The sequence below is a fragment of the Embiotoca jacksoni genome, unplaced genomic scaffold (assembly GCF_022577435.1).
Source record: "Embiotoca jacksoni isolate LCO1_2020_lvr unplaced genomic scaffold, fEmbJac1.0.p SCAF_93, whole genome shotgun sequence".
Lineage (NCBI taxonomy): Eukaryota > Metazoa > Chordata > Actinopteri > Embiotocidae > Embiotoca > Embiotoca jacksoni.
This window is the reverse complement of record NW_027185451.1, coordinates 440523-501470: the sequence shown is the minus strand read 5'-3', so window position 1 is coordinate 501470 and position 60948 is coordinate 440523. Positions and strand designations below refer to the sequence as shown.

At 44.3% G+C, this 60948-nt stretch overlaps 2 protein-coding genes across 2 annotated transcripts; both read right to left on the bottom strand.

The window, feature by feature from the left end:
• Nucleotides 1–442: 442 nt before the first annotated feature.
• agmo (alkylglycerol monooxygenase) lies at nt 443–46515 on the bottom strand. The gene is made up of 13 exons (XM_069141931.1): nt 44770–46515; nt 39761–39891; nt 39108–39259; nt 26760–26863; nt 26018–26113; nt 24434–24500; nt 24127–24192; nt 22892–22971; nt 22335–22469; nt 19824–19940; nt 16102–16184; nt 15042–15147; nt 443–987 (listed from the first exon to the last, which is right to left on the bottom strand). Exons 1-13 carry the CDS (start codon nt 44887–44889, stop codon nt 907–909), a joined length of 1338 nt encoding a protein of 445 aa, XP_068998032.1. The 5' UTR covers nt 44890–46515; the 3' UTR covers nt 443–906.
• A 178-nt stretch (nt 46516–46693) lies between these two features.
• meox2a (mesenchyme homeobox 2a) lies at nt 46694–55423 on the bottom strand. Its single transcript, XM_069141932.1, has 3 exons — nt 54375–55423; nt 50104–50276; nt 46694–47654 (listed from the first exon to the last, which is right to left on the bottom strand). Exons 1-3 carry the CDS (start codon nt 54967–54969, stop codon nt 47436–47438), a joined length of 987 nt encoding a protein of 328 aa, XP_068998033.1. The 5' UTR covers nt 54970–55423; the 3' UTR covers nt 46694–47435.
• Between the last annotated feature and the right edge of the window lie 5525 nt (nt 55424–60948).

Genomic DNA, 60948 nt, shown 5'->3' with positions numbered 1-60948 from the left:
TGTTAGGCTCAATAAAAGCGTGCTTATAATGGTATTTCATATAAAATGTCAAATTTGACTGAAGTTAAACCACCTTTTTACCTCATTGTGTCTTTGGGAGATTTGATGCTTTATGAGGCTCCAATATATTTTAGCTTTAAACCACTTCAAGCTGTCATTGAATATTTAGCCACCAAAGTCGTGGTCTTGATGCCAACAAGGTTTTTTTTTTTTCTCTTTGATGTGATATTTCTTTTACCCCTCCGAGTATTTTAATGAATGTCTTAATTTCAAATATTTGAGCACAGGTGCCTTTTTAAAAGAAGACGTTGATTTAAAAGGAGAGTAATGACGGGTGATAACAGCCCCATCTGCTGTGGACCGTTTGTCACTCCCACACAAGATCTGGAGGAATTCAAATGACAAATCTGCCGCTTCAAAAAACCCAATTAAAGCCGACAAGCAGCAGAAACCTCCCGGGATTTTATTTTGCATTTCTATTTTGACAGTCCAATGTGCATTAGTTAGGGGATCACAAAACAGGTAAAGTCAAATTACAGCATTTTATTGGAATGATACATAGAAAACAAGAGAGTACAGTGTTGTGCAATATTTCAAAGTGGAATTAACAGGCATCGGTATGAACTTGCTTTATTAGAGGTATGTCGTTGCATTGTGGTTCATGAGGAACAATAAACATTTTTGAATGATTAGTACAGCAGCAAAGAGAAAAATCAACCACAATAAATTCATCATTGTTTTTGATACAAAAAAAAAAAGAGCACCTTTCCTCGGTTAATTGCTAATCTACACAAAACATGTATTTTAGAAATAAACAGGCTTCAAGCAGTTACAGATAACTTATTTCAACAACGATGACTCCAATTTTTCACAGCCGCCATCGCTCTTCGTCGCCTTCGAGTCGTCTCAGTCGGCCTTCTTCCTGATGCTGAACAGCTGAGAGCAGCTCTGCAGAGCCCAGTACAGCAGAGAGAGGGAGACAAAGGCCTGGACAAGATGGAGACACAGGGAGAGGATTCAAAAACATTAAACTCGGCTTAAAAAAAAGACTCATTAGCGACCTGGGAGAAGGAGACGAGTTACACTGTTCATTGAGAAGTGAAAGCAACAGATGCTGAAAATCTGCTCAAACTTCCAGAAGTCCCAGAAAGATTTTGATCTGTAAAAGTCTTAATAACTTTAAACTTGACTACATGTTGATTTATTGGATTACCAGTGTCTTGTAAAGATGTTTTTCTTAAATACCATATATATTTATATATATATAAATTACATGCTGATCTGCCAGTTGCTTTCTAAATAAATCTCTTAATATCAGAACAAACCAAAAACTTCATAAAAATGTCAGAGTCCAAGAGGACATATGTTTATTTATTATCTAAGGATTTCATTTCACATTTAACTAAAATATAAGAATAAGAAAACCTATACATATAAACATTTGAGAAGTTTGAATCGTTCAAATTTTGGCATTTATTTCTTTGAAAATGACCATGAATGAATTTACGGTGTAGAAAACTGTCCGCGTGACAGATGTTTGTATCTTAATCCAGCCACTTGTGGATTTTATTTTCTGTCCACACTTCATTTATGCAATAAATCATAGATTCGTTTTCTTAATCAATTAAAGAGCCAACATTAAAAACTCCTACAAAGACAGTACGGGCATTTCCTCATTATTATCTGTCTCGACAGATGTTAATGGACACTTGAAATTAATGAACTGTTTTCTCCACTTTTTTTTTTTTTGTATAAAGATGTGTTCACTTTAACATTATTTTGTCGATCAGATGTTAACGTTTCTATTAAACTGTACAAACACTGAGAGCCGCATCGGTTGGATATTTGCTCCGTGTTGTTGTTTTTTTTAATGTTGAGCACAGCAGAGATTAACGCACCTCTTCAGATTTACGATAATGAAATTAGCCGAACTGTAAAACTGCTGAATAAAAGCAGGTTGGTTTGTCACATTTAAAAAAAAAAAAAAAAGGACATGAAAATAAACAGTGACACTTTCGGAAAGTGGATCTGTTAAATTGAAAGAAAACAGTGAGACTCCCTCAGATGCTCGAAATGATGTTAAGAAGTGGGCTCAGAGGTTAAGGAGCGGGTCGTCTCCCTCGACGCTCTCACGACGGGGTCAAAAGGGTCACAACCGTGGGGGGACCCCGCTATTCGGAGAAATTGAGGGTGGGTGGTGGTGGTGCGGGGGGACGGGTGGAGGGACAGGGGGGGGGGGGGGGGGCTCTCTGCCAGAAAAAGCCTCCACCTCTCTCTGAGTTCTGGCCCATAAACTGCATCCTACATCGCAACTAGAGCCAAAAACCAGACCGTTGTCCATCACAGGGAAAAAAAACAAAAAAAACAGCTAAATTTCCTGCTGGACGCGGCAGCTGTTTTCCTCTGAGAGAACGTTTTTCTGCCTCTCACTACCTGCTCTGAGAAACAGACTCCCCGCTGAGACAGAACGGCAGGGAAACAAAAGATGAAACAAAGGAGGAAAAAAAATAAAAAATAAAAACGTACGGAGAGCGTTAACAGATCCAAAACATGTCAGCGATCCAGTCGGTTCAACTTCCGCCGTTTCCAGTCGTCCAAGAACGACAACTCGGCAGTTTTACACCGAAAATCCACCAGATTTTAAAACCGTATTCGGATCAGTTGCAGAACAAACCTGAAGATGGAAATCAGCGTACTTTACACTTCATATCGGAGGAACGTAATGCACTTTTTCTTCTCCTTCATCTTCTCAGATGAAGATTTGCACATATAAATGATGCAAATATATAAAATACGACCCATTTGACGGATTAAAACTCCCGACAGCAAACAGAGACGTTAAAACCAGCTCTGGTTTCAACGGCTACAACATTCAAATGCTCCTCATGCATTGAAATATCAATAATAATAATAATAATAATAATAATAACGATGAAACATTATAATATAAAAGTACATTTTATGAAGACTACTTTTAATTTGAATTCCTTAATGGCACCTTAATTATAATAGCGGCATGAAATTTGAAATAATTCCTTTTAACTTGAGGATGTTTCCCGTATTAATGATTATATCAGAGAGAATGAGAAGATGAAACGATGAATTTGTGTGCATATGTGACTTATTTAAATGAAATCTAAAGCCAAGCGGGAAGAAAAATTGACATTTAACATTTTTAATGACGGGAAATGAAATGATTTGTAGAGAGAAGCATCAGATCTTTTTTTTTTTTTCTTTTTTTTTGTCAAGATTAAATCAGGACTGAAATATTGTCTATTTAATTTGTGTGTTGGGAATTGAAACATAGAAATTAATTTCAACTCATTCAAAATGTGTTTTTTTCTGTCATTAATGTCAACATCCAACAGTCTCGTTCCTTTAGATGAGTCAATGTCAAATAACTGAAAAAAATATATATATAACATGAGCACATCATGAGCAAAATGAAAAAAACCAAAACAACAGACAGGTCGGCCCTTCCTGTTCCACTTCCTGTCTGCTCGGTGACGTTATCCAATCAGAGGGCCACAAAAGCTGCTTGAACACTTTATGAGATGACAGGAATTCAAGGTGAAGGAAATTCATCTACTTCTACCAAAACCAACGCCATAAAAGATAAGACGGAAACGAAAGGTAAGACGGTTTTACCGAGGAAAACGTTAAATTAATGAACCGGAGGTTTGTCGGGGAGTTTTTCACGTATCCAACAGGTTTCTCCGGAGCTCGTGGTTCACGTAGCAGCTCAGGAATCGCTTTTAAAAATCACGTCGGATAAAGTCATTTCACAACCTGCTCTTCTTAATGCAGCTTAAACATGACGGCGAAAAGTCTAAAACTCCCAAGAAGGAAAACCAGATGGAGGATTTGAAATATTCGCGTCTATCTCTTGAGACGGATTGGGATCGAGAGCGCAGCGCCCGACCCGGCAGAACCTCGCAAATCACATTTCACTCAAACTCAAGACCGAAACATGACAAGAGGGTTTTTTTTTTCTATTAAAGCCGCATGTTGAGGGCACCTAGTGTTTTTTCCTCCGCTCCCATCTCCACTCGTCCCACCCACCCACCCCCTCCACCCACCCCCACCCGCTCTGCTACATTTTAATGGACTCGGAGGGAAATCCATGTGGGACGGATTACATCGTTGGAAGGAAGCAGGTTTGATCGTCTACAAATAAGCACCACGGCCGGACGGCACCGCCGCCCAAAGTAGAGATCTCAGCAGATCCTCTCGCACTCACTCTGTTTTGGGCAGAGGGGCACTTTGTTAAGGGAAGTAATACAAAAACCCACCGACATGTGGTTTCTGTAGGTTATTATGATTATTTTTTTTTCTCCCCTGCTTCTTTGTTGACCTTTATTTATTCAGTGAGGACCAACCTGCTGTGGCTAAAAAGAAGTCTGAACTTCAAGGTCTAAAACAGCATCCGGCGATGAATTCCACTTTCGTGAAGGTTTCAAAGTTCAGCTGTTGTTTGAGAAAGCTGTTGATCCTCCCGAGGCTCGATAGTTTGTGCTGCTGCTAATGTGTATTGTGTTAAACTGACGTCTTCCTGTATCTTTGTTTACCTCATTTATATAAATGACAGCAGGCTGAATAACTGAATCGCTTTCTCTTCATACGGGAGAAACTCTGCTGTCCAACGGCGCCACTTTTCGGCAAAAAACAGATGAATTTTGGCCCCGTTAGTAAAAACATACTGTGAAGTCACAGTAAGATAAATTATATTTATGAATCGTATTAAGTTGTGTAAATCCAATCAACAAATGACATTTTTTTTTTTCGTGTACTGAGCACTGAAAGTTGTTATGTTGTCGCTCTCACCACAGGTGGCGATAATGCACGTAAAAGATGTCGACCAGCAGCCATTAAACAGAACGGAGAGGTTTGCAAGGAAAGCGTGGATAATAGTTGCAGTCGAATAGTTCAAAGCAAATAGTGTTTCTGCTAGAAATGCCCATTATACATTTTATTAAGTAAAACAAACAAAAAAACAAAAAAATGTCCCGAATCCCCCAGTTTTACAGCCACTAAAAACACCAGTTTAGTTTGAGAAACAGCAGCTAATTTTTTTGTTTTTTTTGTTTTAAAAGAGACTTTTGTGAGCAGTCGGTAAACAACGTCCAACATCTTTTGTTTTGCCGTTCCCACGTAAACTCATCAGAGTAAATTGAAAACAACCCATTGTACGGAGCCATTTTCTGTTCTGTTGATACCCCCCCGGGAGATGCGTTCAAAGACCCCCTGGAGGAGGGGGAGGGGAGAGGGGTGTAGGGCGGGTGGAGGGGAGGAGGGGGGGGTTGCACCGCACCGCACCGCGGTGGCAGCGATCCCCCGGCCCTCAGCGGGTTAACGTGGCAGAGCCTCGCTGTTCTCCAGCTGCAGCTCCAGATTGAAATGAAAACAAGGCAGAATGGCTGCTGTCAGACGTGTGATATACGACCTGTAATGGGATGTTTCCAGAGCTGCCTCTCTCCATATGGCTGCCTACAGTCCACCAGACCTGGCCTGAACTGTATCGGAAAATCACTCCAAGCTTTTAAGTTTTTTTTTGTTTTTTTTTGTAAAACTGGCTGAGTGGGCGGAGTCTGCTGCTGCTGCTGCAAAAAAAAAATATTTTGTTTATAGTCCATGATTCTAGTATTACTGGTCCTGACACACAAACACAACAGTGAAGTATACGATAATTCAAACTGAAGCTTCACTGTTTGTATTTTCTTTTTCTTCATGTGACAATTCGGCTGATTTTGCGGTTTACAAAATAATTCTGCTCTGCTCGTTTTGTGCCAATAATCTACCGTGAGGACAAAAGGAAACGAGCAACTCCGGCCGAGTGATGCACGCACGAGTGTTTCCAATTCACGTCTCTTCCTCCTTATGTTTCAGAGGGAAATATTGTGATCTTTTACTTATTTTGAAGGGTTTTCAATTGCAGTTCCTTTGCAGACTGAAGGCTTTGAACACAAAAGGTCTATGAGATGAAAGATGAAACCTCCGCTCGGGTCGGCGTCGACGCGCTGTTCGGACGATTTTATTTCGTTTGGTAACGTTCCTCTTCCCGGGCGAGAGCGTTCACGAAAGAGAAAAGTGACAAAACAATCTCGTCGGCGACCACGTGAACCGACCCGGGGATGAACTGGAGCTCACCGGAGGGCGACGTTATTTCTACGTTTTGACGTCCTGCCGTTTTTTTTTGTTTTTTTTAACATTTGATACTGGCTGGCAAAGTCCAGCTACTTCCCCTCATTTGTTTAGGGAGGCTACATTTCTTCCCTTAAACAGACGCCACCGTGTCCGCCGGAGGTTTACCGCAGTGTCGGCACTCCTACCGCGTCTCATCTCTCGAAATGAGTTCAGAAATCTCCGTCTGTTCGCCCTCGGCGCACCTCGACGACCGTTCGTCCCGCCCGCTTCGACGTCGGCGGGCGCGTCGCCGAGGACCACGAGGTCGCGAAGCCGAAGTCTGGAATTGGGTCCGTTTTAATTCAACTGTTCCACATAAAACTGCCTAAAACTCGACGAAAAACAAAGAGCTGAGGCCTAACAGGAATACGTCAAAACAAATTAGAAGGAATGTTCGCCCACACAGTGAGAATAAATCCTCCCGCTGATACACATGTGGGCGCGCGCACACACACACACACACGCGCACGCACACACACACACACACACACACACACACACACACACACGCACGCACACACACACACACACACACACACACACACACGCACACACACACACGCACGCACGCACACACACACACAGCAGAGGGGCTTCCTGTCCGTTTTCATTACGAGCAGATCTACAGTCTCTCTCGCTCAGCTTGTTCGAGCAGACTCAGGAAGGACACGCCGGGCAGGTTAACGTCCCACCAGAGAGTCGGCGCGGTCGTCAATCCGCAGCGCTGCCGTGAGAAACACGGCCGCTGCGCTCCCACGCACGTCCAGACAAAACACACGTGAAAAACGCGCGACGTCACGTCCCCGCGCGGCGCGACGAGGAGCAAAAAAACACGGGACGATACGGCGACCCGGGACGACACGGCGACCCGGGACGATCCGGCTCGTTTTGGACGCGTTCCTTTTTCCACATCTGGTGTTCGCCGTCCGTCGGGGACGTCGCAACTCGAGGCCGGCGACGACTCGCCCCGACCGCCGCGCCTCATTTGAAAGGGCGCGATTAAAACTCATATCTTCGTATCTCTTCCATTAACTGCGCGCCCCCCCCCCCCCCCTCACCCCTCACCCCTCACCCCCCCCTCCTCACCCCCCTCACCCCCACCAGCAAGCTCGGCCACACTTCAGCTCCATTCAAGAGAAGTCGTCACCTCATCATCGAACCGCAGCTTCCCGGGCGGACGAGTCGGCGAAAAAACGCGCCAGCCGGGCGGAAATGTGGGACGGCAAACGTCCAGCGAAGGAGACGGGAGCAAAAAGACGAAGTGTGCGCAGCGGAAATGAAGCCGCTGTTTGTATTTCAAGGAGCAAAGAGAAGACGTCTGGATCCGCTGTGATTTAGTTCAGTGGATTCCTCTGAAAAAGCGGCGCAGATAAATGGGTCTCCGAGGGCCCGCGGGAGGTGTATCTTTACCTCGACTGCTTCAGTCCACCCACTGATATTTACAAAAATCACAACCGTCTCTTTTGTACATTCCTGCCGTGGAGTTTGGAGCCAGCTCTTCTCGAAGCTGTTTTCCTGCCACATCTGTGTGGATCTCTGGGTAGTTAGTAATTAACAACAATCAGGAAAAAAAAATAAAAAAAAATGTCCATCTCCGCCGGCCTGAGCCGAGACGCTGGCACAAAAACTGGTAAACAAAGATGTGCTGCCCGGTTTGGGTTTATTTGACTAAGACAATGAGGAGAAAATCAGAAATCAGATCTTCTCTTTAAAAAGATAAAATAATTGGACATTCAGGAATCGGGCAGGAAAATGAGATAAACAGCTCAACTCGGCGTTTTTAAAAAAAAAAAAAAAAAAGAAAACAATGTCTGTTCAGAGAGGAAGAAATCTGTCACCGCGGGAGAGCGTGAAGTGTTCGGGTGCCTTTCGCAAGTGAAGAAACAGCCTTCGGGAGGGAGAATGAGGTTTTGTGAGGATGATAACTCAGGAGCCATATTTTTTTTTTTTTAACCTCCTCAAATAAAACAATTTCTGCACCGAGGAGCAGCTGAAGGCCAGAAAATGAGACGACGGATCACTGAGTGTTCAGAGGCCGTCGCCAACCCAACGCGAAGGCTTCGAGAGTCCGAACGAGATCTCGAACGAGATCTGCGTCGCAGGTGCACGCTTGGGTTTGCACGAGTTCAGCACGAGAAACGTGGATTTGGACCTTAAAATGCAGTTTGAGGATTTGGGCTCAAACGGTTTAGAAAAAGGCTCGAAATAAACATCCAACTCCACGGATGGAAGTCGACAGCTGCCGGTCTCTGACCGATGCGCTGGACAGGAGGTGGACGTTCACGGGCGTCTAATCAACCCTGAGGTCAGGTATCGCATTACAGTCTTTTCCCCCAAGAAACCGGCGACCTCGCGACCTTCTCGTCGCACCTCATCGACCGATCCTTTGTCCGTGCGGAAGATATTGATCGGTGGAGCTTTTGATGAACCGGGACGGCTCATTGCGGCTTCAGTCTTTGCGTGACGTTGGCTCCTCAAAGTCTTTTACAACCTTAGATCAGAAGCCTTTTCTAACTTGAACCCCCTCTTCCCCCCGCCACCACCACCACCGCCGCCCCACCAAATGCTCACGACTCCTGGCAGCAGGAGACATTTTCCAGCTCACTTCAGACAAACTACTGCAGCTATTGTGTAAAAAAAAAAAAAAGAAAAGAAAAGAAAAGAAAAGAAAAGGGCTGTGAAGAATTTAATTTTACTACAATATCAGATGTGTAACTGTTAGCCAGAGAGTTAATGAGCGTGGCGGAGAGAGAGAGAGATTAACAAGCTGAACGTGGAGTGATGAAAGCTCAAACTGCAATAAAGATAGCTAAATTAAACGTGCTGAGCCTTCATTCAGGAATATTTTGCGTCAAAACCTTGACGTTTTGAACCTCGTGACTTTCCATCGTTTCGTAATGTTTCCACGTCTTCGGGAGCTGGCGTTTAATTTCGGTGAAATCAGCCCGGCGGCAGAAATTAAGACGCTCGGAGTAAACCGGCGACCGTCGGGTTCAATCGGGTCCGACGGCTGGAACGCAAAAAAAACAAAAAAAACCCCCAAAAAAACAACGACTGGTGTGTTTTTCACCCGGGAATTAAAGCACAAATAGGAAGACAAATCGAAGAGAAAGTCAGTGTTGGCTTGCGCATCCGAACAAAAAACAAAAAACAACCAACGAGGGCCAAACTAAATACTGCAAGAAAAACTCCCCGAGGGCCACTTGCTGTTAGATTTCCATCGCTTTACCTGGCAAGTGGTCTGACAACATAAACCAAGCGGTTAAGTCTTTGACGGGCACGATCCCCTGCACATTGAGTGATAATATTTCACACTGTGTATGCTCGACCACCCCGCTGTTTACTCCGATGGTCCTACCCAAGCCTTTTTTCTTTTTCTTTTTTTTCTCTCTCTCTTTCAAATCCCTCCATTTTCCCTCCCTGGGAGGAGATTTCCTTTCCTTTCCATTCCTGCGAGCTCTCAGATGATGTCATGCTCGCCGAGTTTCCACAGCTCACCCAAACAAGCCCGTTAACCTCAGCGCTGCCTCTCGCCACCACACATTCCTGCTTCGGGGGAGGAAAAAAAAAAAAAAAAAAAAAAAAAATGGTGGTGGGGGGAGGGAGGGGGGGGGGGTGTTGCTAACCTCTCGCACCTGAGCTGTGGCGAGAGGAAACGGCGACCTCTCGCCGTTAGTCGTCTTATCTGCCGGGATTGGTTGGGGAAAGACGGGCGGGGGGTTTGTGATTTTTTTTTTTTTTTGGTATTATTTTAAAGACAGGTCAGGTGACGTGTCGGAGATGAAGCCGGTTTTGTGCTTTTTGTGTTTGACATGAACTTAATAATATTGTTCTTCCCTCTTCTTTGGGCCATTTATCTTTCCAGTTAAAGTCTGACAGAAAAAGAGGCTCTTGTAAGGCTGGAAAACAGTTATCAACACCGAGAGGAAAAAGATGGAAAATCTAACAGGGTTTCAAAACAATTTAGATGGATTTTTTTTTTATTATTTTTTTTTTTATATATATATTTTGGAATCAAAGGGATTACACAGATTCAGATTCGCTTCTCGAGTGTCAAACTTGCATGAGCTAATACACCACTTAAGTCTTTTATTACAAGGGAACATTTCAGTCATATTGTAAAAGAAAAGCAAAGTAAAAAAAACAAAAAAAAAACCTCGGAGGCTTTTTATTATTCTATTTGGGGGACTTTTTTTTTTTTTGTGCTTTATTTTATAATGATTAAAAAAGAAAAAGGAACACTGACGGAAGGAATTGGAGCAAAAACAAAAGGAAGCCGTCATTTTTTTTTTCCCCGTTTAATTTGTATCCCTGAAAGTTGAAGCGGCCAACGGGAATCCCTGAGACAACCAAAGGCAGGTGTATTTTTATGAGCTCTCCTTGTAAATTACTGTGACTTCACCGGCGGTTAGAGGCCGTTTGAAAGAATAGCTGCCTAATTACTCTGAGATATACCGTGTCTGCGTTCGGCTCGGCAGCCTTCAGGCAAAACCGTGGGGCCCACACGGCACATGTGTTACATCATTACAGCCCACGTCTCCACAAAGTGGCCCCCTGACAGCACACAGAAATACATGTGGACAGGTGGCGGATGAAATAAGTCCAGATATTGAGATGCACTCAAACACAATAAAAAGAGAAAAAAAAAATTTGACCTTTCTGAAGTGGTATTGTTGACACGTTCAGAAAGCTGCTGATTTCAGTCACCATGGAGACGAGAGTTGATGCTCTTTTGTCAGTATAAAGTGTTCAAGGTTAAAGCGGAGCTTTTATGTAACATCATCTGCTTCAGTCGGGGTCCTCACACACACACTTGCCTCTCGTCTAGAGTCGAAACGAATGCTAATTAATGCATCAGTTAATTAGCTGATGCTGTTGATGAATTTCTTTTTGTAGTATTCGATCAATTCTTTCAATTTTCTTTCAAAGAAATTCCAATAATTTCCTGAATACAGCTTTTAAAATCCAATCGTTTCGTTGATTTTCTCTGATTTATGTCGTTGCAAACACGATATTTGATTGTTTGAAGTCACTTTCAGATTTGGGAAATTCCGATGTTGTTGTTTTTTTTTTTTCCAACAACTACACGATAAATGACAAAATGATTATCAGCAATAAAATCGCGCTAACCAACGACCTCAATCCCTAAAATATCTGGTTCATGTTTGGTCGAAGGAGCATGTAGCCTGTGATTGTGTGTGTTGTGTGGTCCACCGGCTGATGAGATTTTGCTGTAGTTCTGAACAAAACCTGAAGGCTAATTTAAAAAAAAACAAATCTAATGCAAAATTCAATTCAGGTTCTTGTTTAAAGGAACTGTTACATCTGCATGCAAACTATGACTATTGTCAAATTGGTTTTTCCATGAAATGTTTTTTCCAAACAATGTCATGAGCAAAATACATCTGCAGCTGTCCTGCGTTACGTCAGATTCATGCAGTGTCACTACAGTAATGAGGGGGTGGGGGGATGGGGCTGGCGGGGTGGGGGGGGATTATCAGCACTGGAAAACTAAATCCAGAAAAGTAGCTGATACCAAAAGCGAGTCGGGTCGAGTCGAGCCGGGTACCATCGGTGGAGATGTGGTTTAAGTTGCGAGGCTGGAAAACTAGGCATGTATCAGTGTTTCAAGTCTACCTTTGCAGACTCTTTACAATAACTGATCTAAAAAAAATATAATACTGTAGCGGACTAATACAAAAAAAAAGTACTGCAGCAGCCCAACAAGTTGTGTAACGTATCATCGCAGTGAACCAAAAAAAGACATCATCTTCCATCAAACTTAAGTTATTCCAAAAATGGACAGAAAATATGCTTAAAGCCTCATAAAAGCAACTTTCTGGCTTTTTACGGGTGTGTAAATCCAATAAATTGCCCCAAGTTCAACAGAACCGTTGAAATCAGAATATCGACCGTTGCTTTGATGTTAAAAACTGCAGAACGGGAAATACCAAAAGATGTTTGCTGTAATCTAGAAACTGTCCTGCTCGGCACAAATCTCCTACGAGACTCTTTATTTCAAATATTTGACTAAAAGCGACACACAAACACATAAAACTACAACCTCACACACTCGTTCTCACACACACACACACACCAACCCGGTCTGGTCTGCAGCAGCGAGGCCTTCATGTGGGGTTTTTTTGGGCGGGCGAGTGGGCGGCTGGGAGAGAGAGGCAGCCCTGGTTTACAGGTCAAGCCTGCAGCTTTATAAGGGAAATCTCCAGAGCCACTATAAATACCACTGTGAGCTTTAAGGGTGCAGTATATCACACCACTGGTTTTGAAGGACCACAAACCGACCTAGTTTTTGTAGTTTTTGTTTTTTTTGTAGTGCCCCCCCCCCAAACGTACAGTGCCTGAATACAATTAAATGTGAATTTCCCTCCTCGACATTTCGAGTGACTGTTAATTGATTGGCCCGACTTCAAAACACTCCCCCTCCCGCCCCCACATGCAACAAAGACCCGGGGCCCGTTCCCCCCATCACGCTTCAGACCCGTATATCATTAAAGTACCTTAAAAAGTTTAAGGGTTCCACCGTTTGTGTTCACCCCCCCCCCCTCTTTTTGCTGTAGTTCTGAACAAAGGGGCACAAATATGTCAGGAACCATTACAAGTAAATCGTGAGGATTTCCAACGAGCCCCCACCTGCGAGCGTGACGTTTATTCAGCTCAACTTGATGTACCGCGACTTGAAATGGGGCCTAATGATTTGCTGGAGGAAATGGCTGCGTAAAACTTACAGCGCTGTCAAAGAGGACACAGCCGTGCAGCACATGCAGCATAAATCAACACGTTTAAAACTTTTTTTTTTCTTTTAAATCTTATACGCTTTGTTTTAGAAAAAGAAAAAAATATATATATTAAAAAAAATAATAATAAAAAAAAAATAATATACATATATATATATATATAATCCATTCAGTTTTATTTCATTTTATGGTGAGAAAAAGAAAACTGTGGGAAAGACCTCGAGTTGTCATTCGAACACCTGAGCGGCGCAGATGTGGAGTCGGAGGACGTAAAAAGCAGCCGATGGCAAATCTCACGTGCAAATCTCATCAGCCGGTGCTAGTTAGCAGCAGACGACACTAATTGGTTCCAGAAGCTTCGCTCTTATTCACGCTCGCTGCGATGGCGAAGCAGCGAGCGAGGGCAGAAAGAAAAGAAGAAGAAAAAAAAAAAGCAGTTGGAGCGAGGGAGGGCGAGTAATGAGAGGTCAGCCGCCATCTACAGTCGGGCTGCCAGAGTCGGAGAGGCACGCCAATTTTATGGTCAATTGGACGACGCATCTGGACTCATAGATCACAGGGCTGCAGGGCTAGACTTAGCACCCAGCTCACACACACACAAAACGGACCACACAACACACACAATCACAGGCTACACACACACACACACACACACGCACACACGCACATGCACACACACACACACACACACACACACACACCGGAGGAACATGATTTTAATACACACCGTTTTAATGCTTCGTAACTTCTGTATCTTAAATCACTCAGCCGTCTTATTAAGGTTTATCGTCACCGGCGTGAAAGTCATTCTTTATATTGTCTCGCGTTTCTGGTGGTTTCCAGTTACCGAGATGTGTAATCCCATTTTTTTTTTTTTTTTTTTTTTTAAACATTCGGAGCTGCGGTTAGCTTTAAATAGAGGAGCGAGAAAAAAAACAACCAAACGGAGAATGTTATCGGCGGACTCGATCAATAACGCGAGCACCGATTCGCCGTAGAGCCGTAAACCAATCGGGGTTAATTGGGTGTTTGCCGGTCGACTTTGCGTCCTTTGTTGGACACGACGTGTTTCTCTGGTTCACATTCAACTACACTTGAAAATCAACGCAAATAAAGAAAAAGTTTCCACAACATGTCATTATTACACAGTGAAAAATAATGAGATAGTTTTGGTTAAAAAAAAAAAAAATGTAACGGACGCTCTTTTACTCACGCTTTTTTTTTTTTTTTTTTTTACTCTGAAAGCTACTTTGACAAAGTAAAAGTGTCCGAGAGCTACTCATGTTTAGAAACATTTATTGACATAGCTGAGCTCCGCCCAAACCAGCTGAATAAGCTTCCTCTACGTAAAAAAATGACAAATTGATAATCAGCACACACATATTTTGGAAACCCGTGCTCTCAGGTCAGTTCAGTGTCCGCTTAGCGAGGGCTATAATAATGATGTCTGCAATGATTGTTGGGAGGTTTGGGCCACTGGGGGGTACAAAGTATGCAACAATCCTAAAATGAAGGTCATGTGATATGATTGAAAGCCAGAGAAAAGCTACTAAATGGACCTTGAGGTTAGACTGTTTGGTCAACTGCTGTTTCCAGGAGCTCTGAAACTCGACCGTTCGGCCAAAAGAAACAAAAAAGTACTCCAAAAAAAATAAAAAGGAAAATTGAACATCTGCAATTTTATGACTTCAGACTCAACTCTGTCATCTATCTTCAGCCATTAGCGAACCCAACCGACGAGTAATGTCGCCACCAATTGGATGAATCACAACATATCGCCTTGCTTTCAGTTCTGTAACATGTCACGTCGTATTGAATCATAACACCTGTATCCTGATATATATTGCATTGCCAATTTTGCCAATTGGACAGCGCTAGTCCGCATTGGCTGGTTCAGAAGTCTACAAGTAAAAAGGAAAAAAAAAACTTTTAAGAAACGTCCGTAGCTCCCTCGTCGTGACATCAGCTGCTACTTGCGTAACACCAACATTTTGGACCGCTTGAGTAGCATTGCTAGCAAAAAAAAAAAAAAGGCTGTGTGGAATAAATTTTTTTTTAAATACAACCTAAAATTGCACTGTAACACGCAACAGGTCGCCTTACCTCCGTGGGAACAACCAGTGAAGGCGGGGGTGGCTTCAAGTAGCCGCAGCACTGCATCGTCACCATGACGACAAAGCGAAGCATCTCCAAGACAGCCGACGTCGGCCTGAACGAAAAGGACACACGAGGTGGAATAACTGTGGTCTTAATGCGAGATGGCTGATTTGAAATAGATCCGACGTCGATGAGGAGAATCGCGGTCTGTTAGGAGGTCGACTGACACTTTAAATATTACTCGCATTCAAAACATAAAAACTCATTAAGACCAGCATCGAGTTTTATTTGGGAACTCGCACTATGACGGTACATAAAGCCAAGCCATTACAAGGGCTCTTTTCAGAGGGTTTAGTTAGTGAGAGGCAGGGCAAACATTTCATGACCCATCCTGCCCCCCTGGAATATTAATCCGGGCCTTCAGACCAAAATTAGTGGCTCCCTAAGATTTTAAAGCAAAGATTCTCCTCTCAGACTGGATTCAAAGAAGAGTGAAAGGAATGAAAAATTGTCTCATTTATGAACATAATTAGCAGAGAAGAAAAGCAGTTTTGAAAATATGGAGATGACAGACATGTTTTACTTGATAGGGGACTTAAACAATCACAATACATTCTGCGATCTCGTACAGGATCTCAACCCAAAGCTTGAGAACCACGACCACAGTCAGATTATTTCCCTCTCAACTTTTTTATTGTCTCGTCGAACCATGTTCAGTTTGTGAGCTGCCGTTTAGAAGCCTCTAGTTTGGCATTTCGGCCGTCTCTTTGAGGGCCAATATCTGATTGATAATAAATATATTTTTAGAAGGACCACCAGAAAACTGATCAGAAGGAGTGAATCTAATTAAAGATACCATAATGGTTGATGGAAAACATTTACTGACTTTGTATTTCATGAGAGAAGTTGACGCTTTTTGAATGGGAGTCTGTGGAGCCAGAAGTTTTTTTTGGAGCCAGCTCCTGGTGGCCCTCGGTGGTTATTGCACTTTAAGGTGTCAAATATGCAAATGTGTTCTGAATGTTTCCATGCAAACGATTCCGTAAACAAAACGTCGGTACCGTACCTCCGGTCGATGATGAAGCCCAGCGAGGTGAGCGTGAGCAGGACGTAGCCGGTCATACCCAGAATGGTTGACTGGGACAGCATCTAGGAAATCGAGGCACATTTGCATGCTATGAGAAACATGGCGAGGAAAAAATACATTAGAATCAAAACCTTAAATTAATATCATGGCCGGTCGAGTTACGATCGCAGGAGACCCGACTGGGAGCGCGGTCGTAAAAACCGCACGGCTGTTCGACTGCTTGCTATTCGATGCCAACCTAAACATGTCTGACCTTCAGAATAAGTGCACTGGCACACACAACAGTGCACGCTCTTGCCTCTTACTTTACACTGACATGCCTAGTTTACATGGACGCTCTAATCATCCCCAATAGGACCTGACAGGGGACTTGACCGCAGCCGAAGTTCGAATCTCCCCTCGAACGGAGCCAAAACAACCAACATACCGAGCAGAATATCCCATGCAAGATTCTCGCTGACCTTTTTTCCCTCCGCGAGCTATTTGGGACGTACAGACACACACACACACACAAACAGACTCGCACAACAACACAAACACACACACAAAAGTACAGAACGTGATGTACGGCCTAAATTTGTGTTCCTCTAACCTACGGCCTTGGCTCGGGTGTAGCAGCTGGAAAGCCGGTGTCTCCGGAGGGATGCTGCGGGCTGTCAGCTCGGGTTTATATTTCCCCGACACTCAATACAGAGACTAACGGCCAAATCTCACTGACTGCTCCCATGCCGTACGCAAACCCAGAAGGCCACATATCGTCAACATAAAATCAACAGGATGCAATAGAACCGTATTTCTTTATGTCCGAGAGTCATAATCCATAAGCCCCCATAAGAACTCTATTATCTCAGCCCTCGTAGGTGGAACGCAGAGGGATGATGCGATTATGTTTGCCATGAATCAAATTGGGTGGAAGATTTGGGGAATTCATCCATTTATCAGAGTGAACGATCAGAAGTCGCCTCCGGGCTGACAAGAGTTTACTGAAGCTGGATGATCACTGCATTAAAGTTCAGCGGCTGCAGGTAAAGTTGTTGTTTTTTTGGTAAGAAATGTTACGAGTGGAGATTTATTTTGGTGTCAAAAGTTGTGTGAACTTATCCGTGTTAAATAACCCAGACGCGTTCGGTCACGTGATCTTTTCTTTTCGTTCGATTACCCGTCGCTCATATAGACGTTGCTGCAAAGAAGCTATCGAATAAAAAAAAAAAAAAAAAAAAAAACGCGGATGGTTCGCACTGAAACTTTCATCCTCACAAAACAGAGATGTCGCATTCACAATGGGAAAATGGAAGCGAAGTCACAGTGACCTTCACCTTTGACCTTCAAAATGTCACCAGTTCATCCTCGAGTCCAAATGAATGTTTGTTCCACATTTGACGAGATTTCCTCGAGGCGTTTCTGAGACATTCACAGTTCACAGTGGGAAACGGATGTGAACTCACAGTGAGCTTGACCTTTGACCTTTGACCACCAAAAACCGTATCAGTTCGTCTTTGAGTCACGGTGAATGTTTCTGACAATTTTGGAAAAAGAAATTGAAAGGCATAGGTCAATGTGAGGTGACACTGACCTTGACCTCTGACCTTTGACCACCAAAATCATATCAGTTCATCGTTGGTGCTCAATGAATGTTTTTTTTCAACGTTAGAAGAAACGCCCTCGAGGCGTTCTTGAGATGTTGCGACCAGGAGAACGGGACAGACGGAGATATGGTTTTGGTACTTATTGGTAGAAATGATGATGAGCCCAAATAAAAAAAGTACTGTAAGTACTGTATTTTTGCGTTTCCACAAGAAGAGGCTTTTTCGGACCAAACGGCTGGAAGGACTTTCTCGAGAGGAAACGACAACCACGGACCTTTAACACAGTTAGCATTCGCGACCTGTGAAATGACGTAGCGCGACGTAAACGGAGCGCAATCGAAGTATTTCCTCCGACGCGTATGAGGCTTAATAAAGCCTGGACTTTCCATTTCTCAGTATTTTTGGCCTCCAGTCGAAACTCTTTCCACTGCCGTTTTTAAACGGCTTCGTTCGTAGCCGTAGTTTACTGATTACACTGAGTTTTAAACTCCCGGGGGGTATAGGAGCTAAAGAAGTACCACAAAAACTGAGTTCTAGGAACTTAAAAGGTTCTAAGTTCCCCTTGTGCATATAAAGAAGAAGAAAAAAAAAAGCAGGAACTCCCTCCCACTGTTCTTAGAAAACTGTGAAACAGTTCCTGCGGTCTGAATGATGTAAACTAGAAAAGTAAATACTGAATCACCGCTAAATGACAACTTCAATAAAACCCTGGGAAAACACGGCAATTTGTACGGGACACTAAAATTATACTTGTTACTAAGTGAGGTCCAACAAAATTTATGTCAAACGTCTGGGCTGCGCACAACATGTGGCTCTGTAGGTTTTTAAATTCGACGTCCAAACTTCAAAACGCTCGAGATGTTGGCTGAGATAAAAAAAAATAAAAAAATAAATACTGTTGTCACGCTCAATTTCCCCTCGCTGCCTCTAATAGCAACTGTTTAGCGAACCTATAATAAAACGCGCAGGTCGGCCCGATGATGATGATGATGATGATGATGTAATTGAAGAGCAGCTTCACTTGTTTGAAATAGCCGTGTTTTCATGACTTCGAATTAACGCAAAGCCCGTAAATTGTTGGGCAAGCGTATCATCAATTGTCGGGCCAAATAAGCGGCTAGCGAACATGTAGGTATAAATACATAACACTGACATGATTTACTGTCGGGCCGGAGAGCTCACTTTGTTACCCCCACCTCATCCCCCCCCACCCTCCACACACACACACACACTCCCTCCAAGTCCTGATTGCTGCATCCTGAAGGCTATTTGGGTTGGGAAACGGTTGACTCGACAATTAAAGCGTTTGTGTTCACTGCTGGTGGACCACCAGCTGGCGTTTCATTCGCCGAGAGGGGAAGGGGAGCCCTCGACGCTGCTGAGGAGGTGTGTGCACGTGTGTGTGTGTGTGTGTGTGTGTGTGTGTGTGTGTGTGTGTGTGTGTGTGTGTGTGTGTGTGTTTTTGAGAGTGGACCACAACTGAAGGAGGTCGCGATCAGTTTTGAAAAAAAAAAAAAAGAAAAAGAGACAGGCCGTATTATTTGGGAGTTTGAAGAGGCTGGGCGTGACGGAGCTTTTTTGGCTAACCAAAACTATGCCTCGGGGGAAAAAAAAAAAAAAAAAGCCTTCCAAAGATAACTGCTGAGGAGACCTGCTTCTTCTTTTTTTTTTTTTTTTTTTCCTGAAGGAGGAGGAAGGGGGTCTTTTGGCTTGTCGAGTGGAAAATAATAGACAAAGGTTGTTCTAAAGGGGAACGCCGATCCGTCATCCTGTCACGACGTTACACAGGCCTAGTCTTTTTTTTTTCCCTGCTGGCTAAGTAGAGGACTCCAATCCGCCGAGGCACCGGCCGCAACAAACTGCATAATTGGGTGAAATAATGTTGGCAAACAAACACGCACACGGCTCGGGCGGTCTCAAATTAGGAGCTCCGGACCACCTTGTCATTCTTTATTTGAGGGATTACAGTAGCCTAAACATACCGGCGAGTCAAAAACCGCGACCGAAAGGTCGACAGCTTCAATCCCACTAGAGTCCAGAGTCGGAGCCTTCCCGTCGAGTTTTAAAAAAACAAAATCCTCGTTTACGGTTTTCTTAAGAGTGACAAATACGTACCGCCTTGTCCTGGAACAGCTCGTGGTAAATCTTCAGCACCAGCACGAAGTGTACGACCACGTAGACGTGCAGAGGCAGCGACCAGCTGGGATCGTGAGGCACTTCCTTTCCGGTGACCTGCACAAGGAAAAATAAACACGCTCAAATTCTGCAAACCTGATTTTTTTTTTTTGAAAGAAAATATATAAATAGAGTATATACAGAGTATGCCTACGCTTCAATCAAGTTTCACTGCGCGTCACATGGCGAGATATTTTACAGTAAAGCGGCACCTTCGGTGGGAAAAGAAAAGCTCCTGATGAACAACCTGTATGAACGCATGTGAATAATAACGTGTTCTGTCCATTTTTTTTCTGGCTTGAAAAACCATCGGTTGTTATTTTGTCAGACAAGTCGTAGTCATTCTGTAACGGTTCCCGCCGAGTCGTCGACGATGGCCGCTGATCGGTCCGGCCTTCAGACGGGCTGAGTAAACGCTAACGTGAACGCGGTTTCCAGACGACGACGACGACAGTGAAGAAAGTCGCAGCGAGGACACAAATTTGAATCTGGGAAGACGCCGAAAGCAGCGAGGCCAAAAGACATCCGAGAAAAATAGGAGAGTTTGGGAAAGTTTTAGTCCGACAGCATCGCGCCCGTTCTCGTAGCTCGGCTGGTTAACGATGGCGGGTTTCAACGCGTTGACGCGGCGATTGGCGACGATTTCTCTCCGACCAATCGGCGGTCTGCGGTGTTCTCGCGGCACCTTTTAGTTTTGGCTCAGCTAGTTTGGAAACTAGATAGAAAACATACTAAAAATATAGTTTAGTAATAATATACTAAATAAGTACATAGTTCACAACTGACCCCCAAAAAAACACGAGAAGAGTCGAGTCAGTAAAAAAAATAAAAAGGGATATTTTAACAGAGAAGACTTAAACAGTCAGCAAAAACTACAGCGGGATTTTCTGCATCATGTTCAGTATGTTTGCATTTCCTGCAAATTCCTCGTGCGTCGCCACGTCATTTCAATCGTGCATGAAAAAAAAAAAGCACTCTGCCAGAAACAATAAAATCTACGATCACAGAATGCCAATCAATGACGGTGAAATGGAAAATGGTACGAACGAATAGAAATACGAGCGCTATAATAGTACAGAAACAAGAGGATATAAAAAAACAACAAGAGCGTCAAAGGAAAAAAAAAGTCTCAATCTAACGGGGGAACAAAAAAAAAAAATCGCTGGGGGAGCCTTGTGAGCATATTTGTGTTCATGCTGATGTTTAAATTTGTCTTCTGATCTTTCTCACTTCTCGATTCCTTTTCTGCCCAATCAAAGAGTTTATTTTCCTCTTTTGTTACTTCAGCCTCCGACAGGAGGAACTTTTTAAAATGGGTGAAAATTAGCTTGTTGTTTTTCCATTTACCAAAAGTCCTCCAGGATTTATTGGGCGTAGCGGTTTCCTACAAACTCCGAGGGAATATATGAGTCCTTCTGTAAGAATTCCCTGAGTCATCTGACCCCGTCTTTGTCTTGCCTGTGTGTCCGGAGCGATAAGTGATTTGGCGTGAGGGCTTTATATTTAAACTGTGACCTCTCTTGGGAATGAAATGCAAAAAAAAAAAAAAAAAAAAAAAAAGTGTCCGATTGTAGATGCCTGTCTCGGATTTGGGGGGTTTCCCAGGATCCCGAAGAACCAAAACCTACCACATGTGCCCCCCCCCCCCCCCCCCCCCCCCGCGTCCCATCCGCGGCCCTGTAGGTATTTCAGCCGGCTGCTCTGCTTATTCTCAAAGAAGCTGAAACTCGTCCTGCTCTTTCTCTCTCTCCCTTCTTCTCTTTTCCTTTTTCTTTCTCCTCACCGACAAGATATCAACAAGCAGCCGCCCCCGACACGAAGCCTTTCAAGATATATTCAGTTCAATTCCAGCTCGGTCTGAGTTTAGAAAATCGCCCCGCTGGCTTTTTTTTAAGGGCCGATTTAATGGTAAAGGCTTTTTTTTTGTTTTTTTTGTTGTTGTTGTTTTTTTTTTCCTTCTCTCTAAGTGTGAAGCATGAGCGAACTAAATATGTGACACCATCAGCGTTATTTCAAAGCTAACCACCGGGGCATTCAACTGGAGCCTCGGTTACACACACACACACACACACACACACACACACACACACTCACACACACACACACACACACACACACACACACACACACACACTCACACACACACACACACTCACACACACACACACACACACACACACACACACACACACACACACACACACACACACACAAAACTGCATGCGGTTTTTGTCCCCGCAGACTGCGTTTAAAGACAGTGGAACTGAACTTATTGTGTCGCCTCTACAAAGGCTCTGCCGCTTTTTTTTTATTTGATGTGGCCGTTCCTTGTAAAAACTCGCAGAATATATGAATCCCTTCAATCAGGAATGCTCTGAGTCATTTAGTATTGAAGGCTGAGGGTTTGTTTCGTTTTGTGTGTTTTTTTTTACTTCAGGAACGATGTAAAACCTTGGGATTGTTGACGTGGTCGCCCAGCCGACGTTTACCGGGAGCCCAACTCGGACCGTTGAGGAAAGTGGCCAGTTTGTGGCTGATGGTTTTGTAAGTGTTGGACCTTTTCCACAAATATAAATAGTAGTGTAACTAGAAGAGAGAGAGAGAAAAAAAAAAAAAAACACGTTAATACACAATCAAACACTACATTTAGCTGATGAATGCTAACGAAGCAATAGCGGCGATAATTAGTCCAGAGCAGGAATGTTTCTGCTTTCATTGGGCGGGACATCGCTCACGCTCCGCGCTGCCAAACGAGCGAGGGCAGCAAAAATAAGCATAACATCCCACCTGGCATTTTTTTTTTTTTTTTTTTTTTTCACTGGCCTCTTTCACCTCAGCTGGGCAGTTTGTTTAGAGTGGAGTAATAATGTTATGGTTACAAAACGGCCACTCGGCCCAGCGAGGGAAACATGAGCTCACACCTCATCTGCTCGAGGTGTTTATACTCGGACGGAGGCGAGGCGCCGCAGCGACCGGACGGCTTCGCGAGTGGCCGAATCGAGACCGACCTGAACGTAGAGGATCTCGAACGTCTTGATGGGGAACACCAGGCCGTACACCACTTTATCCGACTCTTCTGCGAAGGTCCCTGAGGAGGACGAAACACAATAATGTGATCTTGTGATTCGTCTTGTTTGGTTTCTGGATTTAGCAAAATCAAAACAACAATATTTCCAATACTGACACATTTATTAAAGCTGACATGATAAAATAATTAGCAACCAGTTGCATAAAACGCATCATCCGTCCGATACGCCCATCTCCTTTTCTATCTCGGTCTCCACAAACTCGAAAAAGATTTGTAGTCGCTAAACGCTCCACGACGTTCACCGGCTCGTCATCAGTTTTGTCTGTTTTGATGTTTGTAACTCAGGAGAAGGTGTATAGTGATTTATATTTCAAGACATCTAGAATATTAATAATAATATTAATAGTGTTAATAGGTTGAAAATGTACCGTGTGACCAATGTGCATACAGAGACTCATGCGTTTTAGAGAGGGGAGAGCGTCACCCAGGTTTATTTTCTGTTGTTGCAAATTTACAGATGTTAAGCTTTTTTTTTTTTTTTTTTTTAAACCAATACAGGAAGTTGTTGCATTCAGTGACGAAACTTTCACATTTATAGTTCTGGCACCGTCGGCCGCGGACCAGCCAAAAATTGAATTTCTGTTATTTTACCTGATTCACGTTCACCTGTTTCATTTCAGCTCGAGTGTGATATGTTACGTATGTGCATGTGATACAGAGGTCGACCCCCAAAAAACATCCAACTTCTCACCGCACCAGAACGAACAGGTGGTGGTGGAGGTGGAGGTGGAGGTGGGGTACACTGAATACACTGGTGTTGCCTGTTGATGCACCTGTGTGCCCCGCCAAAGTAAAAGTCTGGCAAAAACTGCAATAAGAAATAAATACACATTCTGCAGAATTCATAACTTTGGTGCATCATAAATCGGAGTTCTCCCACATATTCCTCCTGAAGTTAAATATCTTTGCGAGGTGCACTTTGTTGTTTAATCTCCTCTCTGACAGTAAACAACAAAGATCAGCATTGTATATATTCAGTTCTGATCCTACAGTGTGAATCTTCTTACTTTGGAAAAGATGCAGATGTCGATACGACTCCGTACTGATCTGACCGTCACCGTCTCGGTTCACCAGTGTCGTCACGACGATCGAACGTGGACACGTTTAAAAGACAATCGGGACGAGGAAATAAACACGAGATGACTTTTCTCTTACCAAATATTCTGTCCCAAATGATCAGAATCCCGCCGTAGTTCTTGTCGATGCAGTAAAGGTTTCTTCCTGTCGACGTTAAGACATTCATCACAGAAACGAATTCAATTAAAAAATAAAATAAAAATGGACATCTCCGATTTCAAATTCTCCATTATCTCATTGGCATTTTTACCCATACTTTAGCTCGTGTATGAATTTGGTCAAAGTAATAATAATAATAATAATAATAATAATAATAATAATCATCATCATCATCATCATCATCATCGATCGCTCAGTCTAATGTATAAAATCAAACTGATCTCACCGTGATGAACTCTGTGATGTTTCGGGGTGTTGAAGACCCACTCCAAAGGGCCGAGGTCTTTGATCAGCTGAAATTAATGGAATAAAAAAATAAAAAAAATAATTGAATCAATACATTTTCTCGTCTGTTGCGTTCTTTCTTGGCTCAGAAACAATTACGACATAATAAAAACACGTTGTTTTGTGTTTAAATTATGCAGAAGCTCGATGTTCAATACGTTTCCTCTCAGAAAACAACAACATATTATGTTGTTGTAGTTTCTTCAAAATTCAAACTGTAAGTCAAACAGGCTGTTTGTCCCGACATTAACGTCCGAGGGAAAGAAAGTAGAGTCATTGTTATGTTGTTATGTTTTTCTTTTGGTTGCACTCCGATCATTTCGATGGCTCGCGTCACTTATGCCAGAACCTCTCAATCTGCAGAAAAATATGTGCACAGGCGGCTGCACGGGATTTTCTCGGTGATTCATTATTTCCACGTAATGGCCGCGTCTGGCAGCCGAGCGTGAGAGTTTTTTATCTTGAATGAAAAAGGGGGTCTCCCACCACTTCAGTACAGCTCTTGAAGCTGCAGCGAATGGCGTGCCAGTAAATTACATGACATCAAAAAAAAAAAAAGCCTATAAAGGAGGCATAAATTACATCCCCTCAGAAAATCGTGACTATTACGACTGTTTTCACTAATAGTGCACTAAAAGATGGAAGGCGTTCCAGATCCATTCCTTCCCTCTAACGATGGTGGGGACTGTAAAAGTGATACTCCCAAGTCACTTTAAAGGCAGACAGAGTGCTCATGCTTCTGTTTGGAATATTTCATAAACTCTCATTATTTTTTATTGAATACAGGTTCCACAACCGAGTCCACCAAAAGCCCGACTTCACAGACGGATTCGTATTGGCACCGGGAGAAAGATAACTTCACAGACTTTTTTATTCTTCATTTTAACTCCAACAGTGATGAGTATGTTCATAAAGAGCTGCACAATAATGTGTTCATGCTGCATGAAGCTTGTAAACAGCCACATTTAAAAAAAAAAAAAAAAAAAAATTCAATATTGATTGTTATTTATTAAAAGAACTTAGTTCGTCTGACCAATAAAAAAAAAAAAAAAAAAAAAAAAAAAGGGACTCAATTTAAAATGCTTAAAAAAAAAAAAAAAAAAAAAAAAAAAAATCAATTAACATCAGTAAGGCCACTGGGGTCTGGAAACTTCCCATTTGGGATTGTTTTCAAATTGTTGCTTCCTACTGGGAGTAAACGTCGGGTTCATTTTAAAACAATCGGAGCTACTTTTAACCAATCAGCGTTGACCACTCATCAAAAAAAGACCCCGCCCCTTCAGAGCGGGGGTTTCCAGACTGTAATCACAGCGCAGATGGGGTGGGTGGGTGGGGGTGGGTAGGGGGAGAGCCGGAGCGCCATTCAAACAAAAAAGGTGTCTCCTTCGTACAATGAGCTCTACCTGCCACAGCTTCAAATGGTCTACGCAACTATTTGAAGAGGCCGTCAGATCAACGATGGATTCAGTATTTATTTATTTTCTTTCGCGAGCACTACTACGAAGTGTGTGTTTTGTGTAATTACCTCCGTGTGGATCCAGAACTGGTAGAGCAGGTTTAACTGGATGTGGACAGCGAAGACGGACGGAGGAAGAGCCAGAGCCATCGGCAGGTAGAAGATCTGAGGAGAGAACACAAAAGGGAGTCGAAGAAATCTACAGCAACGTCTTCGTAGGACAAACTCCACCGCGGCCGAGCAATGAAACATACAGTCTATATTTCTATTCAAAGTACCCTGTGATGCTTTAATTGTAGGCAAAACCAGCAGCAATCTTTTTTTAAAATTTTTTACAAACTGTTGCACACGCGAGTCTCGCTGAAAGACCCGAAAAACTTCACTCGAACTGGCCAAAGTCCCCAAAAAACCCGGATTGAATTCAAATTTTTGGGTCATAATTTAAGTATTTCAGAATAAAATCCGCTTGTGACGTCACCCAGTCGGGTTTTGACTCCTCAGTTCTGTATTTGATTTGATTTGAGAGGACTGAGAGGAGTTTTAAAAAGGCTACCTGGTCGAGATAGAAGCGGAAACGAGTTGAGCCGCAACTTTAAAGCGAGACACGCAAATATATTCTTTGATTTTGAAAACCATAGCCCGGTGTTGTTATTTTTCTCAGCTTTTTTCGTACAATGTTTTTTTTTTTAACGACCTTTGTTGGTACCCGCACTGTGGAAAAAAAGGGTTTTCGGGAGCATTTAGTTTTGGACGAAGGCTCTGAAAAAACGTTTGGGAACATCTGCTGTAAGAGAATGAATAATTTTCTCACCCATGAGGTCATCTGCTGGGTGAGGGGCTGTCTGAGGGCCGTGGTGAGGTTGTAGTACTCTGAGCTGTGGTGAACCTGATGCGCGGCCCAAAGGAACGCCACCTCTGGAGGAAGAAAAAAAATAAATAAATAAAAGGCACACGGAGATTCGACGTAAAACAGGAGTTGAGGTTATCAGAAACCCGTTTAAATTCGCTCCTTCCAAACCCCTCCAACACGACAATTAACCCTGCTTCCCCACCAGATGAGTAACGAGACACCTCCATCCCCAGAAAGACTCATTTCAACTCCCTGGCCAGCTGTGATGAAAAACCCGAGGCTGGAGGAGGGTGTGTGTGGGGGGGGGGGGGGGGGGGGGGGGGATTTTCAGGCTGTTATGATTTTGGGGTGGGGGGGGGTATTCGGCTGCAGCTGGTTAGCGTCCAGCCTGATGTCCCAGTGCTCTAGTTTACATTCCTCTGCTGTGTTGTGATACTTGCTACATTAATATCTGTGTTACACTTCATTTTAACATCCAACGGGAACATGCTTGTTAAGTTTCACTGGATCTCGAGGCAGTTTCCGGACCACCCCGTCTGGTCTGTTGCTTTTTTGGCACCTCCACGTCCCACTTTGGCTTCTGCTGCCGTCCAACGGAGAACAGTAACCTTCAGATATTGCAGAACCACACACAAAAAAAAAAAAGAAAAAAGAAACCCTATATTCAGAGCACTATGTGTAGTAATATATTCGCTATAATAAAAGCAGCCCAAGTTATTAAGTGGGGTTTTAAGTTTTATGTGGCAGCCTTGATGTGTGATGGGATTTGTGATTAAGGGATATATTGTCAAACAATTCAACTTGAGTTCAGTAAGATTTTAAGGACGAACCAATGTGGTCACGTTTGGGTCGGTGAAAAGACCAAATGTCAGGGTTCCGGTCACACGTGACATAAGTGAGTACGTGTCTGCGTCTTCATGTACGGACACAACCTTAATTATTTATCTGAAAATCGTTGTGATTTTCTCCCTTCAGGGGGCTTTAATTAAGATTTTTTTTTTTTTAGTTTGAAACTTTCCCAAATTCAATAAAATGATCCACAGAATGTGAAAGAAATCGCACCTTTGACGTCAAAGACATCTGTGTATTGTGTTGCGGAGATGTCTACTAAGTTAGCCGTGGCCCACGTCCTGTCTCGTAATACCACGTCGCACCACCAGACGGTGCAGTGAGTCGGTGCGGCGTCCCGTCTGCCCTCAGTCCAAGCGGCAACCAGCGGTGACGTCACCCGTCGGTTTGTGAGCGGCCGTTATGAAGCCTCGAGTTCGGATTTTATCCGTCGCATGCCATCTTCGCTAGTTTGGAGCAGGACGTGACCATATTTGGACGAGCCGGGGGGAGGAGCTAGCGGTGGATCTGACTCAACCTGATTGGAAAGCGGACGACACAATGACCCGCCCGCCATTAGCGGAACCCTTACTGCACCACAGGCCTGTCAATCAAACAGACCCCCCCCCCCCCCCAGATATTTATTATAAAGCTGTACTCTGCATGTGTATTTTTTGCGGGACTGTAATGAAGAAATATAGTTTCCTATGCTGCAACATAAATATATTTCCTTTGGGACAACAGCAGGTGTTTTTTTTGGGGGGGGGGGGGTTTAAGAATCAAGCAGTTTTTCCACAAACTAACTGCCGACATGACAAAAATAGGTAAATCCTACCAAACTAACAAAAACTGGGGGAGTCGGTGTTACACTGAAATCTGTCCGCCATCTGGTTCTGTGACCCGCCCCGACATCGTCACTGTCGGTAACAGAATCTGATGGGGGGGTCACACATACTGATCCGAGGGCCTCGTCTCACTACCGCCCCCTAATGTGCAAAGAGGTACTAAAAGACGGGCTTTAATACCAACAAATTACACCGTTAATAGAAATGGGAAATGTTTGACACTTTGGGAAAGGCTTGTTCGCTTTTCCGCCAGCGGCTTAGCACAAACACAGAAACCAGCAAGCGACAACAGTGCTGACGCCCGCACACGTGCGCAACAGCACGCACATTTAAAACCACAACAGCTCGAGGGATTAATCCGCTCTGTTTACAGGTAATCACTCAAAAGCCACAATCGAACTCCTCCTTTCCCTCCGTTTAATAAAGTCGTGACTCCGCTGCACCTGAACAAACACGCCGCTGAGAGCTGAAGGTGAGTTGCTGCGAGAGCGCCGGCGGAGGAACACGTCCCGAGACAAGTTTCTAATCACCGAAACCGAGGCGGACTTCCTCGAGTGTTTTATTTTGGGCGGGGGGGCGGGGGAGACGACCCCCGAGTGAACAACTACCGCTCCACACCTTGCTTATTTAAACGGGCGGGTCATTGCCGGCAGGTGTGGGAGAATAAATGTCGCGGGGAATGTTTCTGAAAGTGTCACGCGGCGCGTTTAAACGGTGTATTTTGGAATCGAGTCCGAACGGAAGCGACCGAGTTGGATTTCAAACTTTAAATCGGCCTCTCGAACGCAGCAGACGGAAGACTTGCAGACGAGGAAGACCGTCTACAGCAGCCGGGGCACAAAAAAACCCCAAAAAAACGATGACGTTCCTTCCGCTCGGCGCCGTCGGGGATTCAAAGATGAACTGTCCCGCTAAGAGACACAGTCAGAGGATAATCCAGCCTTTGTTTAATTCCAGCAGCCTTGAGGCCTTCGGTGCTTTCTTTTTTGTTTTTCTCTCTCTCTCTCTCCTCGCTGGAGTCATGCTTGGCAGGGTCCAGGACTAAGGGGCGGCTAAGATTGATGTTTGTTGTCATTGATAGGAAGTTGGAACCGCTAGGCTTCACTGCAAGCCCATGTCCTCATCTCTGGACTCGGCGGGACGCTGCATAGTTTGGCAGCGCCTATTCAGGAGGGAAGCCCCGTTAATGGTGAGAACCGACGCCACAAAAGGCCGCTTTCCCAGCGAGGAGCGGGAGAAGTGCTGAGGACGGCACTTCCATCTCGAGGGGGGGGCTCTTCCCCCTCCTCCTCCCCCCCCCTCACCGGCGAGCGTTAACTTCGGGATTTTCTCGGGAATAACGAGGATGAGTGCGCGCTAATGATGCGACCGACATTTACGACGGCACTCGTAGGAAAAAATACTCGTCTGCGAATCGGCGTCCGGGTAACTCAGGATACCTCGAAAATGTCCCGAGTTGCGCTGCGCTGTTTACTCCCCGTTCTACGCGTAACTAATCCCACCTTCACGTCATGAAATCACGACATCACGCGGGACGGTCAAACACCGATCAGCCCGAACGTTAAAACCAGCGAACGGCCTGATTGACAGGTGTTCATTTATTTGAATGGTCGTTTTGGAGACTAATTTGCGGTGCTGTCGGACTGACAGGCGTTCCTAATATTTCGTCGACCCATTTAAATGGGAGGGATTGCGACGCATTATAAGGAAATATTTTTTGCCAGGGGAGGAGGAGGAGGAGGAGATGTGTTTTAGGTCGTTGCCTTAGTGATTATATAAGATGCACTAATTGGGTGGGACAGACTGAATTCCTGAACAATTGGTCAGGAAGAGTTCAACTGACAATCTGCCTGCCTGAACTCCTTGAAATATATTTCCCCAATATTGAATTAAAAAGAAAAGTAAATCCACCAAAAATTGTGAGCAAAAAGTTTCGAAAGACCGTCGGGACAGTGACGTAAGGAAGCATCGACCTTTGTAAAAAAAAAAAAAAAGTAATCAAAGTTACGTGGTTTGATCAACATACATTTTTGTCACCACTGGTACGTCCACATTTTCAAGAAAGCAGACATCAAATTTGTTTCAAACCGGAGATATCGTCAACAGAGACCCTTGAAATGTTCCTGAAAGTCGACGGCGATCAAGCAAAGAGCCGGTCGAGGTTGTTTGAGTGACATTTCCGGAGGGGGCGGAGCTTCACTGTCCAAGACCGAAGAAGGTGCGTCAGGTTCAGGAGACACCGGGCGGGTTTGTCTTTAACGTTGGCGGAGGATGTGTCATTTCATTGCACCTTGTATTTAAGAAAGAACACAGAAATGTTTGACATTGTTTAATTGTTCAAATATTTGCTGATAAACTTTCGGTTGATCAATTAATCCACAAAATTGTTGCCGAACCCGTTCTGATCTGGACTTTTTCATATATTTGCAAATATTGTAAACACACTTCTCTGTGAACAGAAAACAGAAGAGGAAAGTTCAGGCAGCACGGCGACACAATATTTGACTTTTTTGGTTGAATTGTTGAATTTTAACGTGACACACAATCAAGGCCTATAAGTCATAATCAGTCATGTAACGAGACCGAGTTAGACTTTGACTTAGTCTGTTTACATCCATGTGAACCCTGTCAGGAGCACTGCTTACATAACCAGAGTCATATAAACGCAGGAACCAAAGTCCTACTGAGAAATGCATTCCTCCAGGAGAGTTTCCACCGAGTGCCAACCTGCACCTTGAATAATGCCGCCATAAAAAGAAAGTATGACTGTACAAAAGAAAGAAAAAAAAAAAAAATTCAGCGAAGGAGGAGATCTGAACTGACACTCTTTAACCACTCAGCATGTAAAAAAAAAAAAAAAAAAAAAAAAGAAGCTTTTTACAGTTACAATCAATCAGCTGCCTAAATCATCACCCTCGGCGACAAACTCCTGGAAGTATAACAAGCAACATCCTTCACGCGCCGCCCTCTGAGTGGACGGCCGACCTGTCAATCACGGGACTAATGGGCTGTGAACGGCCCTCCAGTGTTTGGATTGGAGGGCTCTTGGTGCCGGTGCCAACCCAAACATTAAGAGCGCAGGACTCGACGGGACGGTCGGCCAACCCCCTCCCCCCCAACACCCGCCCCGTCGCTGCCATACTTCATGCTGTCCGCACAACTCAGTCACACACTCTAAACTAAACACACTAACCCCGGTCAGGCCCACTTACGGCTCTCACAAACAGGGTGTAAAAAAACACTATGTGCAGAAAGTGACAGGAGGAGGTTAAAAAAAAAACAAAAAAACATTAAAACAAAAATCTGCTTTTCTTGTTGCGTTTTATTGCATTAACATTCTGGTTTAATTGATCATATTTCCAGTTTCATTCCTTCTACGTACTAAAATCCAAAACGCTTGTTCTCTACTGTTTTACCGCTCTCAGTAGGGTCATTGTGTTGGATTTTAATGCCATAAAAACCACGGGAATTACGAAATACTTACAATGTCTCAAAGAAAAAAGGAAACGGTGAAATCCAAGACATATTTTAAATGTATTTCCTTTGTATGTACGCTTTCACTGTTTTAAAACAAACTGTTTTTTTCATTGTGACATTAATTTTTAATGCAGGAAAGTGGTCGTGCGGGTGGGCGGGGGTGGGGGGGTAAGTAAAGAGGAGTTTAAAATGGCCAATACTAAAAAAAATAATTTAGCTTTAACCCTTAGCTAGTCTTTTCTTTTCTGTAAAGGAGACACTCTGTCCATACTAAAATACTATTATAACACAGTAACTGCAGACATAAACCCCTATATTGTGATTTGATTAATTTCTTGACTGATTGGCTTTTCATTTGGGCATCTTAAATCTTCCATAACAAGACTGGAATAAACACCCGTTCAAAAAAATGTAAAATATATTTCTAAAAATGATGTTGCCGTCATGAAGTTATTTTTCCTCTCTACACATTAACAGCCAGTGAGTAAGAGAAGGTTCAGCTGAACAGACAAAACAAACAGCTGAAAACTACTGAAATATGTTCACAAAAATAAACATCTCAAGAGTTCACCGAAGGAAAATTGAGGAGGGAAAAAAGGTGGTGAAAGAAGTGCAGTTTCAAAAAAGGTGGACCCCAAATGACGAAAGAAAAGACCTCAAAATAATTTCACACCCGATACATCAGCGATAATCCTGCTCTGCATTATTACATGTTCTCACAGTCACACTAAGTATAGTAGCACAACACAGTCTGGACAAAAAAACCCAAAAATCTAACGCGCTGTTTGGAGTAGAAAAAAAAAAATCGTTAATTTCTCCCTTTTTTTTTTCTTCCTTCCTTTTGCACCAAACTCAGCCGCTAATAGAAAGAAATATCGCCGTTAATGGTGGAAACAGTCGAGTTGTGTGAAGACTTTTTCCTCCGAAATCTCTCCTCACTCGTATTCGTCCTTCGCGTTCACACTTCATCCCTTCCAGATCACCTCTTCTGTCAACGCCGCCGACGGAGGGGAAGTCTGGTCGCACACGAGGGCAGCACGCAGCCGGGACCCCCCCCTTCTCCCCCAACACCACCACCACCACCACCCTCCCCACCCACACCGATCACAACACACTCTTCTTTTCCTGCACTCGGTCTAAAAAGCAGCGCTGTGGATATTATCTCTTTGTGGTGTCTACGTTCAGCGTCGCTCTCTTTCAACACGCACACGGCAGACGGCGAGTTCGAGCACGGAGGCCTGTAGATCACTGTTGATGTTATCTTTGCCTCCCGTGAGGCCTTTCGCTCGCTCTCTTCTGCTGCCGTGAGCGAGACCGACCCCCACATCCTGGACCAAAAAAATAAAAAATAACCCCCCCCCCCCGTACCCACCGAACCGAGCAAGGGGGGCCCCGATTCTTTTGTCGGCCCCCGCAACCTGCACGGGGCCAGGAACTCGCCGTCAGGCCGAAGATTTATGGAGACGCGTCCCGGGGGGCATTTTACCCCCCCCCCCCCCTCCGCCCCCCACCACACCACCACCACCACCCTGCCCCACATCCAGGAGGAGCTCCTCTTTGAAACAATAACATCCACATCGGAGGACAGCGGAGGAGTGCCGAGCACATCTGTTTGTCTTAACAACATGCTGCTGTCTGCAGGGCTGGATGAGTAGGACACTTACAGAGGAGGTAGGAAGGTGCAAGCAAAGCAAAAATACTTTTAAAGGGGGGCTCATTTCGGGGGGGCAGAGGGCCCCTCAGCGTGTTGAACGCGTAAAGGTCAAGGCCCCAAATTTCTGTCGATATAACAGGCAAAATGTGCCGTAAAGTGCAGTACCGCCGATGGCCACTAGGGATCTGGCTCCAACAGACGCTTGTTCGAAAAGCATCAATTTCTCTCATGAAATACGAAAAAAAAAAAAAGTCATTGCGGTTTAATTTGGTTTATTCACTCTGATTCGTTTTCTGGTTGTCGTTCTGAAAATAAGTCTGACATTAAGCAGATTTTATTACTCCTCAAAGAAAAGTAACAGGAACACACAAAAAAAAAAACTTAGTGGGAAAGAAAACTCTCCTTTAACAGGAAGAAAAACGTCAGACAGAGGCACACTTAAAGTTTATGATTTAGCCCAATTTAAATTCAGTAAAACTCACTGTCTGTCATGGCTGCCCCCCCCTCCCCCCCAATGAGAAGATCATGTGACAACACCTCATTAATATATTATGCAGAGGTTCTGCTGGCATAGTTAATGGAGTGGATCAGGCAACAAGACATCTGTCAGAAAGGACGGAGAACCGGGTGAGATCCCAAATCCAGACTCTCGAGCAGGAGAAGTTAAAGACACTTTTATTTTTGTCAAAGTAGCTCTCAGAGGAAAAAAAAAAAAAAGTTTGGCACCAGTTGGAGTAAGAAATGATGGCATTAAACATTTTCTAAATATTTCAGCTGTTTGTCTTTTAAATCAGATCAAACGCTTCTTTCTCCGAAATAACCAAAACAAAACTGGTTTAAAGTCAAGATCAAAGCTCAACATGAACTCCATCAATTTGAGGAAGGTTAATGATACCGTTTCACGAAGACCTTTAAGCGACGCTCTGACGTCTCTTTTTTTTCTTTTTTCTGAGCTATAAGTGTATCGTAGAGCAAGCGGCAGTCGGTGCGGTGAGACGACTGCAGCGTAACTACCATGACCTCACGTATAATCACGGCACGGACAGCTGACTGGCTGATTAATGGCCTCATCCGAGCTGGCACGCCTGGATATAGAACGCTGCCCCGGGAGCAGAGCTGCTATTAGTGGCGCTCGCGATATGAGGTTAGAATAAACAGAATCAACGGGCCTGTCAACAACATGGCCGCATCTGAACCGAGCCGGGCCTCCAGCGCACCCAAAAAAAAAACAAAAAAACATCACGGTTCCAGACCGGTTCGGACCAGAAAAAAAAAACACAAGGGTTTGAACATATATAACCAGGAAGGAGGACGGTTGGGGGAGAGGGGCAGGAAAAAAAAAAAAAAAAAAAGTTGGGTATATTGGAATTTTGTTATATACGCTCATCAGTCATCGGGTTATTGAACCGATGTGTTTATAAAAGGCGGCTTCGCTGGCTGTTAATACATAAACCGGTGGTTAAAAGTTTAGCAGGGGTCGTATTATTATTTCAGCGGGTAGACGAGTTCGACTTTCTGGAAATTCTCTGTCAGACGTTGAAAAAGGTACATGTATGCAAAATAAAACCACAAAAAAAACCCCGACTTAATTGTGGAAGCGCTTCTGGCCCCCCGAAAGGGCGCAGCATTGACCCTGGGACGTGCAGCGCCGATAAAGGCCTCCAGCAAATACTGCTATCAGGAGTCAGACCGAAGAAGCACTTCATTCGGGGTCTGCGTGTGCGCACAAAGGTCGTCTAAATGTTTGAGATTCCATATTTGCCCCCAAAACTTTAACCGCGACCGCTGTTTGTCCAAGCGGATTCCAACCGAATGCCGAAAGCAGTAAATCCGGAGCGGTTTGCGGGGGCTTTTTCGTTAATACGTCCGCGTGAGTGGAGGATCCTGAATTTCATCCAGGGCCTAAAATGTTGAAAAAGGGGCAGATTTGGGGGGGGGGGGGGGGGGGGGGGGGGGGTTCGGGGGAAGGAGGAGGGGTGGGTTTCCTTTCAATCTGTTTTGCTATCTCCATGATCAACGGCGTCTGTCTGGCAGCAGCAGGAACACCCCCCCCCCCCAGTAAAGACGGCGTCGGTTCGAGATGACTGTACTTTCCACTTAATTGTCTCCGAGCTCTCCTTTTTATGTGGAAGTCACGAGAGGGGAAACTATGGAAGTGATCATGAAGCCGCTCAAACTAGGAACGATATTTTACGCCGAGGTCCAATAAGGGGCTCGTGTTTCCCAGCAGACGACGTCATTTCTGCTTCCTCTCGCATGTTTTTCTATCGTGATCTTTCCCTTTTGACGCGCTGCGAAGATTCACGGCTCGCATCGCTCGACCCAACAGGGTTACAAATGCTGCGTTTCTTGTTGTTCTGAGGCGAGATCGTATATTTCTGCCAAGATACGAGTGCAATAAAAAGAAGACGGCGGCTCCTGAAGCTCCGTTACATAACAGTTTTGACAGAAGTTAAACGGCATCCTTCATTATCCGCGCCGCGCGTAACCTCTCGCTGGAGTATTTCGGTCGAATCGTCCTCTGGAAGAAGCCGGAGGTCAGACTTCGGTTCACCGAAGATGACCTCGGCCGACCAGACTTGAGGACTGAGGACCGTTGCCGGCCTCGCTGCTCCCGCGGTCGGAGACGGCACTTCCCCCTTTAAAAAAACTCAGCACCAGCCGATCATCCGCGACCCCACAATGTTCCACAATAACAAACTCTCTGACGGGGCAGGAAGAAAAAAAAAAAGGGGAAGTGGAACGGGAAAGTTGTTTTTTATTTTGGAGACAAAAAAAAGAAAAAAAATGAGTCTGCAGTTCGGAAATGAAACGATTCCCAGCGAATACACCGCGCGGACGTCGAGAGACCGCGGGCGGCGTCGTCAAGACGACGGGAGAGGACGCGGCGGCGGGGAAACACACTTCGGTCCGTCTTCTGTCTTATTTAAGTTTTTTTTTTTTTTCCCTTCAATGCAAAACACACGGTTATCATAAAAAAAAACAAAAAACATAAAGTCCGTCCACCTTTAAAACATCGGCGCACGCTGCTCAACATCTCGTGTTCCTGGATTTATTTTTATTTGCTTTTGAAGTCCGGTATTTTTCCACAGAGCGATCCACAATGTCGGCTGCTTTCATCCAGCTGAAGTATCGGTTTGGTTTTCCAAAACAAACAAGCAAACAGACCCGAGGCTTGACCTCAAATACGCCATGTTTGTTTACAAGTCTGCCAAATTTAAACAGCATATATCGCAATCCAATCACCGGCGGGATTGATTGAAAAATATTAAGCGGCAGAAGATTAAAAAGTTCAACCATTTGAAATCATTTCGTCTCCCGCAGAACTTGCGCAGATCTTTACGTCGACTGTCTCGTCTTTGCAGGTTTGCATCAGACGTGTTAAGTTGTATGAAAAAAAAAAAAAAAAAGCAATCGTAACCGTTTCAAGAACTGCGGCGCATCCTCGCCGACGATAAACAATGCAAGAAAGTTCTCCGATATCTAATCAGATCGCCTTTTTTTTTTTTTCTGCAGGGTGAACTTGTGGTTTTACGGATGACGCGTCGACTAAAAACGCAACCGAGTTCATATTGAAAGCAAAACAAAAGTACGACTTGACCGCCGGCATCCCCGGGGCGACGGTCTGCAAACAACGCGCACGGATCCCAAAGTCAACAACGGCAGCGGACTTTCATCCACAGCTATCCGGACTGGACGGCGAGCAGCTTCGATGCGCCAGCGACGCGAATAAACATCAGCGCAAGGCCGCGAATAAATCCCTCTCTTCCGGTGTGCTGAGCGGCAGCCGAGCATCTGGCACGCCCATCAGCGGGCCGACACACGGAAAAGAGACGTCTAGAAAAAAAAGAAAAAGAAAAGAGATGTTCGAGCCGCTGCTGCAGAGACACTGCATCCGGGGGTAACTTTTATTCTTTTTTTTTTTTTCCCCAATCGGTGTATTTTTAAAGTGATGCTGCAGGACGTCGCTGCTGCAGAGAAAGGTCCGTTGCCGTGACAGCTCCCGGTGGGTCTGAGGCCGCCGAGCCCTCCGGGGACCCCGAGGCCTCTCGCATCTGCACGGCTCCGACAGCAGCTGGATGTAACTCAAAAGTAATTGCTTCCTCTTAACAGCGTCCGGGAAAGCACGATGTGTGTCGTATCTTCCGCGACTCCTCCCGGCGGGGGAGGGGGAGTGGTGGGTGTGTGTGTGGGGGGGCACGGGGGACGGGGGACGGATGTCAACTACATCAATATTTTTGCAGCCATTTATCGTCGGCTGGCTTCGCCGGTCTTTGTTAGTCCGACTCCGAGGGGCGGCGTGACGGACGAGGGTTGTCGGGCGGGTTATTTTTTTTGGTTTTGTTTTGGACGAAGCGATCTGCCGTTCCAATACCTCCGAGAACGCGAACGACGCAGGAGGCTCAAGCGTCGTATTTGACGCGCGAGGCGGGAAGCGACTCATTTAGGCATATTTTGATGTAAATGTGCATCGAAGCGGGAGGAAGCGATGACTTTGAATAGAAAGTACACCGAGCGACGCGTGACCACTGGTCCGCGCACAACCGGGACCCTTGAAATGCTTCAGAAAGTCTGCGGCGATGAAGCGACGAGCCGGTCGAGGTGTTCGGAGTGATTTTCGCTTTTCGAGAGGGGGCGGAGCTTCAGCGTCCAAGACCGAAGGTCAGGAGACACCAGGTGTTTTTTTTCTTTGACGTAGGTGGAGGTCGTGTCACCGTGAACTCGTTCCCCCCCCCCAAAGGGTCAGACTGTCAACACCGAGTTCTACCGGGACCTTCTGAGGCGTCTGAGGGGGAAAAACATTCGCTGGCGCGGTGGAACTTTTGATTGTCCATCACGACAACGTACCAGCTTTAAAAAACAAAACAAAAAAAACACACACAACACAACACAACAGCTCCCCCGCCTCCCTCCTTACCCGCTGGATTCGGCTCCCTGCAACTTCCTTCTGTTCCACCCAAATCAAGTTCAAGCTGAAAGGTCGTCGTTTTTGACAAGTTGGAGGAGATCCAGCGCCGAGAATCGCAGATGGCGCTTTAAGCATTTACAGATCAGGACTTCCGTGTTGGGAAGCGGCGTGTCGCTGCACGACGGGGGGGAAGGCAGCCAGATTTAAATCAGGTACAGTTTTTGGGTTGTTAAAAACGCAGTCTGAACATTTTGACTGCACTTCGTATGGTCAGAGGAGAATAGGATTATGCTTAGAGGCATGCTTTTTTTTTTTTTTTTTTTTTACTACTTTTTTCCACTTGGAAAAGAGGTCACTGTTCGAATCCATTGCAACCACCATGAATCCAGGCTGACCACAGCCACCACGCTCTGCGGAGGAGCAAGCTTCAAAGCTGATGCATCCGCCTTCTTCGGAAGCCTAAATGTGGAGGTTTCTTTCTCAAATGAGAGATTTATAGGCATTTCACATGATTTAACGAAAAAAAACAAAAACAATAAGTTGAATTAACAGCTTTGAATTAGCGGAGGTCAGTGTGAGCGTCGAACGGTGGTTACCGTGACCGAAGCGGTGGACCCAGTAGTAGCAGAAGTCCACTCCCAGGAAGGTGAGCCACCAGGTCCAGGCCGAGTCCCAGGGCAGCTCCACCAGGCGGCAGTGGTCCCACAGATACATGTAAGCGCTCAGCTCGCAGCCTCTCATCAGCAGCCTGAAGGAGACGGACGGTCAGAGCTCCGCGTCGGGTCACAGCGGGACAACAACGATACTCGAAACGCAGCACCGAATGTTTTTTTTTTTTTTCTTAACTAGCTTTTAGGACCTTTGACATTTTGAACTTTTTGCTCGTCTATAATAAAAGTTAAAGTTTTAGAGGCGTTGAAATTTCTGGATTCTAAAGCCGGAGATAAACTTGCTCGTTTTGGGTCGACGAGCAGTTTTGCGCCGTGAACGATCTCGACATTATAAACGCGTCGCTTCACTCTTTTCGTACCAAATTCGCGGCCACGTATCTGCATCAGTAACTCAACTGAGCTTTGTTTCTACAGCTCCTTTTTCCAGACAAGCCTGAAGCCCCGAAGTGCTTCAGAACAGAGCGACATATATATATATATATAAAATATATATATAAAAAAAAAAAAAAAACAGAAGAAGAACAGAAGAAGAAGAAGAGTCATGTGACTTCTTCCTGCTCCTGCTGAGCTCCACTCACATGGGGAGTCTGGAGATCATCCCAGAAGAGATGGAGGTTATTCCATCACTGATGGTGACGGGCGGAGCTCCGGTCTTCAACACGCCGACCAGCAGCTCCAGAACCATCAGACCCACAAAGAAAGGAGTCGCCTGCGCACACAAGCACACGCACACACACACACACACACACACACACAAGAAATAAATAAATCATGATTTAACTGTGACAGCGACGGTTCGGAGTCCGACGCTTCTTCCACCGTTTGTTTTCGGTTCGTCTTGGCCGACGAGTCAGAAAGCTTCACGCAGGACTTTGAAGTCTCGTGATCCGAGAAGTTTGTTTCTCCGTATGAGACCGGAGCAAACGGGTTTAAAACCACAACGAGCTGGCGGGTCGGACAAGACAAACATTTGTCTGAGGTAGAAACTATGTCAGCGGACGAATCAAACGCCAGCGCGAACAAACGTCACCGTTTCTTTTCGTGTTTGTGATGTTTGGCTGTGGGCCAAGAAAAAAAGAGAAAAAAAAAAGCAAGGAGGGAGAGATTTTGTTGTTATTGTTTATGTTAGGAAACTTCTTGTTTTTTTTTTCTTGTCGCTCACTGATAAAAAATATTTAAAAAAATCCAGACGTTCTAAAATCAATTCGGATCAAATTTGAACGCGACAAAACAGGATTCAAAGGAAATCAAGTTGTTTCAAAGTCTGAAAAATGACTTGCAAATTTCATATTTTTGGTAATATTACCAGTCAGGGACTTAATAGCAGAATAGCAAAAAAAATAAATAAACAGATGGAAAGAGTTGCAAAGAAAAGACGACGTGCCGTAACTACTTCTGACAAAACAAACGGCGCCGCTGACCAAACCGGTCGCTGACGGGCTTTTTTTTTTTTTTTTTTCTGATGGAGCTGGAAACATGTAATAACCTCTTAATGGGTTTTGTCAAACATGGAACAAATTAGTAGAGGGACGGGGTGAGCAAACAGGTCACGACTGCGACTTCGGCAGCGCGTCGGCCGTAACCGAGGGGGGTCAGGGGAGGGGAGTTGGGGGGAGTGGGAGGGGGGCGCATGGCCCCGGTAACGGCTAGGAACGAATGGGTGTGACGGGACCACAGAGGAGCACATCTGTAGGAGGGGGAGGAGGAAGTGTGTGTGTGTGCATATATCCCCACGTGAATGACTCCACTTTTAACATGCAGGTGTGTGTGTGTGTGTGTGTGTGTGTGTGTGTGTGTGTGTGTGTGTGTGTGAGCGCCACCAGGGAACCGCGATCACACGCAAATCTCCCAACATCTGGTGAGCCGACGGCTGCGGGGCGGCTAACGAATGGGCTCGCAGCGCCGGCAGACCTCCTCCTCCTCCTCCTCCTCCTCCAAAAAAAAAAAACCCAGCGAGAGAGAGAGAGAATATCATGCTGGACGTCGGCCTGAAAAACCTTCACTCCTTTTTTTTTTTTCTTTCTTTCTTCTGTCTTAGCAGATAGCTTTACCTCCTTTTTGACAGCTCGGGACAAAATTATTCAGCGGGGTCGGCTCATTTTAAAGCAGAAAAAAAAAAAGACGACGAGAGAAGAAGTCTTTGTTATTTTCCCACCTCCGAGTTTCACTGCCTTTTACTTCGTATAAAAATCGTACTTTAAAAGTCGCTTCTTTGTGATCCTTCGTGCACTTTAAACATCTGTATTAGCGTGTTGACTTTTTCTTTGTTGTGGCGTCTAATGATTGCGTTTTACTTTCCTCTGAATTCAGCCTTACATGGAACACGACATTTGTGGACCAGATGTCTGCATTTTCTTTTTCTTTTTTTTTTTTTTTTCAAACAGACCCCATTTTTTTTTTATTTTATTTTTATTTTACAAGGTCACGGATGACTGGATGTTGGCTGCAAACACGCAGACGGGCTGACGGTACGCTTTATATCTGAGGAATATCAAATGAGGACCTGGCAACGTCCCCGCCAAAAAAAAAAAAAAAAAAAAAAAAAAAATGAGAAAAAAATAATTCCAAGCGACGTCCTATTAGACGACGGCGTTTTGTTTTGGTTCTGATTAATTCGGCCTGCTGGGATCACAGAACAACAGCGGCGACGAGTAATTGATGACACGTCTCACGCTGTAAACGGCGCCGAGTCAGTAAATTGCTCCGGCACGCCTCGTTTTTCTTAATTTTGTAAAAAAAAATTTTTTACAATCGAGCTCCGCAGCAGCAACAACAACACAAATCTGCGTAATCACGCCTGCTGCTGGATTATGGGGACTCCCTGCTGGGGGGGTAATTGCTCTCCTCCCCCTGATGTGCCCAGTAAAAAAAAAAAAATAAAAGCTCATAATAAACATGTGCTTGTAAAACGTGCACCAGACGTTCACCACGATAAAAGTTAAGTGAGACACCGTAAAGTGACAGTAAAAAAAAAAAAAAAATCTTTTTTTGTTTGTTTATATGTCGTAAATTAAGAAGATCGGCTCTTCTGCAGGTGCACTTTGCGAAGTTAGCGACACGTATTCCTGGTGGAGTTTTTCTGTTTTTGTTTGTTTGTCTGCAGGATTACTGTGAAAAAAAACAACAAAAAAACTACCAGCAGAAATTATCGTGACATTTGGGTGAAAAGGTGCAGAACAGCCGAAACCTCCACCGCCGACGGCGAGTTACGAACGGCCGACTGGATATTTGAAGCGCGTTAACACTGTCGAGCGCGATAAAAATAAAAAGTGCGTTAAACTACGAAGTACCGGGATGATGCACTCAAAACGGTCCAAAAAATAAAATAAAAAAAAGAAGTGTTGAAACGCTGGAGCACTTTCCAACCCTCGACGGCTACGTGGAGGAAAAGGAAAAGGGGGCGGGGCCGCTGACTTTAAAGGATTTTCAAATTAAGGCGTCTGAAAGGAGACTTGCAGCTGTTCCTGAACAACCAAATAAAAGTTTTTTTTTTTTTTTTTTTTTTTTTTACTAATTGCTGCCGGACAGAAGAATCGGTGTGTTTATTGAGTGTGTTAAACACAGGGCACAAAAAACAGGTTGATTTCTGGGTGAAATAAATACAGCTGCAGATATTTTGGCGTATATTTTGCCAGAGGTCGAGTGCAATTTACTGTAATTTTGTTTTATAGCTTGCTTACTGTTTTAACGACTGTTTTTAATGTTTTAATCACTTGTCCTTTTCTTTTTCCTGATGTTTTGATGCTTTTAATGGTTTTCTGTGAAGCACTTTCGAATTGCCTTGTTGTTCAAATAAACCCGTAAAACACATGTTCTGACGGCACTTAGAGGTCTGAGTCACAGTCCAAAAAAAAAAAAAAGTTTCTAAGCTTCTCATATAACCTTCTTAAATTTGATGTTTTTGTTGATTTGAATTCATCTTACAGGTTAAATCTTCCTTCATCTGAGAGTTAAACAGTTTAACTCAAAGCTCAACTGTGGTTACGATCTCATCTCTGTCAGCTTTGTGTTATTGCTGCGATCGTTTGTTTTTATTTGTTCAGCCTCAAATGATTTCTTCTGGAGTCCACGAGTACTTTTAGCTCACCATCAGGGTCGGATGTTAATCGCAGGTGTTGGCTTTGAGGTTTCTGGGAACATTTTTCCTTCCAAACTCGTTGGTTTCGGTTCGGTTGTGCTTTAAAAAAAATAAAAAAAATACAGTGTTCCAGTTTAAATTCAAGTTACGTTGAATTACTTTTAGTAAAAGTTTGAAAGAAATCACTTTTTCAGCTTTTGATGCCTATTTTAAAACATTTGTGAGAAACAAAATGAATCAAACTTTTTATGAAGTAAACAAAAAACAGTTAAATATTTAAAACTGCAGCAGTGATGTACGGGCCCTCGCACTCCGGCGCGCCTCCTCCCTGAAGGCGTCTCCCCGACGCACAGCGCGCAAGGGACCAGGTATATCCGCTTAAAGTTGCTATTTTTGTCTCGTTTCCTGTCTCCAGCAGGGGGCGCTGGCGATCCGTTTGGCCACACCCACTCACAAAACACATCAGATGTATCGTCTCACCACGCAAAATGTATGTGACACGTTTTGTGAGGTTTCAAGCATCCTTTGACCTTAAACATCAACTTCCTGTGTCACGGCGAGACATCCAACTTTGCCGCATCGTCACGGCGACGCCCATTGACAAAGTCGAGCGAACGTCTCAATATATCATCAACTACATGTTTAGGTTATTGTGACCCGACTTTACGCTCATGGGATCAACCAGCTCGACGTAGAATGTGAAAGTATGAAAAGTGTCATTTCCAGTGGCCAACAGGGGGCGCTATGACTATGAGCGAATATTACCCCACAGGGGTCTTCAGGGCGGGGCTGTTATCATACCTGTGATGTTTGGAGAAGGTCGGTCCATGTACATAAGATTTAAAGCAACTCGTAGTTCCATGGCGAGACACTCAAAATGGCCGCCTCTTTACGGGCACACGTATCGACGAAAACAAATTATTTTGATAACTTTAAATCCCAAACATATTTTCTATCCATAGAACCTAAATTCAAGTCGGTCCGACAAAATCCCTCGGAGGAGTTCGACAAAGTACAACGTGTCAGAATCGCCCAAAATGGTGACTAAATTCAAAATGGTGGACTTCCTGTTGAGTTGACGTAAAGGTGCAGTGTAACTTTTTTGTGCGTCTTGGTGTGATACACGTGTCCACCGGATTTCATGAATTTAGGTAAATGTGGCCGCAGGGGCATCTCTGTAGGGGGCGCTCTCGAGCCGTTTGGCCACGCCCACTCGCGACTCCACTAGAATTAGAAATTTTTCGCAGGCAGACATACGTGTATCCACTTTCATGAATTTTTGAAAATAATAAAGCCTTCAAAAAGGAAAACCACTTTACGTAATAATAATAATAATAATAATAATAATAATAACATCTCGCGCACTAATAAATGAATAATACAATAAGCAGCAAGTGTGGCTGCAGCTTCAAGAGTCGTTGTTGTTGTTGTTTTTTACCACAGTAACTTGTCGTCATATTTCCTCAACGTGAAGAAGGAGAAGAAGGAGAAGAAGGAGGCGACACCCACCTGCTGCACGTACTGAGGGACGTCTTCCACCTGCTCGAAAGAGGACTCGTTCGGCGTGAGCATGAAGAAAATGGACCTGAACCCACTGGACACGGAACCGAGCTCCACCGCCGCAGACATGGTCGTCAGCTCCCCTCTTTCCGTTACCTGAGTCAGGTGTGTGTTAAAAATAAAATAAAACAAAAAATAAAAAAAAATAGCAGAAGTCCTCTTTTTCTTCTTCTTCTTAAATGTCCAGCTCCGTTTTTTGTTTTGTTTTTTTTTGTCAGTTAGAAGTTGAAGTAGGTCAGTTACGAAATGAAGAGCGCGAGGTGATCTGCAAACTGTTCACGTGCTGCAAAAAATAACAACCTAAAAAAAGACCGACATGTCCGTGACGGTTTAAAAGTGTCCCGAGTTACTGAGACTCGACTTATTAACGCAGCCGCTTGTTTACCTTTGGTCGGGGTGAGACGCCCCTGTCACGTAATCTCGCGAGAGTTGATGTGGTTCACGCCGTCTGCTGTTTACAAGTACTAAGAGTGTGCAAAGTTGAGCAGGTTCATGGTCACTCAATGTCATGTTAGGTAATTGTTATACAAGTATGACTTATGCACGGCCCATATATACTGAAGGACATAACCAGGGCCGTAAACCAGGATTTTAAGGGGCTGGGGGATCCTTTACACTAAACTTTTTTTTTTTTTTTTTCTCTCTCAAGTTTTGACATTTTCATGTTTATTTTGACTAAGCATATTTTCCAACACATTTTCATTCAGCTTTTTTTTTTTTTTTTTTTTTTCAGAATGCAGTTTTTTGTTTGTTAGTGGTCAAATTTTTAAAGGAACAGGTCAACATTTTACAGAAGAAGATTGTAGGGACTGGACAGGACATGAAAAAAGTCATTAAAATATTGAAAAATGGAATCGTGTACATACACGCGACTAACTGTCCTTCCTTTATAATCGGCGGCGGGTTGTAATGCGTTACTCCTGCCAGAAGGTGGCGGCCATGCAACCTAAAAGCTCTTTTTTTTTTTCCATTGAAAAACAAATAAAATAAAAGGAGCAGAAGAACAAACATTGATGCCGCGGTGCGAACAGGATGTCTTTGTGCTCATATCATAGTCTCTTTAGTAGCTTTTTTTTTTTTTTTTTTTTTGGTGTCTTTATGTTATTTTTCACGACTCGGTGGAAAGTTTTTCGTTTTCTATTATTCCGCGGCCATTTTGCACCCGTTTCTATTCGTTTCTTTACTGTCGCTCGGCATGTCTCTCCGTCGTGTGGTGGCCGAACCTGCCTCCACCTGTTTTCAGTCTTTATGCTTTAAGTTTTTTTTTTTTTCATTCAACTCTCCACCAGACGAGCTAATGAGCTTCAGCCTCGAGTCGAAACATTAACATGAAGAAACACTTCGGGCGATTTGGTCGCTGCGGGGAGGCGAGCGTGCGCTGAATATTTAAAGCTCAGTGGAAGAAGTGAGTTTGTGAAAACTCTGCACTGAATTACAGCTGCAAAGTAAAAAAGAAAAAGAAAATGGATCATCCTCTGGGATACTTTTTTTTTTTTGGGGAGGGGAGGGGGGGTTAAATCCCTCCAACGCCGTTGCGAGGTTTCCTCTTGGACACATTAGAATGCACGATCACAAAAAGCGCTGAAAGACGAGATCGAGGTCGTGAAATTATTCTGAACCGGGTCGGTTCTGGAACAGAATCTGATCCCCCGTGCGGGTTTTTTCTCTGGCAGCGGTCCCGACTCTCCCCCCCCCCCTCCTCCAGGCAAAAAAAAACTTTCAGCAATGCAGCCACATAACCAGCTTCTCTACAACTCACTGCTTCATAACCCCCCCCCCCCCCCCCGCCCCTCCGGATTCACACGGCTGCACAGAAGGAAGAAAAAAACAAACAAAAAAAAAAAACAAATTATACATAAGAAATATTTTCACCACTGGTTAAATTTTTTTTTATTCAATTTGTCCCTGAAAAAGATTTAATAAAACACTTATTTCAGGTTTCAGATTTTGTCTTCTGAGTGTCGGCTGACGTATAGAACAACCTGTTAAGGTTTAAGACGATAGTGAGGGATTATTTACACATCATTTTTTTTTTTTTTTATATTAGCGGGGGCAAAAAAAAAAAAAAAATTTGATTTACCCCCCCGGGCACTTCGATTGGATCAATAATTTACATTTTTATACAGTAGAAACCTCCGGAGGTGCGAGACTTGTACGTTGAAACAGTGCAAATCGGAGCCTCGGCCTGCTTCCCCCCCACTTCGGGGCGCGAACGTGGAATGTTAGCAAACAGTTTTTAACTGAACGTGACCGAATCTCCGACCACGACATCACGTTAAATATTTATAATGTTCCTTTTTTTTTTTTTTTCTGCCATTTTGTCGAGGTCATTTTTAAAAAAAATTTTTTTTTTAAACCAATGGTACTTTGAAAGACTTTTTTTTGTGCTTGAAATTTACATTTGCGTGACGACTCCGTTTTTTTGTGTGTTTTTTTTCTAACATACAATCACTCCTCTGTACATCTGTACACTTATTTAGCGTCGTTAGCGTGACGATCGGGCAAATCAGCGGTCCGTCTGGGGACGGTCCTGAGGTGGGGGGCGGTGCCTGAACTCTGTAGGGGCTGTGTGGAGGAGGGAGGAGGGGGGGGGGGAGGTCACTGATGCGTCTCCATCATAAGTGAGCGTGCTCGGAGCTCTGGTCGCTGTCGTGACTGTCCTCGTTGGCTAAGGAGTCCGTGGAGTGGTGCAGCGCCGCGATGCCGGAGAACTCCGACGGCAGCAGCGTCCCCTTTTTCACATTCACCAGTTCTTTCTCCCGCGCCGCCGCCCCCTGCTGGCCACCTTTCACCCGTTTCCACTTCATCCTCCGGTTCTGGAACCACACCTTCACCTAGCGGGACGTGGAAAGGAAAATAAATAAATAATGTCACATTCAGCACTTCTCCCCCCCCCCCCCCCCCCCCTCCTCCCCTTTAAAGGTCAGGGAAAAAAAAGGACAGCAACTTTCTCTCAGCTATTTTCTACGGCGGCAATTATGCAGTGGATCTGCTGTTCCATCTGCTGCTCGGCGTCTCGCCGCTTTTCCCTGACTCAGCGGCCTCCCCCGTATTTACGTCTCTCAGATTGATGATTAAGCTGTTGCTTAAAACGGTTTACACGTCAAGAAGCAGCAGCAGCAGCAGAGGCTCCCCGAAGGGAGGGAGGTGGGGAGGGTGGAGGAGGTGGAGGGGTCGGGTGGGTTTATTTTTGGGGAGTGTCATTCCGAGGGGACCCGAGCGGCGGTCACATGTTCAGGAAGTCAGTTCGACAGCACAGACGTTTGTCTTGAGCCCGAGTATCGGCTCCTTTACAAGCCTCGAGGCCCTTTTTCTGAAAGCAGCAAAAAAAAAAAAAAAATGGTAATGGTTTATTTATGGCTCTAATATCAACACAGACGTGTTATTCTCACGGGAGGGAGGGGGGGGGGCAGCATTCACACTCACTGGTGACACTCAAGAGACTCCTGAGCTCAGCGCCCGGGCAGGAGAAGTGCTGACGCGGAGGTTCGCGATGGCTCATTTAAAACCTCAGCGCAGCACCAACGGGGGCCGCTCGAGAAACGTACCGACAAAACACTCTACCGATGCAAGAAATCAACGCACGTAAAGGACACGACCACAACTCAATCAGTTTGATTTGGTTTTCAAGCCCAAAAAAAATGTAGACTTTTAGGCTCAAAGTTTAAAAAAAAAAAAAAAAAGACGTCAAATTGTTTGGTGGTTTTACAGCTTTTTATCGCCAATTTGCTCCTCGTATCTACTTCACCATGAAATAACCTCTTTTAAATGCTGTTAAAAACATTTGTATTTAAGGTCTCTGGAAAAACATCTATTTTCAACCTAATTCAGCCTGGTTTTAAACTCTGGTTTTAAAGTCTGGTTTTAAACTCTGGTTTTAAACTCTGGTTTTAAACTCTGGTTTTAAAGTCTGGTTTTAAACTCTGGTTTAACCTCCCTGAGCGTGCATGAGGTGAGAAATATTCCAGCTTCCAACAAAGACCTAAAAACATCCATCAGGTTTCTCCAAACAGCTCACGCAACAATAAATCAAGGTCCGCGAGGAGTAAAAAATAAAAGAAGCTCAATGTGACAGCGCAGGTTTACAACTCGCTTTACTTTGAAAAATCCCTAAAAAAAAAACACACACACCTGAAGAAAATAAAAAATCATCCGCCGTAAAAGTCAAATTTCTCTTTTAAGACACTTTTTATCTGAAGATCCTTAAACAGCATCAACGAGTGTTGGACGTTAGAATCGAGCCTCTCTGATTGTTTTCAGCTGAATTATCAATGACGTTTAGATATGAAATGTTTACTTACTGAAGTAAAGCAGTTGTAGGACGACAGATTTAAGTCACTTTTGATGTTTTTTGAGACATTTCACGACCCAGAAACTCAAACATGTTCCTCCAACTCTCAGACTTCTGTTGCTTTATAACTTCCTTTTTGAATAAATTGAAAAATTGGGATTGTTGATCCGTATTTTGCACCAAATTGACTCAAAATCACCTGTTTTATCTCTTCGGGGGACCCACGTCATGTTCCTGAATTGTTGTGCGATCACCGAGGTCGACTGACCTTTCCGGTTGTCCCCAGATCGAGGTTAAAAACTGAAAGGGGACAGTTGCATCTTGTAACTGCTTTCGAAAAGGCGCTTTATAAATAAACTTGACTTCCTTCCTTTTTTTTCTTTTGTTCATCTGTCTTTTATAAAACACTTTCTCACGTCAAAACATTTGTATATGTGACAGGTGTAACTAAAAGCAGAAGTGATGACTCATGTAGCGCCTTTAAACCAGTATGCATGATAAAAAGCAGGAGCCCGGTAGATGGTATCTGTTTACACCTGCTTTTACGAAGGTCTATTAAACCTTATTATTCACCTTAAGTGGAGTAACGTTGACTTAAAAAAATAAAATAAAAGCTTGTTTCTGTAGTTTTGGATGACGCAGTCGTTCAACTTCTTAATTTAACAGAGACGTCTCGTTTTTTTTTTTTACAATGACTCGCTTAGACAGCACACTTCCTCCCCCCCCAAAAAATAAAAAAAATAAAAACCCGTCTCCCTGCCTCCGCCCTGGAAGAAACAGACAGGAACATCTGGAATATGATAGTCCCCGTCACACACAAGGCCACATCTGGAGCACCACGTTACAAAAACACAGTAGCGAGCCGAAAAGCCTCCTCGTCGTCTCGGGGGCCGCCTCTGTTTTCACAACATGGCATTAACGTGCTAATGTGAGGGCGGGGGGTGGAGAGGGTGGAGGGGGCGGGGGCGGGGGGGTCGGTTGGATGAACCTACCTGTCTTTCGGTGAGGTCGAGGTTGACGGCGATCTCGTAGCGCCTTAGCCGGGTCAGGTAGTTGTGGTGGGCGAACTCGGCCTCCAGCTCTCGGATCTGCTCCTTGGTGAACGCCGTCCTCTCCTTCCTGGGTTTGCTGCTCACGTCCGACTTGTAATTCCCGTCCTGGGACTCTGAAACCGAACACCAACACAGGGTTTTTTTTTGTTTTTTTTTGTGGTGCAGATTTATATGCAGCAAAAAAAATTAAAATAAAAGGCAAATGTTATGTGGCAGGTGCAAGTCAGCAGGAGGGGAAAAAGGAAAAGGAGGCAAAGGTAAAAGAAAAAAAGGGGAGAAACAATGGGAGCTGTCAGTCACACTTTATTGTTCAGTCATTGTTTATGAATACTTTAAGTGGCTGGAAGGACTCGTGGGCGGCAACACATGTGTCTGACTGCGGCAGCTGGGCTCATATACCGCTAGCATGGCTTTAATTTGTCTTGAAGAAAGTCTGCTTTCCTCGGCTTCATTTCTTTTAATATGGAACCAAACAACGAGCGAAGCGAAATCGGACAAAGTACGATAACTTTGCAAGAGGTTTGTTGTTGTTGTTGTTTTTTTCCTTCCTCTGTGTATTTTAAGTCCAGAAAGTCAGTCAAACAATAAAACTGCCGTAAACGGACGAGCTCATCACCCCGAACCGAAGAAAGTACTTTTTTTTGTTGTTTTTTTTGTAGTTCCACAAACTTTCCGTAGAAAAAAAAAAGGAAAAAAAAAAAAAAAAGACACACATCTGGTTGAAAACTTTCCTATTGTGAGCAGCCCTTTGTGGTTTTTCCCTGTTGGACGCGCTTCAGCTGCACGTCGCACTCGGCAGCGATCGCGTGCTAATTCATCTGCGGTCCTGTTCTTGTAGTTGTGTGTTAATCCAACAGGCCTGCGTCAAGCCAAACTGTAAATAGTCCTGCAGCTCCGGGAGCCAGATTTCCATGTCGTAGGAGGAGGAACTATCTCTGCACCTAAGAACCCCCCCCGCCCCCCCTCCCCAACACACACAGCTGGAACCCCTGCTGCTTCTGTTTTCTATCACCAGGAAAAAAAAATCCTCCTTTTAATTAAGTGGATGTTTTTTTTTTTTTTTTTTTTTCCAGAGCGAAGCCTGAAGAGAAGATGAGGGGTAAAAAAAAAAAAAAAAAGAAAAGGGGAAGTTATATTTGTCACGGACGAAACAAAACAGATATATATAAAAAAAAAAAAAAAAAAAACAGAAAGAATTTCCACTCAGATTTTATGAAATGAAACGAGATCGTCGCTCGAGTCCGGCTCGCGCCCTTTGACCTCTCCAGTCCACCTCCCTGTAATTTCCAAACCGAAGCGGAGGTGCCCTTCAGACGCGTCCGCCTCGGCTCTCGGGTAAACACAGACGCCGTGTGAAGAGGAACAACAACAACAAAAATAAAAAGCACGACTGGAGTTAAAAAAACGAGCGTCGGGCTTTTATGACGCGGCCGCTAACACCGCAGCAATTAGGTCGCTCCGCTGTAACTTTCATCTGTCCACAAAAAAAAAAAACACACAAAAAAATAAAAAGGAGCAATAATATGAGAAAAGTCCAGGCAGCCAGACGGGGGCGGGTCGTTACGGGCGCCGCCATCAACCCGACGCGGAGCGGGACGGACGGATGCCGTCCGGGAAAATAGCACGAGAACCCGCGATGAAGGGAGTGAAAAGCTGTGATTTATTTTTCTTTTGCGTATACAAGAAAAACGCACCGATACGTCCACGTTGTCGTCGTCGTTGTCGTTGTTGTTGTTGTTGTTGTTGTTGTTTTTAAAACGAGAGGCTTTCGTTTGCTCCTTTTTACAACAAAATAAGACTTCGGGCACTTTTTATTGTTCCAGACAGAAACCACTCCCACGACACCTCGCTACAAAACCGAGCAGGTAACACCCCCCCCCCCCCCGCCCCCTTTGAAACCAGACACCCTGACTCACCCCCCCCCCCCCCCAACCCACCCCCCCTCCCACCACCACCACTGGAGGAAACAATCACAAGCAGGTTATTACACGGTAGAAAGTCAAGATGCTTCATATTAGTTTTTCTCTTTTTTGTTGTTGTTGTTGTTATTATTTCTGTATCTAAATTCAGGTTTCGGGTCCAGATGGTTGAAATCTAATCAGAAGCTCTGTATCTCGTGCGACGGGGGCCGATATTTAGACAGCTGATTGAGTCGGCGGCCTCGTTAGACGATAATCAGTGTGTGATTGGCGTTAAGGCACGGCACATGTAACGAGCGTGCGGGTGAAGCATCGTCGGAGGGGGACGTGGGATTTGGAGGCAGAGGCTCGGTTTCCCAACGATTTGACAAACGAGGAGAGGAAATAGGAGGTCGAGCGTTCAATTAATGGATTAAATATACTCGTGCGGCGGTTTACGTGCGGATAACTGGAGATTTAACACAAACTTAAACCATCAAAATTCATGTTAAGCTTTGGGGGAAAGAAAAAAAAAAAAAAAAAAAGGTCATTATTTGTGGGTTATTTTATCGTGCAGGGATCAGGGGATGTGGGTTTTAAACGGCATCATCTCCTGTGGCCGTTTGATTGCGTGTTAATTAACAGCCGGTTTAGAGTTCATCCCATTATATTGTGCAAACTTCATCAGGATCAGTTGTCAGGAGGGGAACGGTCGGCCTCGCAGCCGGCATCCTGCACGACGACTAATCAATGTGAATATCAACGGTCAAGTGCGTGCGATGCCAAGTCTTAATACAAAGAGGCCTCAAAAAAAAGAAAGAAAGAAAAAAAAAAGGGGCGGGGGGGGGGGGGGGGGGAAATCAGTGCCGAAGGGCCCTCGTGATCCTCAAATGGACAGAGGAGGACGGTCGAACACGGTTTCGCCTGGAAACTAAGATCACGTTCCCGGCGAGAACTCCAACGACCCGAGCTCGGCAAGTTTGTCACCGCTGTGATTGATTGTTGTGACCGCAGGCTGGAGACGTCGGGGAGGGCGAGTTATCTATCGGGAGGGGGGGGGGGGGTGTCCGGGAGGAGGCATTTGGGTTTTATAAATGTGTGGAGAGAATACGGGTTCATGAACACTGCGGTTTCTAGTTTTTCTACATGATCAGTTCTTGCGACTCTACGTCATTTAAAACATTTACATGCACAATTTAGGGATGTTTTTGTTGTTGTGGTTGTTGTTGTGGTTTTTAAGGGAGCCTGAAGCTGCAGAAACACAAATTTTACAAAGTTACAAATTCAATAACAACTACAGAAAAAGTGTCCTTAAAGCTCAAAGCCTTTGAACACAGTTCGCTACATATATATAACATATATATATAAATATATACATTTGTAAGTATATATATATATATATACTGGTCATCTCCAGACTGGTCCTTTAAGTATTTTTCAAAGCACAAGTTGGGATGTTTTCTTTAGATATTAAAATAATAATTTCTTTCATGATTAATAACAACAGATAAAGGCATTTTTGCAAACTACGAGCAAGAGTCCTATTAAACTTTGACACTGAATAATTCTCGTTCATTTCAGTTCAGTAAACCTGACTGTGATTTATTTCAACCTGACAGATTTAGAGGAGAAAAAAAAAAAAAACAACAAAAAAAAAAAGGGCTGAAAAGTCGTCCGGGGGTGTTTAGTGTGGCGCGAGGCGCTGGTGTAGTCTTTTTACAATCCGTGACATTAATTCTTTACCGTGTGCCTCGTTCTCTTTCCCTCTGAGGAGCGTCGCAACCAACCAGATGTGATTTTTTTTTTTTTTTTTTTTAAACTAAACATGCCAGTAAGTCAGATGTGCCTCGCGCCGGTTCTGATGTGCCCATTTTTAAAAAAAAAAAAAAATTGTGTGTGTTTTTTCGCTCCACGCTGCAGGCGGCAGGCGGACCGTCAGCCGACACCTACGAACTGCTTCTCACACAGTTTTCTTGTTTTTCTATCGGAGCTGCAGAATTCTCGGCGGCCGAGGCGTCGAGTGATTTAGAGTGACGCGAACAGATGTTTGTGTTATTCTTCAGCTCGGCGTGGAATTTCGTAAAATGCTGATATTTATGTTAAAAGTGTTTATCTAACAAAAAAAAACAAGAAAAGACGCGCTGGAAATGCCTGCGGAGAGCTCAGCAATGTTGCGATAAATGTCCAAAAACTTTCTTTTTTTTTTAATATTTGGAGAAAAACTATGAGAACAATAATTAAAAAAAAAAACAACTACTCTAAAAGTGTTTCGCCTTCGTTAAAAATTGAAACTTCTGTCCCGACTCTTCTTACCTGAACTGTCACTTTTCCTCTTGCCGTTCCTCTTCTCGGCCTCAGCAGGTGACAGAGTCTGTCTGCCAAAGTCGGCAGGCACGCAGGAGGCCCCCGTGGGGGTGCTGCCGCTGCCCAGACTCGGGGTGCTGGCGCACATACTGGGCCCGCCGGGGTGCCCCAGGTCCGGAGGCGTGGGCCCGTTGTCGTGGGACGAGTGGGAGTGCGGGTGGCAGAGGCTGTGGCGCGAGCCGCCGCCGCCGCCGCCGGGCGACGGCATCTGTGGGATGTGCCAGGACGCGTGGTGCTGAGGCGGGTGGTGATGCTGCTGCGAGGGCAGGTGGCCGCGGTGGGGGTGGGGGGGGTGGTGGTGGTGGTGGTGGTGGTGCTGTCCGGGGAACAGGCCGCCGCCGCCGCCGTCGTCGCCCGGGTAGCTGGAGATGATGCAGGGCGACGGCGAGGAGGTGGAGGACGAGGACGAGGAGGAGGCCAGGTCCGGGTAGGAGACGTGGTCCGAGCGTCCGTGGAGAGTCAGGGGCGACTGGGTGAAGGCGGGATGAAGGGCCTGCGCCGGGGCGTGGGGGCTCCGCAGGCAGCCGAACAGCGTGTGATCCATCGTGTGCAAAAACACACACACACACACACACACACACACACACACTCACACACACTCACACACTCACACACACACGGGCCCTTCCAGGAAAGGTGAGAAGGGCAAGTGAAAGCAGGTAAAGTTACTAAATCAACCAGAAACAGAAAAAGATCACAAGCACATATCCGAGATGCTTCTCTCTCTCTTTTTTTTTTGTTTGTTTTGTTTTTCTTCTCCTTCCTCCTTCGACTATCCACAAAACTTCTCCTCTCAGTCAGAAAAGTGGAACAGTCAAGAGAGCAGAAAAGCAAAATGTGTTTTGAAACCGGGGGCGTCCTGCGATAATCCGGAGCGTGCGGCCGGTTGCCAGGCTGGTCGCAGGATAAACAGTCAGCCCGGGGGTGAGCTGCAGCGAGAGCCTCTCGGATGTCGGGAGGAGTGGGAGACTGGAGCTCGAGGCAGGAAGGAGGTTCCTAGGAACTGCAGAACGAAGGGGAGCCGGCGGAGGGGATGTTATAAATAGGGTGTAACGTGAGAGGGAGGCTGGGTCACAGACTCGCATACGCGCTACTGACCACATACATATGATCGCCCCTCCAAAAAGCACAGCACAATAAATCTGCACTATTAAAATGGCTGAGCCTCAGGAAAAGAAGGCAATTTATTTTGGACTTGGATCTGACCTCCGGTGGCCATCTTTTTTTTTTTTTTCCTTCAAGAAAAAAGAAAACACAGCTTTAACAGTGGATGGGTGGGGCCAGGGAGGGGGGGGGGAGTGGAAGGTGTGGGGGTGGGGGGGTCGTATGAGGGGAAGTGGAGGGACTCAAGGGTGGAGTGGGGAGGTGTCGGAGGTTAATTAAGCATGTCACCCTGTCTTTGTCAGCGTTGACCCCTTTCAGATACGCTGTGGAAGCAGGCGAGGACGCTTCCACGAACGGTTTCCATCGTTCGGTCCGCTCGTCTGATGTTGAACCGCTCCAGTTCATTCACCGTGTGCCTGACCTTCCCTCCCGCTTAAAGCAAAATATGTTTTATTCTATTATAGCCATTTATAAGTACAATATATATATATATATATATATATATATATATATATATATATATATATATTGACTGAAATGTGAAAACAAACAAACAAAAGTTGACCTGCTACCTCAAAAAAAACAACAACAGAGAACCAAAGTTCATTCTGATGTTGTTTCACCGAACGATTTGAGTGTTGTTGTCTTTTTTTTACAAATGGTGTTTATCTCATTTTGAAATGAAACACATCATCAAACTGACCAACACTTGAATATAGACACCGTTTGGACTTTTTCTACGAGGTCACGAAGGTCAAAGACTGTTTTTTTTTTTTTTTTTTTTTTAATATATTCCAAAAAGCTGCATTTAATAAACACATTCAGTTACTTTTGAGATTATCTGTAATTTAAAAATAACTTTTTAAGATGCCAATACCATGGAATCAGATCGCTCACAATTTTCTATTGTTATTTTAAAATACTGTTTTAAAGCGCTTAAAGTCTGAGAGACCAGAAGAAATGTCCCCCAGAAATCCCCGGAGATTATTTGAGATAAAATATTTCAACCACCTAAAAATACATCAAGCACTCGCGTCACACGTCGTCATCACTCACGTCGGTGTCTCGGTACATAAATTTGACCACTTCAAAGTTACATTTTCAAGGAGTAAAGTAGAAATAAAAAGCCGGTAAACATCTTGAAATGTGTCTCCGATTTATCTTAGTCTCACTAATTATTACTATCTGAAGTTATATGATGGCTCAAGACATTTATTTATTTATACAATCGCTCTCAAACTCAATGACATCATTTCTGATACAAAGACAGACAATATGGAAATGTAAAGATGAGAAATAATCCGGATTTAATCCGGGAAGTGACAAAAATCTGGTTTTATGTAATTGCAGCAGACAATTAAAAATCTTACAAATCAATATTTATTGCACTTTGATTAAAGATAAAGATGAATAACCACTTGACACACATTCCCCCTTCTTTAAAATCTTAAAGCAACGTCGGTCACAGCGTCCACGATATTGTGTATTGATCGGAGTGTAAAATTAAAGGAATATATACTGTATAAATTAAAATCAAATCAAACATAAAGCACACATAAATCTGCGTCAGAGTTTCCGAGGCTCGGTCGGGTTCTTTTTTTTGTTTTTTTTTTTTGTATTTTTTCTAACGGTGGGACGGTCACAATAACTCGCCTCCTCTGGGGGATCCGGTTGGACGAAGGCGGGCTGTGCCACGGGGCTCCGTGGGCCGCCGGAGAAAGGAAATTAATTCCTCTTTGAGAGAAAATGACTTTAACAGATAGCAGGGCTGAGGCAGGCGGTAACTTTGCCCCCCCCCACCACCACCACACACACACACACACACCTCCTCCTCCTCCTCCTCCTCCTCTAGTCCCTCCGAAGCCTCCGAAAGGCAGCAGAGGCAAAGCGCGGCAGAGGAAAGGCACCTTATAGGTGAGTGAGTGTCAAACTCTTCTACTGTTTATCTTACAAATTAAGGCTATTAGCAGGTTAGCCCGGGCGGTACATTCGCTCAGGGCCCTCGAGCAGGTATTAATACACACATGTTTCCAATCCGCTCTCGGGTCTCACGGCGGCGCTGATGGCCCGGGTCTTTTACAGTCAGTTACAGTCTTTGCCCCCCTTGTGAGCTATATGAGGCAAAAATCTCAGTGTGTGGGAAATAGGGACACACACACACACACACACACACACACACACACACACACTGGGCCAATACTGGACTTTTATTGTGAAAATACGAGGTATCACTCATGTCATGTCGACCACTTCCGCATTAATTAAATGCTACTATCTCTACACATTTTACTCTTTTAATTTGTGAGTTATTGTTTTGTTTTTTTCCACTTTGCTGTATCCTTAAATCTCTTCCCTGAATTATCGAGGGGGAATTTAACAAGCTGCCAACCTCAAAATAAAATGTCTTTAGTTCAGATTGCGTGAGTTTTAGTGTCCCATGATGCAATTTCTGTCTAAATTGAGCAAAACTTGAAAAGGAAAACTTCTTATTTGTTTTTGGTTTTTAAGCTATTGTAAATATTGGCACAAACAGTCCAGTGATATGGATCCAAAACTACCAGCGCTGGCGTCCAGAAGAAGCACATATTTGTCTAACTTTCCAGGGGGGTGACGTGTGAAATGAAATGGGGGATTAAAAAAAAACCCCAAAAAAACAGGAGACGAGCAGGTTTTATAAATGTCAGCAGGTGTAACGTTTTTAAAAAGGAGTAAAAGGAGAGGATGCCGAGAGCTTTTTTGTTTGTTCGTTCGTGCAGATCGTGACTCCGTGACGGGCCGGGGAAGGGGTTGGGAGGGGAGGGGGAGGCCGGGTTGGGGGGGGGGGGGTGTTTTCCTCGTAGTAGACAGAAACCGAAGGTGGAACCAACCTGTGGCTGTCAGTCACACACACGCAGGCAGGAAGGGTTACAGCCGAACGCAGCTCGGTGTCACCAAAACAAACTACTGCAACGACCACATCGGCCCTTTTTTTTTTTTTTTTTTTTTAAGTTGCTGCCGTGTTCAAAAAAATAAGCAAAACTTCACTCCTGGATAACGTTCGAGTTACTGCACTCGGCAGCAGTGACTTCTGTGGCTTCTACTTGAAAAATAAAAGAGCACACTGAAAAAGTAGAGCAGCCTTTGAGGTGTCTTTTAAAAGCTCCTAAAGTTTAACAAAATCAAGGATCGTTGTTTTTTTAAATCTATTTTTTTTAGGCCACATAAGCAGCTAACAAAAGGCTTAAAACACACTTCGTAAGACCAGTGAGCATTCAATTTATGTGCCTACAAATATAACTCCTCCTGTGAGCGTCCACAAGTCGTATAAAGCATATAAATCACGACAATATAGTAAAATACATGACCTTCAATGTGAAATATGTCTTTGTATGGCAAGTCTTTGTGTGTCAAGTTAGACTCATATTTTCTGCTAATAAACATTTGAAACGTCCTTATAGCCACGTACATTGGAGCGTGTCATAATCCATTTTTTGTTTTTTTACATGTTCATATAGTGTTTCTAAGTTGGGGTTAAAATACGAAGAGGTTGTGTTTGATGACCCTAAAAGGTCAAATCTGAAGTAAATACGAGCATCGCTGACTGATAACTGTAATAGCTGCACGGTACGACGCTCGCTCTCCAACGGCCGTGTGATTACAAATTTAAATCCCTTTTAGCTGTTTTATTTACTTTTTTTTTTTTTTGTCGCCACTTGCTGCACTTTGCTTCCCTAAAGTTCACCAGCCTCCGGATGTGTAGCACGCCTCGCCGCAGGAAAAAAAAAAAAAAGCTTTTGATGTAGCCGGCGGCTTCAGAGTATAATAAGAGCAATTCAAACTAAAAAAAAAAAGTGTGTGTGTGGAATCATTATTAGACATTTTCCTCTTGTTTAAGCCTCCAGTTAATATGGAAACCTTTCAGAGCGTATAACACTCAGCAGAGCTTCCCTCCATGTGTAAATCACGCAGCCGAGCACGGTGAGATTAAGACGTGATGCGTTTCGTAGCCGGCAGTAAAACCTCATGAAGAAGACGTACTGAGTCAGCGTCACCCTTGTAAATTAAAAAAAAAAAAGGAAACCTGCGCAAGAGCGGAGATTTTTGTATTTATTTATTTTTTGTCACGAGGTTGAATACGACGGAAGATTTTTCGCTCTTTTTTTAATTTTTTTATTACGAGATTTCAAAAACCTGACGTCTGATGTTGAAAGTCGCTCTTTCAGCGACAGTGAAATTCAATACAATTTTATTATAAGTAAAAAAAATTTTAGTAAATCAGCATCTGAAATGGTCCCAGAACAATCAGCAAAGAAACAAATAAAAAAAAAAAATAAAAAAAAAAACCCACGAAGGCCCATTTCTTTTTTTGGGGGGGGGGACGGATTAATTCAAATAAACTTTTCAGAGCTGAGATTCTTCATCGTGTGAAGATCCTGAAACGTCCGCTCAGCTTTAAATGTAAACGACACGTCTCCCCTGGTGTTTTGATCCTGTGACTAACAACGGAGACGGAGACGGGTGTCGGAGCGTTTTGAGATGAGGCGCGGAAACCGTCGCCGCCGCTCATTTCCTTTCAAACTCTCAGCCGCAGATTTACAGCAGTTGTCAGGGACGTTGTCCGTGCGCGAGGAAGAGCGGGACGTCGGGTGAATTATGACGAAGACGGACAGTAAATGTTGTCTCCGTTTACAGCTGGGTTACATTGAAGAGAACAGCAGCCTGCTCGGGGAGTGACAGCACCAACGCATTAAGTGGTGGGGAACCGGGGTGGGGTGGTGGGGTGTTGGGGGAGGGGGGGGGGGGTTTCCAAAAGCATTTGTCATTTTTTAAATCTCACTTCTTTTGGCTTGAAGTGGACGAAAAACCGTTTCGCGTATTCACTCGGAGATTTTACGGATTTCCGTTTGCATGAGGGCAAAAAAAAATAAGTTGATAATAAGTTGTGAGGGGGAAAGTTTTAAATACAGTTCAAATTATTTTGCTTTCAAGAACATTTATGGAAATTGAGGTAGCAGACTCGCTTTTAATCAAACTTGCTGATTGAGGGTAGAAATCCAACTTTAAAATAATATTTGTATTCATTTTTGGAGTGTTACTAGGAAACTCTTTCTCAATCGTTTCTTTAATTTATTTCAAACTGATTTATTGGTAATTTGCTGTATTTTCAATCACATGAAAGAAGTCAAAGTAGTTTTTCTTCTGACAAATTCAAAAATCAAAGATTAAAAATAAACCCACCAAAGGAAGCCGCATGATGTCTTGGTGAAGAAATGTGCCTGCGGAGTCTGTTTTGCTGCTCTAAAAGGTGTCATCTGACACACTTTGCTGCTCTTAGGTGGCCATTTTCTGAGCCTGTAATGGCCGCGGACAGCCCGGGGGTGAGATCATCATCTATAATGGGGGGGTTGGAGCCCCCCCCCCCCTCCTCCACCTCCTCCAG

Excerpts from the sequence above, each read along its gene's own strand:
- agmo (XM_069141931.1), bottom strand. The coding sequence starts at position 44,889 with ATGTCTGCGGCGGTGGAGCTCGGTTCCGTGTCCAGTGGGTTCAGGTCC. Across the intron at positions 22,972-24,126 it reads CATTTGGGACAGAATATTTG|GGACCTTCGCAGAAGAGTCG; the intron begins GTAAGAGAAAAG and ends CGTCCTCCTCAG. Across the intron at positions 15,148-16,101 it reads GGCTTCATCATCGACCGGAG|GCCGACGTCGGCTGTCTTGG; the intron begins GTACGGTACCGA and ends CTTTTCGTTCAG.
- meox2a (XM_069141932.1), bottom strand. The coding sequence starts at position 54,969 with ATGGATCACACGCTGTTCGGCTGCCTGCGGAGCCCCCACGCCCCGGCG. Across the intron at positions 50,277-54,374 it reads GAGGAAAAGTGACAGTTCAG|AGTCCCAGGACGGGAATTAC; the intron begins GTAAGAAGAGTC and ends GTTCGGTTTCAG. Across the intron at positions 47,655-50,103 it reads TCGACCTCACCGAAAGACAG|GTGAAGGTGTGGTTCCAGAA; the intron begins GTAGGTTCATCC and ends ACGTCCCGCTAG.